Source organism: Cheilinus undulatus, linkage group 10 (assembly GCF_018320785.1).
Source record: "Cheilinus undulatus linkage group 10, ASM1832078v1, whole genome shotgun sequence".
Lineage (NCBI taxonomy): Eukaryota > Metazoa > Chordata > Actinopteri > Labriformes > Labridae > Cheilinus > Cheilinus undulatus.
Genome location: NC_054874.1, coordinates 26,431,015 through 26,503,103, shown reverse-complemented (window position 1 = coordinate 26,503,103; position 72,089 = coordinate 26,431,015). Strand labels below are relative to the sequence as shown.

The window sequence follows — 72,089 nt, the reverse complement described above, 5'->3', positions numbered from 1 at the left end:
GAGACGCACCTGAACCAGATTGGAGTGCGGGCAGTGGAACTGCTCCAACTGAATAAAGAGGGAATGATTTGCTTAGCAGTATGATTCACCAGTGCTTCATAGCACAGCTATTGCATGTGGAAATTGGAGATTAATGTTAACTTTTAAAGTAACTCTCAGTCCCAAAGTATAAGGACCTCACATTTTCAGATACACAAGATATGTCTTACATTACTCTCAAACACAAGCCTAAGAAAACCTGCTAGCTAGAAGTGTCTAACAAGTGTGGAGCAACGTTTTGCCCCCAGCTAAGACCAGCTTGTAAATTATATCATACTAATAACTAACACTAAAAGGATCGATACATGCTGTCACCAGGTGCCCTTATTAAGAAAGAAAATATCTTTCTACTTTTTCTTGCTGACGATGCTCAAACATAACTTCCATAAAATGATACAGCCTAAAGTCTGTGCAGCTGCTCCCTGACTGTTTTGAGAGCATCAAACAACAAATGGCACAAAACATTTTTAAAACTCAACAAACAAAAAAACTGAGGTAGTCCTCTACTGGCTATCTTTCTGATAGATAGATAGATAGATAGATAGATAGATAGATAGATAGATAGATAGATAGATAGATCTGTATCCAGTAGCACCTTACAAACATAACATGAGATGAGATGCCCCCCCACAACCAAAACATAATTTACACAGACTTGGAAAGAATTTACCAAATTAGAAAGTACACTTAAATCTAAAATAAATAATATATACTACAACCAAAAGTTGAAAATAAAATCAAAGACAAAAATGTTAGAAATCTTTGCAGATGAACACAAATGAGCCTGTATATAATAACGCAAAAATACGGCCAGAGTGGCCTTCAAATCAGAACCAGCTTTATTGGCCAAGTATACTTACTCAACAAGGCATTTGGCTCTGGTTGGCTTTCCTTGCAATGTACAGGACTTTAACATTAAATACAAAAATACATAATCCTGCAAAGTATTACAATTAAGATTAAGATATACAGGCCTACAAACTTTTGTTATTTCCAATTTATAAATCTGTCTGGCAGTAACATTAATGAAATAACCAATACAGACTAATCAACATTTCATAAATAACATCTAAAATAAGGTCAGTGGATCAAATTATGTAACAACCAGTTTTAACCCAAACAGTGGCTCGCTATATGGTTAACGTTACTGTGTTAGCAAACAAAACCTTGTTGGCTTTTCCGCTTTAGCAATGTAAGCTTTAGCAAACTAAGCTAATGATAGCGATATGTTAGATAGTTTACATAGCTATGTATGTCACATAGCTCAATTAGCTTTAGCAAACAGCATAAGCTAACATCAATAACATGGCTTTGTTAGCTTAAGCTGTATTAACTATATGTAGCTACTTTGCTTTAGCAATACCAGCAAACAAAGTGCTAGCACTAGGTTAGCTAGGCAGCTACGTATGTAATGTAGCATAAGTTAACATCACAAACATAGCTTTGCTAACTTTAGATTAAGCTCCATTAGCTATGTAACTTGGGAAAGGGCAGAGCTTTTTTAAAAAAAAAAAAAAAAAACTCTAAGCTTGCGGCTTCATAACACAAACCATGGCGACTGTAAACATGTCAGTACATGACTTTTGGCATTTTGAAAAAAAAAAAAAAAAAAACTCACTGCTGTTCTTTGTTCTTCTTTTATCGAAGAAATGTCGTGAAGTTCTCATTAAACTGGCGCCTTGGCAGCATCCGCCCTAATGTCTTCCGCAGTAATTGCACTGGCCTCTTGTTGCTGCTTGCTTACATCATGACTCCGCTGTGCCCGAAAGTACTGCTCCTCGACGCTGACTGGTTCAACGGTTCAAACAGGAGCTCTGCCAGATGGATTCGCCAGTGAGAAACATGGAAGCAGGCGTATCCATCTGCTTTGCAAGGTTATATGTCACCATGTGAATGGATGAAACATGGATTTATGAGATTTGCAGAACTATAAAAAGGTGTACAGTCTTTAGCGCTGTTACCTAAATAGCTAACAAAGCTTGATTAGGTTTCGATGCATAAGCTATATAGCTATTTTATGTGTATGAAACATGGGGTTATAAGAGTTGCAACACTGGAAGAACTGTACAGTCTTCAGCTATGTTACAAATTTAGCTAAGCTAGCCTTGTTAGCTTTAGCTTCATTAGCTAGGTAGCTGTTTTATGTGAATGAATGCAATGTGGGGTTAAGTGATTAGCAAAACTAAAAGTTGTATAGTCTTCAGCTACATTACCTATGTATCTAACTTAGCTTCATTAGCTTTACTCTTTGCTATGTTAGCAGCAGAGTGTTTTCATGGAGGACAAGGCTTTTTTCCTAGTAATTAGACTGTTTAGTTAGCTTTACTGAGTGTTGTCTAATAAGGTTTTGCATGTCAAGTTTTTGACTTTAAACTTCTGGTATCCTAACCCTTACCCTCATCCTAAGCAGAAGTTTAATCAGATTTTATTTTGAAAATTTTAGTGTGTTTTTCTGTCCTGAGAGGCAGTGTCTCACTGCAAGAAGGGTTCCTGCAGCCAACCCAGTCTTTTTGGCACAGGCTCTGGTATAACATTTGTAAAAGCCACTGACAGATGTAAAGGATGACCAATACTACTGGCTTATGAAAAGAATTAAACAGTGAATAATGGAGATATGAGATTATAAAAGGCGTTTATGGTAGGTTTAGCTCTTGTTTAAGCTCAGTGTGAATGTAGTCATCTGCAGCCCTGTATTGTGCCCTTTGCTCTTCCTCCACTGTGTTTGATTTGTTGGTCTACTTTGTCGCAGACTGCTACACTTGAAAGCTCGGCCCCATATCTCAGTGATATGAAGGGGAGAATGCAGCTAAGCTATGACACTTGGCTCCATTGCATACACACATATACACTGACACACACCCAAGTAAAGTGAGGGAGAAAAGAAGCATTTGTAGAAAAATCACTCGACAACATTGTACATACACAGACACACACATTGTTAACCTCCATATATCACCTTAGTCTGACAAAATCCCTTGCTTATTACTCCTTCTGTTTACATTTCCTGTCTTTAGCTGCAGGGGATTGTGGGTGTTGTATTGAAATATTGACTTGAAATATTCCCACAGGTCCAGCCTGCACCGACTTGTTGTCAAAAGTATTAAATGTCACACACTTCATCAGCCCACACACACACCGCTGCGACACACTCACAGCATGTCTTGTCAGAGAGACTAGCAGCAAACCATAGGTCGACAGGAGCACAACTACGCAGGTGTGTTCATTCAGCTGAACAGCCAGGATGATGCTTGAGCACACATTCACACATATCAATACAGAATACACACCAATAGACACACTGTTATAAACAGCATGACCCTCTGGGGCCTCTCAGGAATCTGTTACATTTCAGAATCACTAATCTGCACCCTGCCTTTGTGTATTTGTGTGTTTTTGCTGGTGAATAAACATGAAGTTTGCCTTGAGCATTTTTCTGAGAGGCCCTAACTCTTCCCTCTCAGGAGAGAAAGACCCTTAACCAGCCCCATCTGATAACTGGCTATTGATTCAGTCTCACACAAACAAACACTTCAGCCCTGACTGGCCTTCCCTATAGCCTCACACACACACAAATGCACACTGGGAGTGTTGGCATGTCAACAAGCTGCAGCAGCTAGCCTGGGCAGCAGACAGCACATTCCCCGGGAATGAAAGGCAGCTAATTAGAAGGGAAATTAAACGGGGAGATTCAATGATAGAATCCAAATAGAGTTCAGCTGAGCGGGCACAGAAAGGAAAATACAAAAGTGGATGATTATTTTTGCGAGGCACCTCTCATCCTTCCTTCAGTCTCTTTCATTATTCCCTCTTTCCCTCTCTTTCCAAGCCAGCTGTTGTTAGCAACATTTAACACTAAAAAGCCCCAAATTTCAAACCTACCAGAAAGACTGGGAGAAGTCACTTTGACTACTAGATTATAAACCCATTACAAACAGAATTACATTTATGGTTTTGGGAAATCTTCTCAGAAAATTAAATAACACAAAAATGTACATTTAAGCTAACTCATATTTCATCATTTAATTCCACACCTGTATTTGCAATAGGTAATTCATCTAAAGATCTCAGAACAAGAAAATAACAACTGGTTTTGTCTGATTTGATGATAAAAACATTCGGTTGTGAACCCTTTTAAAGGTTTGATAACAATATCCAAGTATCATGAGTGAATACATAGAAAACATATTTTGGAGGTGGAGCTGTTGTCCTGATCACCAGAAAGTTTGGGCATGATTTTCCAATAAATTCTGCAATGCTGTTACCACATACTGGTATCGGTTTTACCAGTATTTTTACACAAACAGCTTAGTTTTTGTGAAAAAGATTAGTTAACCCTGATGTTGTTGTATCAACAAAAGGAGACATGTAAGAAGTGGAATCATTTTTGATCCCTGAATTGTAGCCACTTGTTTTTTTGGCCCTCTAGAAGCCCCTCATTTTGCAGTTCACATAACACTCAGTCCTCACTTCTTTTGCTGCTGGATCTGTCTGCTGCCTCCCCAATTAAAGTTGCATTTTTTTGCAATAGTATTCTACAGAAGGCTCTTTGAGAGTGCAATTTCCCCCCTTTGATCAGTTTTCTGCATGTGTTTTTAGTAGGGCTGTCAATAGATAAAATTTTTTAATTGTGATTAATCTCACAAATTCCATAGTTAACTCGCGATTAATCGCAAATTAATCGCACTTTTTTGTCTATTCTAAATGTACCTTACAGTACTAATTCTCAAGATTTAAATACCCTTATCAACACAAGTGGACAAAAATGCTTTCTTTATGCAAATGTTTGTTCATATCAACAACCCAAAACAACAACAGATAAAGTCTAGAAAATTCTCTAGTCTGAGCTCAAAGATACTGAACGCTGCAAAAATATGCTGAGAGCATAACATGGTAAACTCAAGCCACAACAGATGGAGATACTGACCTTGATGTAACATTACTGAATAATACCACAATGTAAAGTCAAACTTTAGACTTCTAGAAGTTAAATCCTCTATTCTCAGCAGCTGAACACCGAACAACAGATCTCATCATCACACATGGACATAAAGAAGTCTCTGCTGAGAGCTCAGCAGTAAGGCACAGACACATCTAATGGTGTTTCACTGTTCTGATGTGAGTGTGGTGGACACATCTGCCTTGCTCAAGAGAAAAAGCAAGTAATTACTTTAAAAAAATGTCTGCTATTATTTATCATAGTTTTACTTTCAAACTAAAAAATGTAGTCTAAATGTAAAATAAATGCTGACAGTAAGAAATGACTGAGAAATTTTAAGGTGTACTAAGGGGACTTAACCATCTTTTCATTCTTCAGATCATAGAAGAGCTACAGATTTAATCTAAAACTATTTTTTTCTTCCTAAATAAAGGAGACCCACAGTCTAATAATGCTTTCAGCTTATATTATGATACTCTACAGAGCTCATTCACTGATCTCTGCTCTCCTGTCACACACCAGCCTCTGCTGCTCTGTCTCCTCCTCCTCCTCATGATGCAGCTGTACATTCACCATGCATCAGACAATCTCCTGCAGAGTCTTTGACATTTTTGCATCATCTTGATTGACTGTTATTTAAATTTGGCGTTTATTCACAGTTCCAGTCGATCGTTTTAGTAAGTTTGTTTTTTTTTTCCGAATACTTTTACTTTCAAGCAGGAGCTGCGTGGGGATGAGAGCGGACCTTTAGGAGACGTGATCGGACCAGTCAACAGTCAATAGCGCAGCTGTGGTGCCGGTTCATGGCAGATATAATAGCCTAAATAAATGAATAAATCATACTGGCCCAAGGGTGCTTCGGCACACCAGGAAATGCTCGGTATGCCAGATTGCGGGTCCGTCCCTGCAGAGTTGTCCCAGTGTCTCCACTGTAAACAAATCCAGCAGCTCTCTGCATTAGCGGTGTGCATGGCTAGCGAGTGGTGCGGGCTTTATAAGACTCTACGAACTTCCTGTAACTCCATTCATGTCGACAGTAGGAGAAAATAACTTAAGTCTTATCTGACATGATCTGAAAGTTGAACCTGTCATTTAAAAGTCTCTGTCCTTTATCCATTTCTGCTCGCTTGTACCGCATCATGATGGCACCGTTTCCTGGTCTGGCAAACTATGGGATGGGTCGAGGGTCATACAGAACGCGCATGCGTTAATCATGCGACAAAAAATTTAGCGGCGTTAAAAATAATTTGAGTTAATGCAATATTAACACGTTAACTTTGACAGTCCTAGTTTTTAGCCATTCACAACAATACATATTAGCATCAAACTCAGTGATACACTTCAAGAGGGCTCCAGAAATATGAAGCTAAAATATCTCAATTACCCCCTTGTTGCTGGCTGCAGTAAAGTTGATAGGGACTGATTGCATTTTTAAAGGCTTAAAGTTTCATTAATTTTGGAAGCAAAGAATATTTTTGCAAGAATATTTTAATTAGACAAAAAAATAGATTTTATTTCAGTTTATTTCAATGTCTGAGCCCTCACACCGTCATTCAAGAAAAGCTGGCCATTGTGAGAATGGAGTTGATGACCCCTGTTTTAGAGTATCATGGAGGGGAGGAGTGTCCAAACCACATGGCTTATCAACAGGGGTGCCTCAAGGGTCATTGCTTGGTCCCCTCCTTTCCTCAGTATACACCACCTCACTTCAATGGCTTCTCTCACCACTGCTATGCAGACGATACACAGCTATTCCTCTCTTTTCCACCTTATGACACATCTGTCTTAGCCCTGATTTCATTCTGCCTTGCTGATATTTCTAAATGGATGAGGGGACATCACTTTCAGCTCAACCTGTCCGAGACTGAGCTTATTGTCATTCCACCTGATCCCATCATTCAACCACAGGTCACAGAATTGATAGGTATGATGAGAGGTCTCAGGTTAATGATTGGTTGTTTAATTACTTATTTTTACCATTTAAAAAAAAAAACAAACAAAACTTCTACACTCCATATGAATAACCTCTAGCACTGCATGGTAGCACCTGTGTCCAATTGGACTTACAAATTTGAATAAAAAATACAGCCACTTTTAGGAAAAGTCATGGACCTGCAGCAGTGTGACTTTAAATTCATCAAATATACTACATAGTATATTACAAACGTGAAAACAGTCAAAATGACTGCTGTAATCTTTCTAGTGTTAAACTACATGAAAAGCTGTGGAAGAGGCAGCTTATTAATAGAAAATAAGATGGAGAGGTGCTTTGATGGACTCTAAATAGAGTTCAGTTGAGATAGGTTGGTAGAGATGAACAGAGAAAATTGTTCTCTCTGAAATCTATCCGTCCACTCACCTATGCTCCTCACCTTCCACACTATCTTCCCTTACAAGCTATCCTCACACTACCTCTGCCCTGAATTACAATATTCATCAGACACCTCCTCTATTTCCTGTATCACCGTGTAATACGCCGAATGGATTGTTTTCCAACACAGCGAAAACATCCAATTTGAGTGTAAATGGCCTCAAAATGAATTCAAATTCTGCATGTGAATTATTTTTGCAGATGCATTTGGCTCCTCTCACAGCAAAGTGCGAATGCACTGTGGCCCGAGTCAGTGTTATAGAGCTGTGTAGACGAATATGGAGCAAATCAAACAAGCTGCAGGCAGCAGAAATGGCAGCTCAGGCTGCTAGGATGGTGGCGCTGAAAGTGAGAGGTGGTGTTCAGTTTTTAGCTGATTCTGAAGATATATGATGAGAGGGAGATATAAATGAGTTATTTGCATTTTAGTGACGCAAGGAGACAAATGAATTTTTGTGAGTGCACTGGGGAAGCAAATGCCAGGTGTATGTGTAATCTTGCTAAATCATCTTTAAACGCTGCCCTGAAATGAGTTGCATTTAAAATCTCAGTGAGAAGGCACTGCAGAAATGTACAGAGGAACATTAGGGGGTCACATAGGAGAAATGATGTATGAGCACATCTGTATGCAAAGGCAATGAATGCTGATATAACTAAGTGATAGCTTTGTAGGGATTTGTAAAGTATGATATAAAAGCATAATGCATGCATTTGCAGGCACTCTGACCAAAGATGCATCCATAGGTGTGATAAATCCTTCCAGATAGACCTCCAGCCTTCAAAATAAAAGCGTAGTTGGTGTTTGATAATAATAAAGCCATGTCTGCTGATTAGAACGTAGGATCTCGTGATTTCAGAGGTTGCCACTGAAGGAATTAGGAAATTGAAAAACAAATTTAAAGTATGGAAACTAATTCCACTTTGCCTCCAGACTTGCTTCTTACTTTGAGCTGGATAAGTACGAGTAGGTGTTGAGTAGGAGAAAACGAGTTTGTCACGATTGTGCTGAGCCATGCAAAGAAGCAGCAATCTAAGAGCTAGTAGTCTGCTCTAGACTTAAATCATCCATCAAACTAATATGGCCTATACAGCATTCAGTAATAAAATTACTATTGACTCTGCTCGCTGTAGACACTGATGCATGTCTATGAGTTGAATGAGTCTGTGAAGAGAATTGGTTTTGTGCTTCAATGTTTTTATGAGCTCTTACTGTCATATTGTGCTGTGAGAGTTATTAGAGGTCTGAAAATGTGTTTTTCTGTACACAGCTCAAAGAACTTCATTAAAATATGACCTACAGGAAAGTTAAAGCCTTCTCCCTGCTATCTTTTATTCTTTCTTTTATCAGTCCACTCCTTTTCATCTCAACATTACAGTTAGATAAATTAGGTTTTGAAGATTGCAGTAACAAATATTTGGTTTGGTTTTCCTAGCAGTCAAATAACCGTCAATATTCACCTACCACACATCTTTACTTTGTTCACAAAATTATCTACAGTCATTTTGAATATATTTTTTTCTACATATTGTTTTATTTTGGTGCTTTTAGAGGACATATAATGTTGCTAAATTTTTACTCTTTTCGGCATAATTATTATTTTTTTATCTCATATTTTTAACATATCTCATAATTATGAGTATCTAATAATTTCAGTGTCATATCTCATAATTATGACTTTTCACTTATAACTATATCAGAATTGATTTTATCTCATAATTCTGACTTTTTACTGCATAATTATTATTTCTTTATCTCACAGTTATGAGTATCTAATGATTTCAATGTCATATCATTTTAAGCTCATAAAATGACTACTTTTAATCTCTCTTATCATGACTATCTCATTATTCATACTAATCTCATAATTGTGAATTTTTTTGCTCATAGTTGATTTTACTATCCTTGCAAAACAGATGGATTGAAATTTCTGTGTTTGTCACTGGCGAATCCATCTTGCAAAGCTCCCGTCTGAACTGTTTGGGCCCGGTTATAAAGTGACATAACCAAATAGCAACGAGGGGCAGTACTTTCGGGCACGGCGGAGTCGTGAAATAAGCAAGCAGCAACAAGAGACCGGTGCAGTTACTGCGGAAGACATTAGCGTGGATGCTGCTAAAGTGCCAGTTTAATGAGAACTTCACAATGTTTCTTAGTTAAAAGAAGAACAAAGAACAGCAGTGAAATGTTTTCTTTTCAAAAACAACAAAAGTCGTGTACTGACATGTCTACAGTCACCATGGTTCACGTTGTGCAGTTCTATGTGGAGTTTACTCCGGTGCGCAGCTCGGTAGCAGCTACATCACCTGTTTTGTTGCTTTGATTGGCCGGTAATGATGTGACAGAACGTTCATCCAATCACCCTCCGAGTTTTATTATCTCATAATTTTGGCTTCTTACCTTATGACTTTTCATTAGTTGAAAATAAACTTAGGATTTATTTTATTTTAACTTTTTTCTTTTAGAATTGCCAAACTTTCTTATTTTTCTTTTTTAAAGTGGCAGAAGTAGGCTATAATGATGTTGTTAATGACATATTCATTTTTACTGTGTGAAGATGATAACTGAAGTTTAACTTCCACTTACTGATGTGTTTCTACTGCAACAGTAAAGCATTAATAACTCCATAAATTAATAAAACAAATAATTAGTAATTTTATAGATAGTAAGTCAAGTGTTTAGAAATGCTTTCACAGTGCTTAATTAATGTTTCATCAATGCTTTAACAGAGTGGTTATAGTATAACGTAACCTGTTTTATTGTGAAATTTAAAAAAAAAGTCAATTTTATGCCTAAAAGCAATAATTTCTTTGTGGTATATTTTATAGATCTTCTATAATACTGACAAACCATACATGTAGTATGTATGTTTTGTAACAATTTCTTTCTTTCTTTCTTTCTTTCTTTCTTCAGAGAATACCGTTTGCACTGTAAACACTAGTCCACCTGAGATAACATAATTGTAATGATTACTAATTTTATCCACAGTGTAATGAATTCACAGAGTACAGTGACTACCAACAGGATGTGTGAAAGGACAGTTTACCTGCAAATAGTCCACATTCCTAAAACTTCAGATTTTTTTTTTGTTTATTTGTTTATAAGAGATGGGACCTGACACATACGTGCAGTTGATTTTTTTTTTTTTTTATTGTCAGTAAAAAGCCGGGAAATATTTTATTGCATATAAATGGGCTTGGGTTAGCATGCAAATGAATAGAAAAATAAAACTGTAGGTGTTTTGTTTGAGACGTTAGAAGTTTGTTTTCCATTCTACAGCCTTGATGCTGTATAGGACATTTTAAGGATCACGGTAAAGGTTTACGTTCTAAAATCAAATGTCCTTGATGGTAGAAGAAGCTGTGAAAAAAAATAAAATGTCTCATAAAAATGACTGAGTATCTTAGTCCTCTTAAACTCCACATAGAAGCAAAATAATATGGAAAAGGAATGTAACAGTGAAAAGAGACTTTTGATTTGTGTGTTAATTCTTCTTCAGTCAGCAGCCTTCCAAAATAAGACTTAATGTAGATCTGCATTGATTGTGCAGTGATTTAGAGTGAGGCAGCTCCATTAGAGGAAATGAATTCTGAATGACTGAGCAGGCCTCAGGGTTGGCTGTCTTAATTTTTATTTCCTTTTCTGTCTCTATCTCTCCTTTTCATTGCATATTTACCTCACTTGCCCTTGTCCCTCTAATCTATCTCTCTCTCTCACCCCAAGGCTACAGAAGTCTGACACTATTAGCTTCTGTTAAACATATAATAGCATAAAATCCTATTGGACCAACAGCGACCAGATCAAGAAACCTGGAGCTGTGCAGCACTGTAACACAAACACACATGCAGACTATTGGTGTACTTTCTCTCTCACATGCACATTCCTGCACTCTTGAAAAAGGGTCCTTCTTGGCAAAACCACATCCGATGACCCTATTGAACCAAGGCTATTGATTCTCTTCTCTGTTTCTTCCCTCCCTTGTCGTAGCCTCCGTTATCCCACTTTATCTCTGTTTTCCTTCTCTTTCTACATCTTTACCAGCCCCCCTTCTCCTCTCTCTCCCCCTGTAATTGATTCTCTTTTCTCCATATCCTCCTGTCGCAGGAAGTGCCTCCTGGTTGAGCTCCCCTCACAACAGAGAAAACCCAAGATTTGAGATAGAAAGAAATCTAATCCCACCAGAAGGTTAGTGCCTCTGTCCAACTGGAAAAACTGAGATCTTGACTGATTCGGCTGCTGTGAAACTACCAAAAGGATTTCTTACACCTAAGGGGATGGACTGCTTTGATCCAGCTTAAGAATACCTACAGGAATAGCCAATCCTTATGCAGGAAAAGCAGGATACGCACTGCAAGATAATCAGGCTGATTTTGGGCCTAATTACCCTCTTATGGCCAAAGTCAGAAAATGCCCAGCTATCTGATGGCTCTAAAGATTATCTTCGCAGATTTTTCTGTTGTATGAGATGTTTTAAAAGTGACTTTTTCCCTCTCTAAGGGCCACCTTAACTTGAAATTGGTAATATTCAACCTTCAGTATTTAAAAACAGATATCCTGTGTGGACTGAATGCTGAGGACTGGCAAGCACTCTGTGGACTGCTGCATGGATATAAACAGTAGCCAATCAAGTGGTAAGCTGGCTGAAGCACAACAAACACAGCCATGGCAAAGATAGTAAACGTGAAGCAGGAAGTTAGACTTGAGTTGACTTGACTTGACTTAGATGGACATCAAAAATGGAGAACAAACGTGTTGATTCGTTGCAACAAAGCCAGTGTTTAACACTTGCAAAGCAGATGGATTCACCCGTGTCCGTGTTTCTCACTGGCGAATCCATCTTGCAAAGCTTCCATCTGAACAGACTGGACCCTGTAAGAAAGTGACAGGACCAGTCAGTGTTGTTTGAGCAGTAACAGGCAGTGCCTCCGAGTGCTGCGGAGTCGTGACGTAAGCAAGAAGACAACGAAGCGGTGCAATTATGACAGAAGAGATTAGCTTGGAGCGTGTGCTGTCCCTGCTTAATGATTGCCACGTAGCCTTGTGTATAGGCGTATCCGCCAAACATAAATAACAGCATAAGTGCTTATAAACTTAATGTTAAAGAAATATTTATAGCCCAAATCATATGTGTTTTTTGACAAAGTGGTTCTGACTGAATTTTATCAGACCAACTCATTTTGCATTCTATTATTAATTACAAGGTGATACACAACTTACTGTAAATCTGCTTGTTGATTTTCCCCCATAAACTCATTTATGACAGACTCTTACTGTCTGGAGTGCCAGCAAACTTATTAAAATCCCAAACAGATTTGAAAAATACCTCTAAAGGAAGGCTACAATGCCTGTAGATGAGGTGTTAAACTAATGTCATTCACACGGTAAAAAAGAGTTGAGCAAAGTGAAAGAAGTGGATCCCATTTTTACAGCCTTATTTCAGTGTTAGAATTGTATCAATGACAGGTACTCTCACTTCCTATGTTTTAAAAATTCACCTGTTCAGACCCAGACTCATAAAACACCCAGGCAATTTAAACCTAACACCGCAGATGCAGTCAGATACAACCTGCAGGACAACCTCTTCCATTTAATACTCGCTGTGAAACAGATACAAGTAGGTTCAGCATCTCTGATATCCAATACTGTAGACTGATAGGGGAAAGTACAAGAACCTTGACCAGCTTAAAACAGCATGTAAGAGATGGAATGACTGTAAACCAAATGAGTCTAACTCCACCCATCACAAAAAGGATCTTTGTAGGATTTGATCCAGTGTCACTTTTTTTCCACAGTATGTTTAATGATAGATCATCTGTATGATACAGAGCATTAAATGATTAATTTGAACTTTTATTCCTGCTGATTCCTGTCAGGATAAAATCAGTTAACACACACCATGAAACTGAGATCTGAGACTGCAGTGCAACAGAATCTGCCTGACTGCTTCAAACACCTCTGACATTCAAGCCTTTACACAGATGAGCTAAACCTTTCTTATCACGCTGGAACTCATCCGCTGTAGTCAGCATCATACACGCAACCTCCCTGCCTGAAGATAGCGTGAACAAAGAGCAGCTGATAGATCCCTACGCCAAATACAACTGTGTAATACCCCTCTGACATGCTGTGGGTGAGTGAGTGTCTCTGTGCTGCAGTAGGGATCAATGCCAACAGTACAGCACTCTACATTCAAACTTTCTACCAATACAGTGATGTGAGATATAGAAAAGTCAAACACCCAGCTGCAACATACACTGACAAACACTCAATACATTTGAGTGCTGGCAGTTTTAGGCTATCACAGTGATTGATAGTCTATGGAGGTAATGCACAAGGAAATGTATTACTAGCTGACAAATGGCAGAGAAGAAAAGGGCAGCTCATTGCAAATATAAAGGGAAATGCATGTTTTAGAATCAGCCTTTTTTTTTCTGTCCATTTATAATTTAGATGTATTAATTTCTTTTTTTTTTCTTTTTTTTTTTTTTTTTGGACAAATGCTATATGGTTACATTTTTGGAAAAAAAATCCTTTTGTTTTGGCAATTTTGATATGTCATAACAGAAAGGGGGTCAGATGAAGTAAATTCACTTTTTTAAAGCCACAAGTTTGATCATACCCCCCTAAGATATTAATTAACCAACAACAAATTACTGTTCTTGCATTAATAGCTCATGTTGGTGATTTATAAACAATTTTAGATACTTAATTCTTGATTTGAAGTGTGACTACTCATTTTCACTCTTTATGACCAATGTATTCAACATTTGAAAATCAACTAATCCAGAAGAAAGAGTTGTGTTTTATATGATCATATATAAAATGTGATTAAATAATAAAAAATAGATGGATATTTTTTGCATCATTTATAGAGATTGTAATTAGAAAATGCATTAAGCAAACCATGATTAGATTGACATTACAGCATCATGTTTAAACTAGTGGTGAGAGTATTGATACTGCAGTACTGATATATTAATATTTATAAAGAACTCTTTTGGTATCGATCCCTCTAGCAAAGTATCGATACCAAATCAGTAGTTTAAAATATGTCTCAGACCACTTCTCCCCCGAGTCCTTCCCTGTCTCTCTCTCCTCAACTCCATTTTGGCTTACTGCCATCCGTGTCGTGGGAATTTGGAGCCCCAATCGGACATGTCTATCCTGCTTTACCATGTGACTTTGGGGACCAATCATAAATGAGTAACAGATTTAAGTAACTCAACTTGCTCTGTATGAATTCATTTATTTTATACTCTGTGATGTGAACCCGGCTGCCTTTCTCACTCAATGTGGTCCTAAGTAAATTTCAAAATTGTAATAAAAAAAAATACTGAGACCACATGCCAGTACCTTAAAATGTATGAAGACCAAGCTGTAGACACAAAAAGATAAATATTTCTATGAAAATCTTAAATTTGATTTTTGCTTGAAACTAGTCTATCTTCTATCTGATTTTTTTGTTTGTTTGTTTGTTTTTGTTTTCTTTTAAGTAAAGAAACTGGGTATTTTTATTGTTGAAGATATTTGAACAAGTTTGTGCTATGTTTGTATTTTGTTTTTCCTGCTTGCACAAACAGTTGAATTTAATTGAAGTTTCTCCCTTAAAGAATTTCTGGATGACCTGCATACATCTTTTTATTTGCCTGAAATGTGTACCTTTTGAAAGTTTGCGGGTCCAATATTTTGTTATTTCTTCAAAAGGATCAGTATTTGTATCAGCATCAGTATTGATAAAGTTACATAAAAAAGTATCAGTACTGTAGTGAATTCTAAAAGATTGGTACCATCTCTAACTCAAACCATAGTCTTTATAAAACATGGAGGAAGTGACAGTGGCATCACACTGGTTTTTGAATAATTGTTTTGAAACCCAGCAGTGCCGGTGACAAATTTGGAATTGATGTCTTCAACTAACCTTCAGTGAACCTAACAACAGACTAGAAGCTGGAGCCAGGTAATGCTGTGATTGCACCAGAAGTGAGTAAAATCAAGTTAATTACATGTAAAGTCAATACAAAGACGCCGGTAGATGCAAGTTCAGCTTGGGCGGCATGAATGCTGCAAATGTGTGGCGCAACTTGCATGATCTGAGCAAGTTGGTCAGATGAATGAGGAGAATTTGAGCTGCATTCAACACACCGCTCGCTTCATCCGCTCATTTGAGAGAGTTGAAAATCTGAACTCAAGCGAATCACTCACACCATGATGGCCAATCAACATGGAGATCCTCCAGTGATGTATTTGACATACATGTATTACAATACAAGTATTTTTACTCCAAATCATTAAAAAGTGGATATGAAACAAAAGCACAGAAACAAAATACCAGAAATACTACATAAAATGTTAATTTTCTGAAAGGCTGTCCAATTTTTTTGATACTGTTATAGTCATAGTAATCATGCACGCTTGTTCAAAGTACCAAGGCACACTTGGACCTGCCTCTAGGCACAGTAGTGTGCCTCACCACACCATTTGAGAACCACTGGTAAAGGAAATTGGGAAGGCATGAGCCTGAATATTTTCAATGAAGCCCCCAAACATGAACAAATGACCAGATAGCAGATAGTCAACTTTCCCACTTCTCTCTCTGCTTGGCTTAGCCTCCCTCTTTTGCACCAGTGCATGCTCACTTGCAGTGAAGTATTGCTCTTTCTCCCTCACGCAGGCTCAGTCAGGGGGTACATTCAAAAACCTTTCTATCAAAATCCTTTGAACTCCTCTGTTTGTTTTGTTGGTTTTATGAATTATTGTGTCATTGCTGTTATAATAGACAATGATTGTAAGAGCAGCTTTAATCAGTCATTGTGAGAGCTGGAAAAAAACAGCCTTGAGGCTTCATATCATCAGTAACCATTAACAGAGAGTAAACAAGCTAGCAGATAACAACTGTCTGCCTGCAAAACGATAAACTCTGAATCAATAATCCAATCAAGCCGGATCACAGTAACTTAATATTTGAGCAGGCTCAGTAATTACATGCAAAAGGGGGTTAATTGCATTTTAATTACATGTAACCACCTCACTGCAGTATGCTATGCACCCAGAGCAGCCATGTCTCTCCCTGCCTGGTCGACTGTGACTCCTCTGCTGTCTGCTGCAGAGCTAAAGGGGGGCTGGGGGGTTGACACATTTCACAGGCACACTTGCTAATATCGTATATACCATTGAGCGTCTGTTACAGGTGCTTACACCATGCAGTGTTTATGCCATCATTTCTCGTTCACACTGTAAATCTTCTTCAGACATAGCACATTGCTCTCTCTGAGAATCTCAGTCTGGTCTGATAGCTCTGCATAAACTGCTGATGGTATCATGAGTGTGATGCTTGCATTTCCTACAAACACCAGATGGCAGAGCTTTAAAAGGGTCAGCTAGGTCCTATCACTGAGCTGAATCCTCCTTAAAGCTGATCTGGTTAATCTAGTCCCACTCAAGGGTTAATAGGGGGTTGTGTCATTTATGCTCCAACGCAGCAATTCATAGATCACCAGGTTACATGTTAACATGCTCATGAACATGGACAAACTGCAGCTTCTTGGGCATGGACATTACCATGATGACATATTAGAGAGCCTCTGGATCTGGATCTATAATCTAATTTGTGTTATTTCCTTGTTGCTGTTTTATTCATCACTGACTGTTAGCTCACCAGGATCATACAAACATAAGAAGTGGTTGTAGTCACCGAGACATCACACCAAAGTGGAATGCAGATTACTGGGAAATTCTGGCATTAATACTGTACCTATCCTTTTTTTTGACATCAAACAACCATACTTATAAATGTATTACAGTTCCTATAAAAGTATTCACCCCTTTGGATGTTTTACACTTTTTTATTTTATGAAAGAATCATTGTCAATATAATCTCGCTTTTTTGACAAAAAAAAAAAAAAAAAAAACATCTTAAATGTCAAATTGAAAACAGATGTCTACAAAGTAATGCCAACTGAACAGAATATGTAAGGTAAAATAACTGACTCAAAAATATCCACCCCCTTTAAAGTGACTGACCTAATTCAGCAGAGGTCCAGCCAATTGGTGCAAGTCGTCTCACAATTTGTGAAATTGGGATCACCTGAGTCCAGTGAATGTGTCTCAAGTGACTGTAGTATAAAAACACCTGTGTCTGGAAGGTCCAGTCACTGGTATTCCTGGTTGCCATTACACCATGAAGACAAAAGAACACTTCAGGCAACTCAGAGAAAAGGTTATTGAAAAGTGTAAGTCAGGAAATGAATGAAAAAAAAAAAAATTCCAAGGCACTGAACATCCCCCGGAAGTTCAGTAAAATCCATGATCAAGAAATGGAAGGAATATGGCACCTCCTCACAAACTGCTCTTTAAAAGCTTTAACAGCTGAGATGGGAGAGACTCTGCAGACAACAACTGTTGCCAGGGTTCTTACCAGTCAAAGCTTTCTGGGAGAGTGGCAAAAAGAAAGCCACTGTTGAAGAAAACAATGAATCTTGAATAGAGTTCACCAAAATGCCTGTGAGAGACTCCATGGTCAAGTGGAAACGGCTTCTTTGGTCTGATGAGACCAAAATGGTGCTTATTGGCCATTAGACAAGAAGCTATGTTTGGCGGACACCAAACACTGTGCATCACCACAAACATACCATCCCCATTGTGAAGCATAGTGGTAGCAGCATCATGCTGTGGGGATGCTTCTCTGCAGCCTTGAAGGCTTGTAAAGGTAGATTGTAAAATTAGCATGGCAAAATATAGGAAAATCTTAGCGAACAATCTTATTCAGTCTACAAGAGAACTACAGTTTGGGAGAAGATTCAGAGAAGACAACAAGGTTAATGATCTGGAATGGCCAAGCTGAAGCCCAGGCCTCAATCCAATAGAGAATTTGTGGCTGGACTTGAAAAGGGCTGTTCATGCCCAATCCCTGTGCAACCTGACAGAGCTTGAGCAGTTTTGCAAAGAAGAAAATACTGATGGCTTTAATTTTCCAACCCACAAACTAAAAATAATTAGATTAGTTAGTCAATATGATAATGTAAACCTGTTTTCAAGGAACAGATAAAAGATCTTATATTAAAGCAGTAGTTCTCAACGGGTCAGGCATAAGAACCCACCACCACCTCCTTAAGATGAATTAGCACCCAAAGTTTTACAAAATTCCCAAATACTCAAAATTTATCTGAGGAAAGTGTTGCAGTTTGGATACAAAATGGAACAAAACATGATTGAACAAAGAGACAGGACAAAACAAACATGCTGGCATGCATCTTATTTTACTCAGTATTACTAAGATAGCATGAATATTTGGTAATTTATTGATGTTTTTCTTATCTTGGAAAAAAACAGCCCTGTTTTCCAAAATAAGAAGATAATGATCATGATGCAAAAATGTTGACACAAACACTGCAATGAACACTTTACCGTTGGAAAACATAAAAAAAATACATGTATGAATTGACCATATACCCACTTAGGGCTTATGCACATAGACTTTTTGCCACATTTTTTTAAAAAGTCAAAATGATTGGAGGGAGGGTGGATAAGTTTTTCCTGGCCACTGAAACTATGCTAAATCTTCATGCTGAGCTCATGGTGGATAAATGTTGATCTTTCTTTATAAATAATATAATAGAAAGTACAGTCTTTAGATAACTTTGATTATGATTGGTGCTTTACAGGTTAATATCTAGGGGGCTAGACCAGAGAAACTCATAACTAAACGAAGCTGGCGGGGAGCTTAGGAGGCTGAATTGTCGACAAGCATAAAAAAATAAATAAATAAATAACAGCATGGACCTAAAAGCAAGCACACACCAAAAGAGACTATCATAGATGACAGAAGAAGAAAGAAAATTCAATGAAGGAACAATGTGCTAAGCCATCTGAGACAGCAGAAACTCTTCCCAGCTGGACTGGATCTAGTTACTTTAAAAGCTCTGAAATGACAGCTCAATTCTCTCTTTCACAAATTTTAAGGAAAGCTAAATTAAATCACTGGCCCCACCGTGCACTTCTGCTAAATATGACACCTTAGTAATATTCAAGTCAGACAATCTGCAAGGAAGTGGCAAATGAAGCCATTCTACTCACATATAAAACACAGTTTACTGCGGCTTAAATTAAACACACATCTCAGAATAAGAGACAACAGCTCAGGATGATACGAACATAATTGAAAATGAGTTGAGGGGAACGGCTGAAGTGACTGATGGAATAAGGATATAAAACATCATACAGTGTGCACACGAGTTGCAGAGAGCGCAGGGAAAATGGAGTGTGGCAATCTGGGAAAATATGATTAGAATCATATGTGTGAAAAAGCGGCAACATAAAGCCAGAAACCCCAACAAACACTCACAAAAATACACACATGCTGAAAAGTCCTATAATAAATCAACGAAGAGTGACAGCCCTTATGCTTCAAAGTCATCTCTGAATCGCTTATCCACACATTGTGACTCCCTATAGGAATACCAATTTATAGTCCTCTGTCATATTCAGGGTGAGGGGGGATGACGATGGAAGAGACGAGGGCTAGATGGAGAACGGAGAATTTCCACAAAGCAGAGGTAGAAAAAGTGAACGTGTAGTTACTCTGGTTAAAATGTACTTATAAATTTACTGGCCAACACTCAAGTATAGATAGAATATGGATCTCCAACCAGGTTGCTCTGGTATAGTCACAGCTAAATGATAAAATGAAATGCAACAGCTGTTTTGGTATATAATGTGGAATCTACATATGACCTTTAGCAACCTTGTTTGGATTTTATATTCTCTTGTTATTGCAAGGTACAGTGTAAAGTATATATTGAGAGGCTTAAAAAAAGAACATTTTTAAATTAATATATTCTCATTGTTGTAAAAATATATGCATAAAATATGAAAATTAAAAATATAGCCAGAGTCATTAGGTGAGATTTATGCTGAGGTAAATGTAATGTTTAAAAACAAAACAAAATAAATCCTTAAATTGTATATTGCACACAACTATTCTTGAATGTGCACAACTGTGTGCAGCTACTCTTAAACCACCTCCAGGATAAGTGGGGGTCCCCAGTCTCTGGAACCATTTTTTTTAGGGGTCACGGGCTGAAAAGTTTGGAAACCCCTGCTCTAATGAAAGATCATATTTAAATGTATTACCCCCTCAGGTATCAAAAGTAGCAACTCATTAATTGAAGAAAACTTTACAGGCTGCTGGTCTTTATTTTAGACCAGCAGCCTGTTAAACAGTGTTGGGTAGCGTTACTTTCAAACTAACTCGTTAGATTACTGCATTACATACTGAGAAAAGTAACTTATGTTACTGCGTTAGGGAATATTAAATCTCTTTAGCCACTTGTTTCACTCAGAGGTTGTAAAAACGACAGATAACAACTGCACGTCTGCATTTGAACGTGCAGACACTAATGCCAATGTACAGTGTAATTTACAGCCCATAATCTGTATCTCTGCAGCCTGAGAACACCACTAACAGGAAAACCTTTACAGCTCTTTAACATGCTCACAATCTGACAACAAGCTGAGCAGAGGCAGACAGAATCACTCGAATGCTGTGTGTAATAACAGTGTAGTTGGAACGGCTGCACAGCTGATTCAATAAAGCAAAAAGAGCTTTCAAACTCACGTTCCACCAGGATGCTGTTCTTGTCTAACCTGACACGCCAGATGGATTTGTTTCACACATCCATCTTGGAAAGCTTCAATAGGAAATGTTTGAGAAAAGGCAGAGGATTTGAAAAAACTCGGAGTGTGATTGGATGAACGTTCTGTCTATCACATCTCTACGGGCCAATAAGAGCAACAAAACATGTGACGTAGCTGCTATCGGGCTGCGCAGCTACTGAGGAATAACGCGAAACATGGCGACTATAGACATGTAGCTTAAGTACTCGACTTTTGTCGTTTTCGAAAAGAAAACAACTCACTGCTGTTCTTAGTTCTTCTTTTAATGAAGAAATGTTGTCTTGTTCTGATAAAACTGGCGCTTTAGCAGCATCCACGCTAATCTCTTCCATAACTGCACCAGCTCTTGCTGCTGCTTGTTTACATCACGACTCTGCTACGCCTGAAAGTACTGCCCCTCGTCGCTGATTGGTCCTGTCACTTTCTAACAGGGCCCAAACGGTTCAGATGGGAGCTTTACAAGATGGATTCGCCAGTGAGAAACACAGAAACGGGTGTATCCATCTGCTTTGCAATGTTAGTTCTTGTCCCTTTTATCCAAAAATCCGTCATCTCACTGGCTCAACAAGCTAACAATGCGCGAGTAATGGCACAGAACGTTTATCTCCTGCTTGCATGGGATTACGTGCCAATGTGACTACAGGAAGAAAGAAGGACAAACAGAGCAGATGCTTCAAGGAGCTTCCCTTTTTTCTTTCTCTCTTTTTGAAGCCACAGAAGAGAGGGGAAATTTGGAATTTTTCTTCCAGTAACAGATAACTTTTATGAATTTTAACTAATAAAAGGATTACTTGAACTGTTAAACTAACGCGTTATGTTACTTGTTACAACAAAATAGTAATCTGAGTACTCTACAGATTACTTTGTAATGCGTTACCCCCAACGCTGCCATTTGAACAGCTGTGTAAAGCCCAGCTCAGACCAAAGATGTGCGACGTGACACAGCACAATGGCTTTAGAACGTTGCTGGCAACAATTGCAGCAGTCTGAACTGAGCCATTGCAGCTCGAATCAAGCTTTTTTGATGTAGTCACCTGCATTTCACCTTGTCAAGTCACAGACAGCTGGTTGCAGGACGTTGCAAGCATATAAATGTGAAAAGGGGAAATATTGTTTTGAAGGGTCATAAACACCAATTTCATTACATAAACTCATGCTATGAATTTTGGACATGATTACATCTGTCTTTTTTATTGATCATCACGATAACTAATTGTCATCACCATTGTTGCATGGCAGGGGAAATTTCATGGCACATATAAACACAAAAATGCTTTGCTGGATCAGTCAACAAAGATATCTGCTGAGAACAATTGATTTTCCGTGGACAAATCTAGCTCCTAAAGCCTTGAATTTCTCAGGTATTATCTCACAGCGCCACACATCCTGCTTAAAAGTGCAGCTGTAAAAAGGAGAGGCTTTTCAAAATGATGTTTCTATTTCCGTTTTTCAAATGTATCTGCTTCTTGGAAATGATTAGGCTTACATCTATCTTTAAAAGTTTAAACACTGAGACTTCAGACTGTCAGACTCCTGTCTCCTCCATCAGCTGCACATCATGCTTAAAGGCACAGCTGATGGAGGAGACGGACTGAGGTTTACGTGTGAAAAATGTAAAGAAGGGATGCAATCATCAGACAAGAAGAGGAAGAGCGTCAAGCGTCCCTCCTGTTAATGTATGAGAGAGCGAAATGTCTTGTGTTAAATATGAACCTCTCCTGTCATTTTAAACAGATTTTATGCAGTTAATGTTGTGGATATTAATCGGCACTCCATTCGTTTTGGATCATTATGCACCAACAACAACCCTTGTGCAGACCTGCTGTTAAGGACTTGGCACTGAATGTTGAATGACACGTTTAGAAAAACGGATTGTGTTACGCATGAAATGTACAGCTAAATGATACTAGCATGAGACCAGGCACTTGTAGAGAGAAGCTGTTGGAGGAAGAGCTGAAGGTGCATGGACGTACAGTGAACAAAGTAGGTAAAATAGTCATTTTTAATGTACACTGGAATTACCTGAAAAAAGCACTTTTAACAACCCAAATGTGTCAAAACTTTAACAATGTGATGCACCACCTCTATTATTTTATTTCATTTCATGTATTTTTTTATCATAAAAATATATATGAATACCACCCTAAATTATAGAGATACCGATTCACACAGGATTTGTGTTACTTGTTCTAGCTTCGAGGCAGAAATATGATAGATGTGTGTTTTGACAGAATTACATTCAGTGTAGAAATATTAACCCCTTAAAACCTGAAAACACAAATTATAGCCAGAAAATTCTAATTTTTTGGAAATGAAATGTTTATTTCACTTTCTACTAAAATCCCCAAAAATCAAAATCCATATCATTTGATACTTAAGGTGTTTTTGGTAACTGATAATCCACTTGAGGGCATTTTTATCTTTTTTCAGATTGTATTCAGAAGTTTATTTTAGTAATTTATGATCACATTGATTAGATAAAGGTATCATAAAAGTATGAATCAAACATGCGACAACAGGCTTTAAGGGGTTAATTTTGACTGTCCCACTAAAAACTGAATTACATTTTAGTCTTTCTTTATTTCCTTGATGAAAACAAAATGTACCTTTAAATCAGTTATTGTGATCAAAGATCTATTTTTAGCCTGTCTAATCCCCTATTCGTACAGCACTAGTATTACCAGGTGCTCTTTGATATCTGTAATGATCTTGTGTTTTTAATCCTATGTGATTTGACCATGTATGTAATTCGGCGGTAAAATTCCCAGGGTAAATTACCTACCATCTTTCACACAGAGGTCCACGGGTAATTCTAATCCTTTACAAATATGCATCCATGTAATTCAGAGTGGTCATTATGTTTGTTCATATTGAAAAAATAATAGAGGCTTCACGGGACATTGTTAGCAATGTTTTGACACATATACATTATAAGTAGTGCTAGTCAGTTATTTTCAGCATATGGGTAAAAATGGCTTCATTTTACTTATTCAATTAAACTCAGGTGTCCAAATGTGTGTGTGCACACACTGCTGCTCTCTTCATATGCACAGCTCTTCTGCTCTTCCTCTTACAAGTGCCTGATCTTAGATCATTATTATTTAGCTGTACATTACTTAAATTTAAAAAGTAGATAAATTAAAAAAAAAAAAAAAAAAATATATATATATATATATATATATATATATATATATATATATATATATATATATATATGATTTGAAATGTGTAGCTCATCATTCAGTGGTTAGACTGCAGCAGCTGATCACCACGAGGAGGGTTGTTGTGGATGCATTATGATAGTACACATGAAGAAAACATTACCTGCAGAAAGTGAAAGTGATACGCGCATCATTGCAGTGGAATAAAAATTAATTGTGCATTTTCATTGCTGTGGCCATGCAGCACCCTTATGTTTTCCTTCAGAAATGTCTGTAAATTTAAGTACATTCTAGACTTAGTCGCGGGATAAACACTGTGGCAAAGTGAGCGAATAATATGGTGTCATGTGATCTATATGTAGAATTTAGACAAGAGATCAACTGGAGAAGTATTTCTTATTTTGACACCAAAAGAATAGACAAGCTATCTTTAACTAAAGACCAAACAACACCAGGATTCCTAAGGTTACTGGTTATAAAAAAAAAAAAAAAAAAAAAAAAAAAAAACCTGGACAGAAACCAAAGGATTTGGACACTCAGTAATGAAGATTATCCATCTTTTGTTTGGGTGTACTGAACTGTAGAATAAGGTATATCCTAAAGTATTATCTACACCATCCTCTTTTTATGAAGAATCATTTCAGTAATAAAGCCGTACCATGTACCATATCTTTGCTGTTATTGCATGATCTGTTTGTGCTCTATACGATGAGATCATGATGAGTCACAAAATAAAAGAACTAGACGAAGAAATATTTGTGCTGAAAAATTGAAATCCATAAATACAGTATATAGATATATATGAATGCTTTCAGTCACTCACTCATTCAGTCAGACACTCACACATGAGTCCCAGGGCTGCAAGATAAGAGAGGAGAGTGTTCTGGGGAGAAAGCTTCCTCATTGGTGTGCAAGGCTGCACATGTTCAACCCTCCCTTATATCCCCTGTGTGTGTGTGAGCGCATGTGAGCGCTCCCTCTCTTTCCTTCACTGCCACTAAAAAGACACAGAGGACCTATTGTGCCCAAGGAAGGAAAATCAGTCCATTTTCAGAAAAAGGAGAGGAATGAACAGCCCTCTCTCCTTCCGTTCATCTCTCCGTCTCTCTCCCTCTCTCTCTCCCCCTCTCTTTCTTCTCCCCTCCCATTCACACAGCAGCTGAAATGGCGAAGCTTGTTAAAAAGGAAGCCCACATGACAGCATTCACAGCTTTGCTTACCGCAGCATCTCCCCCTGCTCGCCGTGCGCCTTTGCACCACAAACCTCGGATGAAAGCAACTCGATACGGCGTCTAAAAAAAGTTACGGCAATAAGGGGCCACGAGCAAATGTGTGAAGGTGAAAGGGGAAAAAAACAGTAAAGAGAAAGTATCAGGATATGGAGTAAATGAGGCGTTTCATGCAGCAGTAACAGCAGAACAACATTAAAGAAGGAGGTTTTTTCAGGTACAGCTTGTTCACTCGGGAACACAATTTTGCCAGAAAACGATATTATCCAAAAGTCTGCTTACTGAGTCAAACTGAAGCTCCTGCCTGGTGATACTAGTTTATTGGAACAATCTATCATCTCAGGATTGTAAACTGGTGGGGATTTAGAGACGTCAGTGGCCCAATTCTTACTTGATGGATGGATATGAATGCACCTCTGTGGAGTGAGACAGCAGATGAATCACAATTCCCTGTTTTTCAAAACTTTGCAAACAAATCAGTCAGTTTGACAAAAACTTTGCTGAGATCTGACAACGTGGTTGCAGAGGTAGATTAGTTAACTGGATGTGGTCTGTTTTGAAGGAAAAGCTGAGAGAAAAGATTTTAATCAAGCTTCTTAAAACTCTGTCTTCCTAGTTCATCTTTGTCCTGAATATTTGTAGTTACATGCAAACAAACAGTCTTCCAACTCCATAGGATGTTCTAATTCTCAGCAGCTTTAAGTGTGAGCAACAAAAGAATACCGAAATAAAAATATTCAAACTTTACTTCAATTGTAAATCTGTTTTTTTTTGCATGTAAATTCTTCTCTGAAATGACTTTTCTAAATAATGGATTGGCATGGCTTTCCTGATAAAACTCAGTGTACTATTTGACATGTTTAAGCACACAATGAATAAGTGTCTTTCATATACAAAATAGCAAGCATGTTTATGTCTAACTCTCTTCTAAAAAAAATAGGAAATTTTACAGGACATTTTTCAGCTATGAAAATTGGGGCATAAAGACATTTGTACACTGTGAAACCAAACAAGTTAAATCTACTCAAAATGTTAAATGAAATTTTATAGTTTTAAAATAGTGAAAATAAGTTTTTGAGTAGACTCAAGTTAAAATGACTGAAAAATAGTATTAGTTTTATAGTAGGTACTAACCATTTCAAGTTATATCAACTGACTTTTACTCGTACATTTATCTTGTGGGTCTGTCTGCCTTTGTTCAGTTAAACTACACTGTGGAACTTTTCTACACGTAGAAATTCTGTTTAAATTTAATTCATGCACTTCAATTTTCCCTTATTCCATGGGAATTAAGGATAAAACTGCAGATGAACAACACATAGCTTTACAAAGAGTACCTAAACATGTTGTTTTGAGTTGGATTTAAACAGGATGTTTAAGTGTAGGAAATTTTCCACGGTGCAGTTTATCTTGTAAAAGTCAGGAGTAATTATTACTAAAAAATTATATTTCCACTACTTAAAAACTCTGACATAATCAGTGTCAGCAAATTTTTTTAGCAAATTTAACTTGTGTGGTTTTAGAGTGAAGGTCAGCCAACTTAATAAATTAAAAGGGACAATAACTGAAAGATACACACTGAACCAGGAAGTTCTCTTCCATCATGTTCAATATATACTCCATTGTGTAAAGTGACTGTTCCCCACAGGTGGGACTAGTCTAACAAAGTCAGTAACTTCATTCATAGTGCAAAAGTGTCTAATGCCCCGAGGCATCCTGAGAAAACTGCAGATTATGGAATGATTATCAAAAAAGTGATTAAGTACTATGTACTAAACTATAAAACGTGTTCTGTCAATTCAGAAGCTGTTTGGATTTTAATGTTACCACAAGTCATTTATAAGAACTCTTTAGTCTTACAGTGAAATATTGAAAGGTCCACTTTGCCCAGAATTGCTCTTCCAAAGAGTTCAGTTATTCATCCTTGTCATGTTAAGGATGGTCCCCACAGTCAGGACTTCTCTAACTGAGTCAGTAACTTCATTTATGGTGCATACAGTCTAATGCAGTGGTTCTCAACCTTTTCTTGCCCAAGCCACACCTAAAATCAAGCCAAAACCTCAAGGCACACATCCATATCCATACAAAATAGCCTCTTTAAAACATAACTGTTACTTCAGTTATTATATAGTTGTAGTAATATTATATGGCTGAACAAGTTGCCACACACAACAAGACTTGCCTCAAGGCACACTAGTGTGCCTTTCCTCACCATTTGTCAACCACTGGTCTAATGCCCAAAAGGCATTCTTGGAAAACTTTGTAGATTATCATATAATTTGAGTAATCACAAAAGATATACTTATAATGATTGTGTATTGTTTAGCTTAAACTAAATATATGTTATATTAACTAAAAAAAATAGAGCTGAAATTGTTATTTTGGATTTTTATGTTCACACAACTCAATTTTTTTTAACAAACTTTAACTGTTTGGTCTTACAATGTAAAAGAGCAGTAACACAATGATTATAGTGTCTTTAACCATTGATGTTACCTCGCTGATCATATTTATTACACCATCAAAATTCTTTGTAGCAGAATTATCTTATCCTCATATTTCATCATTCAGTAAATTTTAAAGATGGTTAATTTTCTTGAACACTAAAGACCATGGCAGTCATTTTGAAGGCTTTCTCATTTATAATTTACACATAACTTTACTGAATTTAAAATAAGTACGTCAGCTACAAAGTCTCTGTCTTTTAATTTCAATCAATACTTTTACAAATTACATAAAAGAAAGACAATGTGATTACACAAGTCATCATTTGAAGGCACAGATTTTTGCCACTCTTAAATTCATACATTCTCCTGCAGTCTCGGCTGCATCTCGGTTGCTTGGCAACATTCATAGTCTCCCACAGTGTTAGCTCCCTATTGCAGCAATTTCAGGTGTTTGGTAGTTCAATTAAAACTGGATGCAGGGGTTTAAGGATTTTATTAGCTAGGATTAATGTTCAAAGGCTTTTTTGAATGACTATTTTGAGGCTGACAGTACCTAGACATCACCTCTATCCAGCTATTGCATCAGAAAACACTGCTTTGGCTGTCATCAACTCATTTCAGTGTGGTATGGTACAATAAATTTACCTCATACACTGTAAAGCACCGCACAGACCAAAGATTCAAGTCAAGACGGTTTTAGAACATCACTGACGAGAGTTTCAGCGGTCTGAACTGAGGCGTTGCAGCTCCAATCAAGCCAACTGATGTAATCGCCAGTGATTCAGCTTGTCAAGTCACAGTCAGCTAATTATAGAATTTTAAAAGCAGATACTTGTGAAAAGGAGAAATATAAATAAATATTGTGTGAAGGGCTATTAACACAAATTCTGTTAGATAAAGTCATGCTATTAATCTTGAAATTAATTACATCTCTTATAATACACTAGAAATCAAAGGCCGTAGGAGCTAAACTTGTTGGTAGAAAATTATTTTTTCTCAGTTTATATCTTTGCTGTAACAAGATCAAGCTAGCAAAGCATGTTGGTGTTTATATGTGCTGTGGTACTTTGCCGCCATGCTATGATGGTAATGAAAAGTCATTATCATAATTATTGATAAAAAAACAGAAGTATCCTTATCATTTTCAAAATTAAGGCATGACTTGATAAAATTGGCTTTTTTAACCTTTCAAACCTATATTTTTAATTTCCTTTTTTCATATTAATCTGCTTGTAACATTCTGTAACCAGCTGTCTATGACTTGACAAGCTGAATTACAGGTGCCTGCATAGATGGCTTCATTTGAGCTCAGTTCAGACTGCTGCACCTGTCACCAGTGACGTTCTAAAACCATCTTGTCACGTTGCAAATCTTTGGTCTGAGCCTGGCTTTAAACTGAACAAGTAAAAATACTCTAAATATCTGGCATAATTAATTACATTTAAGTTTCTTTAGAAGTGGTAATGAATTTTTTTAAGTCTGACTCAAGTTAAAACGTATAACTTATGTATCTCATCCACTGTAACTTTCCCGTATGTTTCACTTATTTTAATTCTAAACAGCCATGCCACGCAAAGTAAGTTTATTTGATTGACTATAAGTAACAAAGACTGAAAGTTTGAGCCAGAAAATACTCTTCTACAGAGTTTAGTACATCATCTCCAGAGGTGGGACTTCCCTAAGTTAGAGGGTAACTTCACTCATGGTGCTAAAGTGTCTCATAATAAAATAATGAGCTATGCACTGACAAAAGATAACATACTGGTTTGATAATAATAATAATAATAATAATAATAATAATAATAATAATAATATGCTGTAGATGAGCTTGTAACAATTATCCCAGGTGTACAAAATGAAGGCCCAAGAGAATCAGGACAATTCTACTTCTGCATGACCAAAAAATAAATGATCTAAAATACAGTCAAGTCATGTGACTTTTAAATATATATTTTATAATCTAATCAGCCAAAACCAGCTGTTCTTTACTTACTAAGTTATCTTTGTTCAATTGTCTATTAAAAATCACATGTTTTATACATCAAATAACTGCAACTTTCTGTATAGGATAAATAATATATTAAAAAAAAATCAAATAAACTTCTTAATATGTACATGTTATTTATTTTAAAAAAAAAATATCCCAACAAAATCAATGTTGTACTGTTTGTACAGATCTATCTATGGAGATAACAGAATGGATAGACTAACCATCAAAATGACTTCCCATGGTCTTTCTCATAGGTTTACATCTACGGCCCTTCTAATGTTAAGAGACTAGCTTCAAAAGTTAAATACTAGAATTAAGCTTTGACATTAAACCTTATCTGCACCCTTAAAATAGCAAGATTTTGCTTACTAGAGACAGTTTTTGGACAAACTCCAACAACAAAAACAGAGCTCAGTTTGAATCACTGCAGACACAATACCAATCTTTACTCAAGGGTACCTTTCTGGTTCTTTCCACAGCTTTAAACTGCATTTCACGGTCTCACAATGACCACTTTTCAAAAGGTCTTCAGAAGATGGTGAGCTCCAGAAAATCAATCATCGGATCTTAACTTAAGTTGACTATTTCTAATGTGCTAGATTCCTTTGGTGCAACCTCACTTTATGTAGCCAACACTCATGCTAACAGCAGCAAATGCAGCCAGCTCACATGCGGTATGCGGGGACTTCCTCAATGCCCTGAAGCTCAGACAGACCTATTTTTTTGGGTAAGATTTCCAGTAACAGAAAAAAATCCAGCCTTTTACTAAAGCTACCTTTCAGTACAAAACACAACTTTGCTGCTTAACTCAAAAAGAGAAGGAAAATTGCTCGACTCCTTTTGAGAGCCCTTCGCTCCGGGCCGTCAGATTGGAACATGGCCCTGTTGCCGGCAACATTTCAGCACCTTGGACAGCTACACAATAGCCAGCAGAGATCCAGAGGGGCAAAAACATGAGGACAAAAGACAGAGGAGGAGGTGGAGGAGGGTGGCGGGCAGGGGACATACAAAAAGAAAGAAGGAGGGAAGGGGGGTGGGGGGTGGATTTGGCCGCTGGGAGGCCATTCACGGAGGATACAAAGAGCCAATGTCAACTCGAGTTGAAGGACACAAAACAGAATTAGCATTAGAGCGGGGAGCACAGTTCATCCATGTCAAGAGAGACGAAGACAGGCTTTTAAACACACGGCGGGTAGATAAAATACAACATTTTGTCATGGTGGGCTCAAAAGAGGTGGTTTCTCACAGACTCCTTGCAGCATTTATGACAATAATATGTTATGAAAAAGTCTTCCTACTGCAAGAGAAGCAGCACCTGTTAAAATGCTTCATTTCTATCAGCCTGCATGGATGAGTATCAGGATGCAGAGGAATGCTACATTCAGTGAGAAACAGCTTCAAGCAGAGTCGTTAAATCAGACCTCCATTTTCAGCATCGGCACATTTTTCTTTGACAATAGGCAATTCCCCACTGTTAATTACTCCACTACTGACACTTCTTCTCTGCTGTAAGATTACAATCCTGTGGAGCAGCAGTTGTAAAAAAAAAGCACATTTTTCTGTCTACATATCTCTCTTCAGGCTAGGATTAACTTGTACCCTCCACGCTTTCCAGCACTCACTAAAACTGAAGCATTCTTGACCCTGATGAACAAAAATTATTGAACCCTTACATCAAACATATTGTCTGTGCAGCATTAGATGGATGAAGAGGCACTTTCACAGAGGGAAGGGGGGTTGGCAGAAGTGGGAGAAAACCTTGAAAATGCAGTGTCAGGTCAGAGAAAAAAGGAAGCTGTGGCTATCAGTCAAGATAGGCAGCAGCCAAAAAATGCACCTCGTCAATCACCGGAGGAGCCATCACATCTCAGCGGACAGAGAGAGAGAGAGAGAGAGAGAGAGAGAGAGAGAAGGAGGAGCTGCAGGCATTTTCTCTAGCTCCCACCACACACAAACAGCCCACAGCACACAGCAGCACCAGCAGCCACAAATAATTATGCACATTTGAAGCAAAAATGTACCTCAAGCTCAGGATCTTGACAAAGTGCTTCAGTGAAAGTTTAATGGCGCAACTTCGCCTCATTGTATTGCTCCCCTATAGCATACAATATTCTCTATAAGTTTTACATCTCCAAAGACACTTCATATGGAAAGCAAAATGACATGATTCTCCCTGTCAAGAACTCCATTATCATTTCACAGTCTCTTTTTTTTTGTTCATTTTTCATCTTTTTAAACAGACAAATAAGTCTTCTATTATACATAAAGATTTGATTCTTTAAAATACAGCACTTTCAAAAAAAGGAACATTTCCATTTTGCAGAGAGCATTGTTGATAAAATAGTTGAGTGCAAAGGCACTTTCTGGAGTATCGTAAGATTTTGCCGCTTGTTGGATTGTGAAAAGGTTTCCCTTTCATGGTTTAACACTCACCATTTATCTTTGTATGCTTAATATGTACAGGAATGTCGATCCGGAGCATTTCCTCTTCTACAAAGAATAATCATTTCAGACTTTATCCATATTTTCACAGGGATTTAAAATACAGTTTTATGAAAAGCACAAAGCCGTATTTGTACACAGTCCCGCCCATGGTATACCTGCTGTCATCAAAGTCTTTAGAGGTTCATTTTTCCAAAAAAAAGAAGAAATAATTTATACCTTCCAGGGGGAAAAAAATAGAACTGCATAATAATATATTTCTTATACTCCTTTTATACAGCTTTAAAAGGAAAAAAAAAGAGAAGAAAATGAAGAAAAATCATCAAAGACTTCGGTTCGCTTCCATCAATCATGTAAGATTGAACACAGATAGATAAGATAGATATATAGAGAGGGCTATTATTACAGTAACTGCGTGATTATTATGAATGCTGCACAGAACCTGGGAAGAGGGGAGGGGGAAAAGGGGGGAATTGTCGCTATCTTACAGTTGGCTCATCGCAGTCTGTTTCTCCAGAACCTCCAGGTAGTCTGGTTCTGTTTTTAGCTTCCCAGGGAGCAGCAGCGGGTGCTCATTGTTTTTGGAGGGGTTTTCTGCCCCAAAGTATTTCCTGGGGGTCCCGTACAGCACGGTTTTGTTCAACCTGTCCTGATTGGTGATATGCCGTCGAGCTGTAGCGACCTCATAGGGGGGCACGATACAAGGTCTCTTGGGTAAAGTGCAAAAGTTGTAGTGAAAAGGGGGGGCGCCTGCAGCTGTGGGGAGCTCCTTATTGGGCCTCTCCCCTAAATTCTGATACAGCATCTCAGGAGGGTCCGGTGTGGTCAAACCACATGATGTGGGAGATTTATCCATAAAATCCATTGTGCTGATGGTGTAGGCCCCCGGGCTGCGGCTCTGAGCGTCACCCTTTTTCGCATCCAGGGGCCCAAAGCTGAGTTCCTTCAGGTTGCGGTAATATGCCACCTGTTCTCCATCTTTCTGCATGTAGATTGGGTTTTGGCACATGGAGCCCACAGGTGGAGGGATGTAGTTATAAACGTGGCTTTCAGAGGATTTGTCTTGGGTGGGTTCAGGAGTGTAGGAGCCATATTGCACTTGGAATGAGTTTAGATCTAAGTTATTGGCGCCTGTGGGGACGTGTTCAACTCCTTTGCGTCGCTTCAGAACAAAAACAAAGAGGCCTGCACCAAAGCAGACTGAAAGGATGAAAACAACCAGGAGCCCAAGAATCAGGACCGAAAGAGGAACCTCAGGGTGCAGCTCAGGAGTGTGGATTCGGGATTCGGTGGGGCTGACAGAGCTAAATGAAGAAGAAGGAGAAGAAGAAGAAGGAGAAGAAGAAATAGAAGAGGAAGGGGTGGGTGTTGAAGCCACTGTGCCAGGGCTTATTAATGTTGGGGATTTTGTAGGGGGGGCATGTTGAGGTGGTGGCACCTCACTGGGCTCAGGGCAGATGGCCTCATTGCGAAGTGAGCGAAGAAGGCGACCTGCATGTTTAGAAGGAGAGTCACAAGTAATTTCATTAACCACCACGCTGGTACTAGACAGCTCCATCCAGTTTTTGAGTGCCACAATGTCACATGTGCAGTCCCAGGGGTTCTCCTGGAGGTCAATCTGGATGAACGCTGAAAGCTGATCCAAGACCCCTCGAACCGGCAGGTAGGAGAAATGATTATTCCGCAGGTTGAGTCTTGTTAGCATTGTGCCACCAAACACATTGTCAGGGAGCGATCTTAACAGGTTGTTGTTCAGAAAAAGCAGCTGCAGGTTGTGTAAAGAGTTAAAAGTTTGTGGTAAAATATCTTTGATGATATTGTATTCCAAATACAGATACTGCAGGGACTGCAGCCCGGCAAAGAGAGACTGAGAAAGAGATTCAATGTAATTCCCATTCAGATAGAGCCGCCTGAGGTTTGTGAGGTTTTCAAAAGCCCCTTCCTGAATCACTGCTATCCTGTTATTTCCTAAATGAAGCAGCTCCAGTGAGCTGTACTCAGTGAGGTCAGTCCTGTAAATCACTTGTAAGTAGTTACCGGTCAGGTGGAGTTTCTTGGGGTAGGAGGGCTTAGGGTTCAGCTCACTGATGTTATGCAATTTCCGCTCTTGGCAATTAATGTTCAGGCCACTGTCCGGGTTTTGTGATGTGCACACACACACACTTGGACACAACATGGGCACAGGGGAGCGTGTCTGGTAAACCATGATGGGCCCAAAGACATGTTTGTCTTTTGAAATCCGAGGAGTGGGCCTGTATCGCATCTTAGGTGGGCGGGAAGCTTTCGGGGCTCGAGTGGGGGTGATCCCGCCTGGGTGGTAGGTCGGGGGCAGGGCCCCTTGAAAGTGAGAGTCAGAGGGGGGATGAGCACGCTCACCAGCATTCCTGCGAGGGCACAGATCCTGCTTTATGAGCTGGGTGATGTCTTTCCCATGCAGCCTGAACGGGGTCTCGCACACAATGTCCCCTACAAACACAGAGATGGTGTCCAGCCAGGATTTGAGGGGAATCAGATCACAAGTGCAGTTCCATGGGTTCTCCTCCAGCTGGATCTCCATTATCCCACCTATGTGCTCTAAAACCCCAGCAAACGGCAGCATCTTGAGCCGGTTGCCTCGTAAATCCAAGTGTGTGAGCAGCACAAAGCGAAATATGTTGGGAGGCAAAGATAAGAGCAGGTTGTCATTTAAGATCAACACTTTCAGTTTATTCAGCTTACTGAAAGCTCCGGGCTCTATGGCACTGATATAATTATAGTCTGCCTGTAAATACTCCAAACTCTCCAGTCCTGCAAACGTGTCCTCTTTTATCACCTCCAAGTTGTTATTGTTCAAATGGAGCCGCTTCAGAAAGCGCAGCCCGTTAAAAGCGCCAGTTTTGATCTCCTGCAAGCCATTATTCCCAAGATGCAGCGAAGTGACATTGCCATAATTGACAAACTCATTGGCGCCTAGCCTTGACAGGAAGTTTCCATTTAGAAAAAGCTGAGAGATTTTATTAGGGGGCGCTGAGAACTGACTGACTGTGGTAAATCCTTTATTCTCACAGTTGATGTTGAGAATATTCTCCCTCTCCTCGCAGGTGCAGCGATTCTTGCAGATTTCTTTTGAGGCTGAAGTTTTGCGGCTCTGCGTTTCGGACGGTGTCAGGCTTGTGACCGTGAGGACGCTCAGAAAGAGGACGCCGCTCAGCATTTTTACAGCCAAAAATGGTTGCTGAAATATAGATCCAGCATTTAACTTTGCAGCGTGAGCCTTGTGTGAAAAGAAAAATATCAGGGGATGACTTCTTGCTGTTGGGAGAGTGAGGGGGGGGGGGCAAGCAGGCAGAGGCGCTCACACTCACACAAAAGCACACACTCTCTCACACACAAGCACACAGGCTTCCAAAAAACTGGCGCAACACCGTTATTTGGTTTAAAAATGGGAGCGTGACGCAAGAGTGATGCGCAAATCTCTCTATTGACCTTCGCTTTGAATCCAAAAAAATCCAAAATCCCTCCTGAAAAAAATCAATCATGAAAAATAAAAAAAGAGGAAACCATGACAAATCAGCTATGTGGTGAATTGACTTGGCACATAGTCAGAGGCAGAGGAGACTCGGGGGGAGAAAAAGCCGCTCGCTGCAACCTTTTTTTTCCTTACAGAGAGCGATTTATTCAGTGGCTTCACGCAGATCACCAGCAGCTGCAGCCAAATATTCACAGAGAGACACGGGCTGCGAAACGCTGCCTCTCTTCTCCCCCACGCACAGAAAGCGCGTCATTTTAGTCCAGGCAAGAGAAGTCACTTTTCTCCTTTCAAAGATCCAGAAAAAATGCGCAAAGACGCGCCATGACGCACGGCTGGCTTTCCTTATTTCCTTCTCCAGAAGAAAGAGGGGAGATAAAAGTAGAGTCGAAATCGAAAAATGGGAGAAAAAGCAGCACGCGTGAAAAAGAGTGAAGCCAGGGGAGATTTATAATCCCGGAGCTGAGGCATAACTCCTGTCTGTATCCGCCGGTCCTCCTCCTCCTCCGCTCCGCACACTCAGAGCAGCACTGAGCGTCTGCTGCTGCTGCCTCACTGCGTTCGTGTGTGTGTGTGTGTGTGTGTGTGTGAAGGAGAGAGAGAGAGAGAGAGCGAGAGAGAGAGGACATGGGCCGTTACGTCACCGACACAGTCAACATGAACATTCACTCACTCACAGGCAGTCACTATCTTTAAAGTTGGCGATGTAAGCGTGCATGATTATGATTTCAGACATTACACCCCAGTGTATCCAGAATATGATGCATCCTCCTATCAGTGATCTAAATTCTTCTCTCAAAAATTAAAAAAGTCAAGACTAAATCAACTTTACTGCCCTTATTATTAATTTTAACCCACAACTTTTATATGAGGGAACCTTTCCTATGAAAAAAAGTATGCCAATTGGGCCACAAAGCAGCCACATTAGTGATGTTTCTGACAAAAATGTTTATAAATGGCTTCTTTAACTATTTCACTTGCACTGATTAGTGTGCATTGGTACACATTAAGTGTGTCACCACCAACACTGATGCACAATAGCAACCCAGTTTGCATAAAAGCCTCAGGATAAGCTTCTGCTGCAACAGCAAATAATGATGTGATTAATCTAAATACCTGCACAGCAGGGAAATGTAGCAGTGCAGGGTAAATGGTGTTGTTGTCTCCCTGGTAGTGATTTTATGAGGAGCTTTTATTGTATTTTTTGCACATGACACCACTAGGAGGCAGGAAAGGTCTCTTTTCAGACACTCTGTTGCTGTCGTTCATGCCTGCTTTTGTTTTGTCTCCAGTCTTTCAGTCTCACATCGACACAATTTTCCATTCATATATCTAAACAATCCGTTATTATAAGAGATGTAGTCACACCAACACACTAAGCAGGAGAAATGGTTTGAGAAATAACACACAAATGCCTGCAGTATATCATATGTAAGTACTGTAGTGTAGAAAAAGGCAGTAGAAGATGATGGGAAAAAAGAAAAGAGCACTAATTAAATGTATAAAGACACATGTTGGAGTTCATACAAAGACAAATGTGCACATACATGTGACTTACACTGGTGTATTTCAGAGTGATAAAACTAATAATATTTTGTCTGTTCTGACAGTTCAGTTTATGTTGGTGCTTCTTTTCACCCCCTTCCTTTAAAGTTCCCTTTCTTTTTGAACTAAGTGTAAAAAATATACAGCAGTCCTGAGATGAACTATGGGCTTCAGCAGCGGTACATATTGGCCAAAGCAATTCCCTTAAGGAACCTAAAGCAAAAGCATGGCATGTCTGATTGGTGATTTGTGAGGGAGAACCTTAAACTTAACTCCATGGAAGTAGAGGTCAGTGAATAGGATAGGAGCCATGTGGGACTCAAGGTGGACTCAGTGGCCTCGAGGTAGTGATCACAGCAGCTGCTGAGGAAGTACTGCAGTCTGACTGAGGTGTGACAGCAGCAGGCAAGAGAGTGAGACACGAGGTGGGTGTCAGGATCTGATAGGGCTAGTTCAGCTTCGGTCATATCCCTACCTCCATCTATCTATATCAGTGGTTCCCAGCCTGGGGTTCAGGGCCCCCTAGAAGGAGGCATTGAAGATCTCAAGTGGGGTGCAGGGCCCGGTCTTAATTTAAAACTGAACTGTCATTGTCAGCATCTTCTTGACACTTTTTAATTGCTTTAAAATTGGTTAAACCCCACTGACAGATTTTAAGGATGACTAATAATGCTGATTAATGGGAAAAAAAAAATATATAAAAAAATTGTGATACGAGGTTTTGGCCTGACGCAGTGATAAATTATTTTTTAATCATGATTAAAAGGTTATGTATGATGGCATATAATGGCCACTAAAAATATTTTCAAAAAATAAAGAGTATCTGTTACATTTTTTAGCAAAAATGTTGACATTTTTGGGGTAAAAAAACCAACATATTTGAGATTACAAAGAAATAACTTTACAAGAGAACTTACTGAGAATTTTGGAGTTTAATAAGTTGTTAATTTATAAATTAAAAAAAAAAAACTTTAAATTTCTTAGTTTAAAAAGTCTTTAATTCTGGTTCAGGTTTTAGAATTATAAATCTACAACAACAGAAACATACAAGTCAAAATTTACAAGAAACTAAACTCAAAACAGACGTTGGATTTTTGACTTTATTACTTTAAAGAAAAGTTTTGGTGCAAATATATTTATGGCTTTAAAGGTAAAACATTTCTGGGTTTTTGTATTCATAAAGGAACAACTTTAAAACTTTAAGTTTTTTTTTTTCTTGAAAAGTAATGGTTGCTCTATAATGTTTTTCTTTTTTTTTTTTCTTGAGTGGCCCATACTGCCATAATGATGGATAGTTCATGCAGAGATCTTTTGTAAAGAACAAGTGTACGTAGGCCTATTAGGTTGGGTTTTTGTCAATGAAAAACAATTACAATTGATTTGTAATTTTTCAGAGTGGGTCTTAGGGGGACTTAGTTTTTCTAAGATACTAGTAGGGGGCCCTAGGGAAAAAAGGTAGGAAACCACTGATCTATATCTACTGTGTATCGCTTAGGCCATTAAGGGTGGCAGATACTGGAGCCAATCACAGCTGCCAGAAAAGGCGGGGTACACCCTGAACATACCACCAATGAAATACAAGGCTGACATATACTGTAGGCCTTGACAGCAGTAAGGCAGGTATTTTTGGAAATGGAGATTTTCCTCCTTTACTTTCCAAAATAATCAAAAATAAGAAGACTGAGTGACTGGTGTATATATATATATATATATATATATATATATATATATATATATCACATACATTAATTAATGTAATTTAATTTTGAAAAATATTTTTAATCTGATTACAGCAGTGTACTGTTAATCATGTCTTTTTACAGTAATAGTACTGTTACATATTACAGCAATATTCAGTTACTGTTAAAGTAAAACACAGTAACAGAACTGCAAATGTAAATTTCAGTAACTTACTGGCAACAAAATACTGTAAAAACCCTTTGAAATGTCTTAACAGTGTAACAACATCCGGTACTCGCAATTTTCTAGGTTGCTACACAAATAGCCGCTTTACCTAAAGCTAATGCAGCTATTTTAGCTAGGTTAGCTTAAGTAGCTCCATAAGCCTTGGCTATATTAGCATACATTAACCACCTTAGATTATACATTACTGAGTTCAATTACCTTCATGAAGGATGATTTTTTTTCTGCGTGTCTTTAGACTGTGGGGGAAAGCCTGAGTACCCATGCAGAGAGAACCCACACATGCATGGGGGACAACATGCAAACTCAGAACATGAAGGTCCTGTCCAACTTAGAACCAGGAACCTTTACCATTTACTGCCTAATATCTGCACCACTGTGCAGCTGTGGCATCTCAACAGTTGGTCAAAAAACACACACATATAAACACATTAGCTGGTTTCTTATTTATTTATTGATGCATGTCAATATACTGGACTTCTTTCTACTGGATCCCAGGTTTAATCATATCATAGTAATTATGTCAGTAATAATAATGATGATAAAGAATGATGTCCATAAAGCTGAAAGTCACTTTCAGCCTTCCCTTTGTTGATTTCTTTTTTTATTGAGAATGATGGCCGCCTCACATTCTAGAGATGATTGATGGGGGGAAGTAGTGTTGACTGGGAAAGCCTGCAGGTTTCCACATGAGACCAGGTGGGTATATATTGTCAGAGCGCTGCTCCACAGCACATTTGTCAAGTCAATCACAGGCTAGGCTGAGGATGACTGCACCTGAGGCGTAAGTGTGTTTGTGTGAGAGGCAGATAAAGTGTGAGGAGGGAGGGCAGAAATATATTCTTAGCTTATCTGAATCTTCATCATAAGTGTTTAAACATAAACTGTTTACTTGTAACACCAGCTTTTCATAGCAAAATTTAAGAATACTTTATACATTTCAGTAGAATCTCTGTAAATGGATCTGTTTGAAGGGTTGAGATAAGCCAACAGCAGTTTTATGGGCTGAGATTTGTGCCACTAGAAACTGAATTTAAATAATGATATTGAATTTAAATGCCATGATTTGAATTTGAATTTAATGTTTTGAAACTGATTTTTTTTTTTTTTGCTTTGAAACTGAATTTTATTCATGTGAGCATTCAGCTCTATGTATTCCTTAAATTCAAAAATAAAAAATTCAATTTCAGTTCATACAATTCAAATTCAGTTCAGCATGGCACACTGTTTATGTCATCCTCTTCTGTGAGGAAGAGTTATCAAGCACAGATTCTCAACTGAGCGGGGCTGCCGAAAATACAAGAAGAAGAACTGGCGGAGTTGGCGTCTTTTCTGCGATGTCTCAAGACCAGGGATGCAATAATCAGTCCTCACATTACTGTAGCCATTGGAGCTATGATGCAGAAATACAAATTAACTGCATTAAGTTCTTAATGGGACCTTGGGCCAGATAAACTTACTAGGGTGTATCTAAAATATTCTTAGATCACTATTAATCACTATTTAGTGATTTTGCACACAAGGAAACTGGACAGACAGGCTGTCTGACAGCTGCAGTGCTCCTGTTACTGAACAGGTAAGCATGAACGGGGGAATGGCTGTCTGACAGCGCAGGGTTTGACATCAGTGACCGATTATACCTGAGAGGGATTTTTGCCGATCAACTCTTTACTTTATTTCACAAAAGTTTTCTCTACGTGATCAATAAACTACCGAACAGTCTCCTCTGGCAGGGCGCTCCTCACTCGTTACACTCCGTCATTATTTAAAACCCTCATTCATACACAGAGCACAGAATAGCAAAATAATTACTATTTTACATGACGTTAAGGTAACTTGGCTGTTTTAGAGGAACAATTTCCACTACCCTCCCGTAGCTGGCCTCTACTTCAATCTAGGTGGACATTACATGCACTGGAGGGAAATACTGTAAGCCAGCTATCCCTGTCATATTGACTGATGCTGAACCATACTAGTAGCTAGCTCCAATGGCTACAGTAATGTTAGGACTTACATTGCATTTTTCTTCCTGTAAACGATGATACATCTGAATAATTTTAAGTTTAATACAAACATGATTATTGCATCCCAGGTCTTGAGACATTGCGGAAAAGACACCAGCTCCGCTCAGTTCTTCTTCCTACTGTATTTTCGACAGTCCCACTCAGTTGAGAATCTGTGCTCGATTACTCTTCCTCACAGAAGTAGATGACATAAACAGTGTGCCATGCTGAACTGAATTTGGATTGAATGAACTGAAATTGTTTTTTTTTTATTTTTGAATTTAAGGAGTATATAGAGTTGAATGTGCAAGTGAATAAAATACAATTTCAAAGCAAAAAAAAAAAAAAATAGTTTCAAAGCAAATACATTCAGTTTCAAAACATTAAATTCAAATTCAAATCATGCTATTCAAATTCAATATCATTATTCAAATTCAGTTTCTAGTGGCACAAGTCTCAGCCCATACAGTTTCTTTTTTCCTGTCAACTGTGCGAGAACACTCACCCTGGACATTGTTGACCTTTGATTAAAAAAATGTTAAATGGAGGTAGTTATTCTGCTGGATAATTAAAACGCGTCAAAGCTGAGAAGATTTCAATCAGTTATTAAACTAATGATTTTTGGCCTCATCACCAGTAGTGATTGCTGCCTCTGAGAACTGGATTCACCTGTTAATGGACATCCCTGACTTGTAGTGGTTTCGTCCCAACTTTTCAGAAAGGATGCATAAACATGTACAAACTATCAGGAAGGAAGTGAGGGCCAGATGTGACAAACAGTAGTTAGGAATCAGTGGAGATGGAGAACATGTAGTACGTTAGGAGCTATATTTTCACGGTGGCATCCCTACACTCTCCAAAATAGGAATTTTCCCATGGGAAGAATGATTTGTCAAGCATGGAGGTGATCAATATCACAAATTTATTTGTCCTACAGACTCCCTATTACAAGTTTAGCCAGATAAACAGGGCACAGAGGCTAGTGTGCATCTTTAACAACTTTTCTTCCTCATTTAGCAATAGTCAGGCTCTAAATGACAAAATAAACCTTGTGAGGTATGTGAACAAGTAATAAAAAGTAAAAGCCAAACTGATACCAAATTAAAAGAAATTTGATTTATTTTTGTCTATTTATTTATTTTCAACACTTTAGGAACTTAAGGTGGCTTAAGCTTGTTTTTTTTTTTTTATCTTTCTGAACAGTTGGCACAGCTATAAACAGCACAAAACTTTGGCATTTTGGACGCACTTCTCCATACTGAAATAATTGTCTACACCCATCTGGGGATCTTCACCGCGACTTGTTTTTTCAAAAACAAGCAGGTAGTTACTCTTACAACCCAGCAAATTAAAAAGAATTATTTTTGTCTCATGTGAGTCTGGCTTAGCTTCAGACACTGACTCACTGAATGGTCAGGTGCTAAATTCTCTGTTTTGTGAATGCTGCTGTTGTATTTAGTTGATGGTTTCATTCCAATATTCTCTTTTATGTTCTGTGTAAAATGTCGTAAAAGTAAGCAGCCATGTTGAAATGACATTTTTACAGCACAAATAAACATGTACAGCCTGATACCAAGAAAAAAGTATACAATGTATATCCATTATTTTCTCATCCAGAATGTACTTGGTATGTATTTTTAAATAAGAAATCCATTTTGTTCACATTTTATATGCAACTTTTTTTTTTTTTTTTTTTTTTTACAAATATAGTCTAAATGTGCATACATCATGGTGCACTGACATGTGTTGCCACAAGGCTTAAAGTTCACCTTAAATCAGCTCAGCTTAGCTGTTTTTATACAGCATATTTCACACAAACAACATAAAGCTTGAAGTCCTTCATAAACAACAGAGGAACAGAAAATAATAGAAAATAATAAAATATTACTGCAGTTAAACATTACAATTTTCAATTGTGATTGATATCAGGTTTTCTGCAATTGATCGAAATAAGCTCCTTTTATTGTGGCATTTTGAAATTCTATTTTTTTTGTAATGAAAACTGTTTTTTATTTATTTTGGATTTCTATACTGTCTAAAACTAAGGGCAAGTGACTTCATTTTTGAGTACAGACCTGCTTTTATTTTGAAAAAATAAAAGGAACCTGAACTATATTAAATGTTATGTCAGAAAGTTAAACAGAAAAGGTGAAACAGTTTACAACAAAAGGTACAGATGACTTTTGACTTCAACAAAGCTTTTTTTTTTTTCTTTTTTCTATAGTGAGGTATTAAGGTGCAGTGGTGTACTTATTTCATGTCACTGTATTTGCAGGGCAATGCTGCAGTTGCTCAACAAAAGTGTACTTAGAGGGAAAATTAAGAATGTGATTAATTGCAATAAAAAAAAGTCAATGCAGTAATTATGGAACTTAATTAATCATGATTGATTAATAATGACTGCTCTATAATAATGAACTTATAAATAACATATAACCAGTACAGTCAAATAAAGAGATAAATAAAGATTGAATTGATGATGCAAAATATACTTTTACCAAAAGCCAGATCAAAAATATCGTAAAGCACCTTGATGGAGTGCAGATAGTGGTTGGGCCAAACCCCATGTGCACCCGCTGCCCGGGATCGAGTCTGGCTTTTTGCTCCTTCCTCACATGTCTATCCCCAACTCTTTTGTCCATCTTTCCAATAACTCTATGATAAAGGTATAAAAAGACCTAATACATAGATTTAGAATAATAATGACAACAACAAAAAACCATGTAAGATTTAAAAATAAAAGCCTTCTCAAATACAGTCGCTAGAAAAAGTAACTAACTCACAACAATAGACAAACACAGTATGCTTAAACTAATACAGCACAAAAAAAAAAAAAAAAGGTTTGTTTTTATGTTTTTATTGAACAAAACATGTAAACATTCACAGTGCAGGGTGGAAAAAGTATGTGAACCCCTAGGCTAATAACTTCTCCAAGAGCTATTTGGAGCCAGGAGTCAGCCAACCTGGAGTCCAATCAATGTGATGAGATTGGATGTGTTGGTTAAAGTTGTCCTGCCCTATAAAAACACACACCAGTTTTGAATTTGCTCTCAGAAGACCTACAATCAAGAATTGTTGACTTGCATGAAGCTGGAAAGGGTTACAAAAGTATCTCTAAAAGCCTTGATGTTCATGTGTCCACGGTAAGACAGACTGTCTACAAATGGAGAAAGTTCAGCACTGTTGCTACTCTCCCTAAGACTTACAGAAATCTCTGGCACATGCTAACATTTGTGTTGACAAATCTACAATAAGTAAAACATTAAACAAGAATGGAGTTCATGGGAGGACACCACAGAGGAAGCCACTGCTGTCCAAAAAACACATTGCTGCACATTTGAAGTTTACAAAAAAGCACCTGGATGTTCCACAGCACTACTGGCAAAATATTCTGTCCATAGATGAAACCAAAATTGAGTTGTGTGGAAGGAACACGCAACGCTATGTGTGGAGAAAAAAAGGCACAGCACACAAACATCAAAACCTCATCCCAACTGTGAAATATGGTGGAGGGGTTATCATGGTTTGGGGCTGCTTTGCTGCCTCAGGGCCTGGATAGGTTGCTGTCATTGATGGAAAAATTAATTCCCAATTTTATCAATACATTTTACAGGAAAACTTAAGACCATCTGTCCGCCAACTGAAGCTCAACAGAGGATGGGTGATGCAACAGGACAACGACCCAAAGCACAGAAGTAAATCAACAACAGAATGGCTTCAGCAGAAGAAAATATGCCTTCTGGAGTGGCCCAGTCAGAGTCCTGACCTCAACTCAATTGAGATGCTGTGGCATGACCTCAAGAGAGCGATGCACACCAGACATCCGAATAATATTGCTGAACTGAAACAGTTTTTTAAAGAGGAATGTTCCAAAATTCCTCCTGACCATTGTGCAGGTCTGATCTGCAACTACAGGAAACGTTTGGTTGAGGTTATTGCTGTCAACGGAGGGTCAACCAGTCATTAGCCTAGGGGTTCACATACTTTTTCCACCCTGCACTGTGAATGTTTACATGTATTGTTCAATAAAAACATGAAAACATATAATTTTTGGTGCAATATTAGTTTTAGCAGACTGGGGTTGTCTATTGTTGTGAATTAGATGAAGATCGAAACACATGTGACCAATTTCTGCAGAAATCCTAGATGTCTCAAAGGGGTCACATAATTTCTCTAGCGGCTGTATGCTACAGTAACAACTCAACTGCCTAACTATAAAATGAAATGATAAAGAAAAAAATGCCCAACTTTAAATTGAAATATTTCAGAAAACCCCTGTTTCCACACACTCATTCCACCTTACAGTGGTAGTAAAAGATCCAAATAATATTTCTGGCAGAGTAACAAGGCAATCTGATGTGAAGTACCAAATTAAAAGCCTTCTAGAATATGCTACAGTAACAACTCAACTGCCTAACTTGACAATGAAATACTAAGGAAAAAATGCCCAAATTTACATTGAAATATTTCAGAAACCGCCAGTTTCCAAACACTCATTCCACCTCACAGTGGTAGTTCAAGACCCAAACAATATTTCTGGCACTGTCCCAAGCCAATCTGATGGAATTTGTCAAAGAAAAAGCCTTCTCAAATATGCTACAGTAACAACTCAACTGCCTAACTTTAAAATGGAATACTAAGGAAAAAATGCCCAACTTTACATTGAAATATTTCAGAAACTGCCAGTTTCCACACACTCATTTCACCTCACAGTAGTAGTTGAAGACCCAAACAATATTTGTGGCACTGTCCCAAGCCAATCTGATGGAATTTGTCAAAGAAAAAGCCTTCTCAAATATGCTACAATAACAACTCAACTGCCTAACTTTAAAATGGAATACTAAGGAAAAAATACCCAACTTTACATTGAAATATTTCAGAAACCGCCAGTTTCCACACACTCATTCCACCTCACAGTGGTAGTTGAAGACCCAAACAATATTTGTGGCACTGTCCCAAGCCAATCTGATGGAATTTGTCAAAGAAAAAGCCCTCTCAAATATGTTACAATAACAACTCAACTGCCTAACTTTAAAATGGAATACTAAGGAGAAAATGCCCAACTTTACATTGAAATATTTCAGAAACCGCCAGTTTCCACACACTCATTTCACCTCATAGTAGTAGTTGAAGACCCAAATAATATTTGTGGCACTGTCCCAAGCCAATCTGATGGACTTTGTCAAAGAAAAAGGCCTCTCAATTATGCTATAGTAACAACAATTAAACTGCCTAAATTTAAAATGGAATACTAAGGAAAAAATGCCCAAATTTACATTGAAATATTTCAGAAACCGCCAGTTTTCACACACTCATTTCACCTTACAGTGGTAGTTGCAGACCCAAACAATATTTGTGGCACCGTCCCAAGCCAATCTGATGGGATTTGTAAAAGAAAAAGCCGTCTCAAATATGCTACAGTAACAACTCAACTGCCAAACTTGACAATGGAATACTAAGGAAAAAATGCCCAACTTTACATTGAAATATTTCAGAAACTGCCAGTTTTCACACACTCATTTCACCTCACAGTAGTAGTTGAAGACCCAAACAATATTTGTGGCACTGTCCCAAGCCAATCTGATGGGATTTGTCAAAGAAAAAGCTGTCTCAAATATGCTACAGTAACAACTCAACTGCCAAACTTGACAATGAAATACTAAGGAAAAAATGCCCAACTTTACATTGAAATATTTCAGAAACCGCCAGTTTTCACACACTCATTTCACCTCACAGTAGTAGTTGAAGACCCAAACAATATTTGTGGCACTGTCCCAAGCCAATCTGATGGGATTTGTCAAAGAAAAAGCCGTCTCAGATATGCTACAGTAACAACTCAACTGCCTAACTTGACAATGAAATACTAAGGAAAAAATGCCCAAATTTACATTGAAATATTTCAGATACCGCCAGTTTCCACACACTCATTTCACCTCACAGAAGTAGTTGAAGACCCAAACAATATTTGTGGCACTGTCCCAAGCCAATCTGATGGGATTTGTCAAAGAAAAAGCCGTCTCAAATATGCTACAGTAACAACTCAACTGCCTAACTTTAAAATGGAATACTAAGGAAAAAATGCCCAACTTTACATTGAAATATTTCAGAAACCGCCAGTTTCCACACACTCATTCCACCTAACAGTGGTAGCTGAAGACCCAAACAATATTTGTGGCACTGTCCCAAGCCAATCTGATGGGATTTGTCAAAGAAAAAGCCCTCTCAAATATGCTACAGTAACAACTCAACTGCCTAACTTTAAAATGAAATACTAAGGAAAAAATGCCCAACTTTACACTGAAATATTTCAGAAACCGCCAGTTTCCACACACTCATTCCACCTCACAGTGGTAGTTGAAGGCCCAAACAATATTTCTTGCACTGTCCCAAGCCAATCTGATGGAATTTTTCAGAGTAAAAGCCTTCTTAAATATGTTACAGTAACAACTCAACTGCCTAACTTTAAAATGAACTACTAAGGAAAAAATGCACAACTTTACATTGAAATATTTCAGAAACCGCCAGTTTCACACACTCATTTCACCTCACAGAAGTAGTTGAAGACCCAAACAATATTTGTGGCACTGTCCCAAGCCAATCTGATGGGATTTGTCAAAGAAAAAGCCGTCTCAAATATGCTACAGTAACAACTCAACTGCCTAACTTTAAAATTTAATACTAAGGAAAAAATGCCCAACTTTACATTGAAATATTTCGGAAAACCGCCAGTTTCCACACACTCATTCCACCTCACAGTAGTAGTTGAAGGCCCAAACAATATTTCTGGCACTGTCCCAAGCCAATCTGATGGAATTTGTCAAAGTAAAAGCCTTCTCAAATATGCTACAGTAACAACTCAGCTGCCTAACTTTAAAATGAAATACTAAGGAAAAAATGCCCAACTTTACATTGAAATATTTCGGAAAACCGCCAGTTTCCACACACTCATTCCACCTCACAGTAGTAGTTGAAGGCCCAAACAATATTTCTGGCACTGTCCCAAGCCAATCTGATGGGATTTGTCAAAGAAAAAGCCGTCTCAGATATGGTACAGTAACAACTCAGCTGCCTAACTTTAAAATGGAATACTAAGGAAAAAATGCCCAAATTTACATTGAAATATTTCAGAAACCGCCAGTTTTCACACACTCATTTCACCTCACAGAAGTAGTTGAAGACCCAAACAATATTTGTGGCACTGTCCCAAGCCAATCTGATGGGATTTGTCAAAGAAAAAGCCGTCTCAGATATGCTACAGTAACAACTCAACTGCCTAACTTGACAATGAAATACTAAGGAAAAAATGCCCAAATTTACATTGAAATATTTCAGAAACCGCCAGTTTTCACACACTCATTTCACCTCACAGTAGTAGTTGAAGACCCAAACAATATTTGTGGCACTGTCCCAAGCCAATCTGATGGGATTTGTCAAAGAAAAAGCCGTCTCAAATATGCTACAGTAACAACTCAACTGCCTAACTTTAAAATGGAATAGTAAGGAAAAAAATGCCCAACTTTACATTGAAATATTTCAGAAACCGCCAGTTTCCACACACTCATTCCACCTCACAGTGGTAGTTGAAGACCCAAACAATATTTCCGGCATTGTCCCAAGCCAATCTGATGGAATTTCTCAAAAAAAGCCTTCTCAAATATGCTACAGTAATAACTCAACTGCCTAACTTGACAATGAAATACTATGGAAAAAAATGCCCAACTTTACATTGAAATATTTCAGAAACCACCAGTTTCCACACACTCATTCCACCTCACAGTGGTAGTTGAAGACCCAAACAATATTTCAGGCACTGTCCCAAGCCAATCTGATGGAATTTGTCAAAGTAAAAGCCCTCTCAAATATGCTACAGTAACAACTCAACTGCCTGTCTTCAGAATGAAATAATAGAGATAAATTGCCCAACTTTACATTGAAATATTTCAGAAACCCCCTGTTTCCACACACTCATTCCACCTCACAGTGGTAGTTGAAGACCCAAACAATATTTCTGGCACTGTCCCAAGCCAATCTGATGTGAAATACCAAAAGAAAAGCCTTCTCAAATATGCTACAGTAACAACTCAACTGCCTAACTTTAAAATGAAAAAATAAGGAAATAAACTTGCCCAACTTTAAAAGGAAATATTTCAGAAACCCCCTGTTTCCACACACTCATTCCACCTTACAGTGGTAGTTGAAGATGCAAACAATATTTCTGGCACAGTAACAAGGCAATCTAATGTAAGTTTTCAAAAGAAAAGCCTTCCCAAATATGCTACAGTAACAACTCAACTGACCACATTTAAAATGAAATATTTCAGAAACCGCCAGTTTCCACACACTCATTCCACCTTACAGTGGTAGTTGAAGACCCAAACAATATTTCTGGCACTGTAACAAGGCAATCTGATGTAAGATTTCAAAAGAAAAGACTTCCCAAATATGCTACAGTAAAAACTCAACTGCATAACTTTAAAATGAAGTAATAGTGAAAAAAATGCCCAACTTTACATTGAAATATTTCAGAAACCCCCTGTTTCCACACACTCAGTCCACCTCACAGTAGTAGTTGAAGACCCAAACAATATTTCTGGCACTGTCCCAAGCCAATCTGATGGGATTTGTCAAAGAAAAAGCCGTCTCAAATATGCTAGAGTAACAACTCAACTGCCTAACTTTAAAATGAACTACTAAGGAAAAAATGCCCAACTTTACATTGAAATATTTCAGAAACCGCCAGTTTTCACACACTCATTTCACCTCACAGTAGTAGTTGAAGACCCAAACAATATTTGTGGCACTGTCCCAAGCCAATCTGATGGGATTTGTCAAAGAAAAAGCCCTCTCAAATATGTTACAGTAACAACTCAACTGCCAAACTTTAAAATGGAATAGTAAGGAAAAAATGCCCAACTTTACATTGAAATATTTCAGAAACCGCCAGTTTCCACACACTCATTTCACCTCACAGTAGTAGTTGAAGACCCAAACAATATTTGTGGCACTGTCCCAAGCCAATCTGATGGAATTTGTCAAAGAAAAAGCCCTCTCAAATATGCTACAGTAACAACTCAACTGCCTAACTTTAAAATGTAATAGTAAGGAAAAAATGCCCAACTTTACATTGAAATATTTCAGAAACCGCCAGTTTCGACACACTCATTCCACCTCACAGTGGTAGTTGAAGACCCAAACAATATTTGTGGCACTGTCCCAAGCCAATCTGATGAAATTTGTCAAAGAAAAAGCCTTCTCAAATATGCTAAAGTAACATCTCAACTGCCTAACTTTAAAATTGAATACTAAGGAAAAAATGCCCAACTTTACATTGAAATATTTCAGAAACCGCCAGTTTCCACACACTCATTCCACCTCACAGTAGTAGTTGAAGACCCAAACAATATTTGTGGCACTGTCCCAAGCCAATCTGATGGGATTTGTCAAAGAAAAAGCCCTCTCAAATATGTTACAGTAACAACTCAACTGCCAAACTATAAAATGGAATACTAAGGAAAAAATGCCCAACTTTACATTGAAATATTTCAGAAACCGCCAGTTTCCACACACTCATTTCACCTCACAGTAGTAGTTGAAGACCCAAACAATATTTGTGGCACTGTCCCAAGCCAATCTGATGGGATTTGTCAAAGAAAAAGCCCTCTCAAATATGTTACAGTAACAACTCAACTGCCAAACTATAAAATGGAATACTAAGGAAAAAATGCCCAACTTTACATTGAAATATTTCAGAAACCGCCAGTTTCCACACACTCATTTCACCCCACAGTAGTAGTTGAAGACCCAAACAATATTTGTGGCACTGTCCCATGCCAATCTGATGGAATTTGTCAAAGAAAAAGCCCTCTCAAATATGCTACAGTAACAACTCAACTGCCTAACTTTAAAATGGAATACTAAGGAAAAAATGCCCAACTTTACATTGAAATATTTCAGAAAGCGCCAGTTTCCACACACTCATTCCACCTCACAGTGGTAGTTGAAGACCCAAACAATATTTGTGGCACTGTCCCAAGCCAATCTGATGGAATTTGTCAAAGAAAAAGCCTTCTCAAATATGCTACAGTAACAACTCAACTGCCTAACTTGACAATGAAATACTAAGGAAAAAATGCCCAACTTTACATTGAAATATTTCAGAAACCGCCAGTTTTCACACACTCATTCCACCTCACAGTGGTAGTTGAAGACCCAAACAATATTTCTGGCACTGTCCCAAGCCAATCTGATGGAATTTGTCAAAGAAAATGCCTTCTTGAATATGCTACAGTAACAACTCAACTGCCTAACTTTAAAATTGAATACTAAGGAAAAAATGCCCAACTTTACATTGAAATATTTCAGAAAGCGCCAGTTTCCGCACACTCATTCCACCTCACAGTGGTAGTTGAAGACCCAAACAATATTTGTGGCACTGTCCCAAGCCAATCTGATGGAATTTGTCAAAGAAAACGCCTTCTCAAATATGCTACAGTAACAACTCAACTGCCAATCTTTACAATGAAATACTAAGGAAAAAATGCCCAACTTTACATTGAAATATTTCAGAAAGCGCCAGTTTCCACACACTCATTCCACCTCACAGTGGTAGTTGAAGACCCAAACAATATTTGTGGCACTGTCCCAAGCCAATCTGATGGAATTTGTCAAAGAAAAAGCCTTCTCAAATATGCTACAGTAACAACTCAACTGCCTAACTTGACAATGAACTACTAAGGAAAAAATGCCCAACTTTACATTGAAATATTTCAGAAACCGCCAGTTTTCACACACTCATTCCACCTCACAGTGGTAGTTGAAGACCCAAACAATATTTGTGGCACTGTCCCAAGCCAATCTGATGGAATTTGTCAAAGAAAACGCCTTCTCAAATATGCTACAGTAACAACTCAACTGCCTAACTTTAAAATTGAATACTAAGGAAAAAATGCCCAACTTTACATTGAAATATTTCAGAAACCGCCAGTTTCGACACACTCATTCCACCTCACAGTGGTAGTTGAAGACCCAAACAATATTTCTGGCACTGTCCCAAGCCAATCTGATGGAATTTGTCAAAGTAAAAGCCTTCTCAAATATGCTACAGTAACAACTCAGCTGCCTAACTTTAAAATGAAATACTAAGGAAAAAATGCCCAACTTTACACTGAAATATTTCAGAAACCGCCAGTTTCCACACACTCATTCCACCTCACAGTGGTGGTAGAAGGCCCAAACAATATTTCTTGCACTGTCCCAAGCCAATCTGATGGAATTTTTCAGAGTAAAAGCCTTCTTAAATATGTTACAGTAAAAACTCAACTGCCTAACTTTAAAATGAACTACTAAGGAAAAATGCCCAACTTTACATTGAAATATTTCAGAAACCGCCAGTTTCCACACACTCATTCCACCTCACAGTAGTAGTTGAAGACCCAAACAATATTTGTGGCACTGTCCCAAGCCAATCTGATGGAATTTGTCAAAGAAAAAGCCGTCTCAAATATGCTACAGTAACAACTCAACTGCCTAACTTTAAAATGTAATAGTAAGGAAAAAAATGCCCAACTTTACATTGAAATATTTCAGAAACCGCCAGTTTCCACACACTCATTCCACCTCACAGTGGTAGTTGAAGACCCAAACAATATTTCTGGCACTGTCCCAAGCCAATCTGATGGAATTTCTCAAAAAAAGCCTTCTCAAATATGCTACAGTAACAACTCAACTGCCTAACTTGACAATGAAATACTATGGAAAAAAATGCCCAACTTTACATTGAAATATTTCAGAAACCACCAGTTTCCACACACTCATTCCACCTCACAGTGGTAGTTGAAGACCCAAACAATATTTCAGGCACTGTCCCAAGCCAATCTGATGGAATTTGTCAAAGAAAAAGCCTTCTCAAATATGCTAGAGTAACAACTCAACTGCCTGTCTTCAGAATGAAATAATAGAGATAAATTGCCCAACTTTACATTGAAATATTTCAGAAACCCCCTGTTTCCACACACTCATTCCACCTCACAGTGGTAGTTGAAGACCCAAACAATATTTCTGGCACTGTCCCAAGCCAATCTGATGTGAAATACCAAAAGAAAAGCCTTCTCAAATATGCTACAGTAACAACTCAACTGCCTAACTTTAAAATGAAAAAATAAGGAAATAAACTTGCCCAACTTTAAAAGGAAATATTTCAGAAACCCCCTGTTTCCACACACTCATTCCACCTTACAGTGGTAGTTGAAGATACAAACAATATTTCTGGCACAGTAACAAGGCAATCTAATGTAAGTTTTCAAAAGAAAAGCCTTCCCAAATATGCTACAGTAACAACTCAACTGACCACATTTAAAATGAAATATTTCAGAAACCGCCAGTTTCCACACACTCATTCCACCTTACAGTGGTAGTTGAAGACCCAAACAATATTTCTGGCACTGTAACAAGGCAATCTGATGTAAGATTTCAAAAGAAAAGACTTCCCAAATATGCTACAGTAAAAACTCAACTGCATAACTTTAAAATGAAGTAATAGTGAAAAAAATGCCCAACTTTACATTGAAATATTTCAGAAACCCCCTGTTTCCACACACTCAGTCCACCTCACAGTGGTAGTTGAAGACCCAAACAATATTTCTGGCACTGTCCCAAGCCAATCTGATGGAAGATTTCAAAAGAAAAGACTTCCCAAATATGCTACAGTAACAACTCAACTGCATAACTTTAAAATGAAGTAATAGTGAAAAAAATGCCCAACTTTAAATTGAAATATTTCAGAAACCCCCTGTTTCCACACACTCATTCCACCTCACAGTGGTAGTTGAAGACCCAAACAATATTTGTGGCACTGTCCCAAGCCAATCTGATGGAATTTTTCAGAGTAAAAGCCTTCTTAAATATGTTACAGTAAAAACTCAACTGCCTAACTTTAAAATGAACTACTAAGGAAAAAAATGCCCAACCTTACATTGAAATATTTCAGAAACCGCCAGTTTCCACACACTCATTCCACGTCACAGTGGTAGTTGAAGACCCAAACAATATTTCTGGCATTGTCCCAAGCCAATCTGATGGAATTTCTCAAAAAAAGCCTTCTCAAATATGCTACAGTAACAACTCAACTGCCTGTCTTCAGAATGAAATAATAGAGATAAATTGCCCAACTTTACATTGAAATATTTTCAGAAACCCCCATTTTTTCTGGCACAGTAATAAGGCAATCTGATGTAAGATTTCAAAAGAAAAGCCTTCTCAAATATGCTACAGTGACAACTCAACTGCCTAACTTAAAAATGAAATAATACAGAAAAAAATTGCCCAACTTTAAAAGGAAATATTTCAGAAACCCAATGTTTCCACACACTCATTGCACCTCACAGTGGTAGTTGAAGACCCAAAGAATATTTCTGGCACAGTAACAAGGCGATCTAATGTAAGATTTTAAAAGAAAAGCCTTCTCAAATTTTCCCTATATTCATTATGCATCTGTTGAACTTTAGAATGAATAACTAACAAAATAACTGCCCAACTTTAAATTGAAATAGTTAAAAAAAACCCTGTTACCACAGACTCATTCCACCATAGAGTGATAGTCGGAGACCCCACTATATATCCTGCGCGGTAAGAAGGCAATCTGACGTAAGATTTTAAAAATAAAAGCCTTCTCAAATGTCTTTTATATTAAAGACAGAACCCTGGGTTATCAAAAGACATGTTTCTATTAAAGAAAGAAACCCAGGTGATCAAAAGTGCCATGGTGGGCCTTGTCGCTGTCCATGGTGCTGACAGGTATTGGGACACAGCAGCCTATTTGTCACTACGTGTGTGATAAAATAACAGATGTTTTTTACTCACCACTGTTTGTAGAGGAATGACATTCTCCTGTCCTTCAGTGATTCTGTCATACAGCTCCCCACGGGACTTCAGTGCTTGTGTTACTGAGGACTCCATCGATATCTTTGCCAAGTGTACACCGCCTCTCTGGCCACTCCTGCAGCTGGCTCCATCATAGGTTTGGCAAATGAGCTTCGTCTCGGGACTGTAGCTTGCTATGGTCCTCATCACCACAGCTTCAGCGTCTCTGTCGAGGATAATGTCAAAGAAACCAAGCTCACATATTATGACGCTGTCATTCACATAGCAGACTAGAACTGTCAATAATATGTCTGTGGTATCATCCACCTCGACTGTGCTGCATTTATTTCTTTGCCTATTTCTTCCTGAATAACACGAGCAGTGCTTTCTATGCTGTCATGTTGAATGGTCTTTGACATACCAGTAAATGTAGTAGCTGATGCTAAATGCTCCGCCACCATTGTGTCAACAAGCTTCAAGACTTTGAATGTCTCTCCATGGCCTGAGAAGGGTTTGCAAGATCCACGGATCCTGCTGTGCTCCATGGGTTGTTCAAGGAGCTGGTAGACCGGTCAAACAGAAGACCAGGTCAGCAGGAAAGCCGGTTTAGCTTGGCGTTCCCCATTAGCCACTCATTTCTAGCATAGTTGCCCTCACAAAACGACCAAGCTTTTCCCTCGGCTCTCCCCCGAGTTGGTTAAGCTTTGGAGTCGGCCTACCGTCCTGTTGGATTTTCAGTTAAACTTCGAAAGGAAGTTTGGTAAAGTCATTTTTCACCAGAAACTTCAGATCCCCGTCTCCATTCATTCTGTTACTAGCTAGCTTGGCTGTTGTCAGGAGGGAGGGGCAGTGGGACACAAATGCAGATAATGGGTTTCAAAAAGTTATCCAAAAAAGGACAACCACTAAAATCGCGAACAATCAATAGGGAAAGGGGAAAGAAAACAAAATCTTTATGTTGATTAGCGATAACCCAAAAGCTCCCGTATGAAATATAAAGAAGAAACTAAACCACTGCTGCCAAGCAGCTGACAACAAACTGAAATCACTTGGGAGACTGAGAACACTCAAAAAGGAAATACAAAGATCACTAGCTCAATTAGAAAAGGGAAACCAAAAAATGGCTGAGCTAAAACTCTTAGCCCTGACATAATGGTCTTCAAGTGAATGATAAACTGAGGATTTGTTATACAAAGTTTCTGATGTTTTTTGCAAACTCTTTCAAGAAACCACCCAAGAAAACACAGAGAGATGCTCTCAAAACCTCTAAAGGTGAGATAATGAGTCAGCACAGAAAGCTGCAGCTCAGGTGTCTGTATCAGCTTGTCACACCTGGTCCTCATCATGGCCAATCAGCTCACCCACACGTGGCCCTCATCAGGGCCAGTCAACTCACACACACCTGGTCTAGCACTGATTGATTCACACTGTGAGTGATCAAGCTGAAATCCCTCACAGTTGTGCAGGGTACAGGTCAGAGATCAGTAACAGTGAAGGTATTTATTTTTATTTGAAACAGTTTGTGATTGGTTAAATGCTAGGTTTGATCAGAGCAGTTGAAAGAGTTACGACAGGCTTTGATCTCGCCCTGCGTGGCCACTGATTCACATAGGCGAAATAGTTCCAAACATATCAGCTGTCAGTCTGGATGATTTCAAGCAGGAGAGACAGAAGCAACAATAGATTTCAGTAAATATTAGCTTTCATACCATGGTCTTGGTGCATACTCGATTCTGATTGGCTCTGGAAATTCCATTGGTGTCAATTAACTTCTGATATACGGACACTTTTCGAACTTCTCAAGTAGCCCCGGTCAAAAAAATCTTTTCACTGTTCCAAATTAATGCGCAGCAGCCGTTAGCCGTTGCTCTGTTAGGAGTAACTATAGCAAATGGAGACAGTTATATTTTCTGAGCAGGGAGTACAGCGCTGCCAGTCTAAGGAGTCTGCAGACCGGCATCGACAATCACTTTACTGACATAAATAAAATGACAGACTCCAGGTTTAAGACCTGTAACGTAAGACGGTCTTATCTTTTATATCCGATCTACGTCTTGTTTCCAGGCAACACTGAGAGGTGAGTGTCGCAAAAAAAACTCACTTCCCTTCTGTTTTAACTGCTATAAACTATTGTCAGAAGATTCAGATGACACAAACAAAAGAAAAGAAGCCACGATCTCTGTGTAGAGCCAAAGGAAAGCTTCTGATAAACCGGCATGATAATATTTGATAAATATTGACGTGTCTGACGGAGAATCAGCACCTGCAGGGTGTGGACAGCTCTGTTTCATGTCTGTAACCTCATAGTGCAGAAGGAGAAATTATTCTGTTTATTCAAACAGCTGGTCTGCTTAAACTAAAATTTTTATCAGATGACTGTTCATGTCAATGTAACCCAGGGTTATTTTATTGTTAAAAATATTATTTTATTTTTATTTTCCAGTTAATGTGACGTTTATCGCTATGGATTGTTTTTTTCCCATGTATCGTGAATGCACCACAGCGCTGCAGGCATCCCCCATTTAGTAAGAGTGAGAGAACTTTCTTTCACCTTCTTTGAGACTCGGATGAGAAAACGGCTCTGAAAAAACACAGTTTGATCACTGGAAATGTTTTGTGGTCAAGTCCTGTGATGTTTTAAGCCAAGGAGAGTGAAATATTTTCGAAGAATATCAGCTGCTGATAAGATGTTAGCTGTGTTAGCCAGTGGAAAAGAGTTACACTAGAGTTAAGCTAACGCACACATGTGTGGGGTGAGGCTGTGGACCCGGTATGAGTTCAATATGCACATTTATTTATTTTTTCACTGGTCATTTATTGTGCTATTATTTTGTCTTTGGATAGAAATGTATTGTTATTGGCCAATAACTATGATAACTTGAAACAAGACAACACCGTTGATTTAAAGATATTCTTTGTTATTTTGAAATACAAATGCAATGCAGGTAATTCATTTTAGGGGGATTATACATTTTGTTTTGCACATTGAGTAACTGCTCTGCACATTTTTTGTGGAGGCTGTGTTTTTTGTTGATAGAGTCATCTGCAGGACTAAGCTTTGCTATCCAAAGGCTGGATGCCACCTGCAATGTTTGCAAAGGATGCTCCGGATCCTATGGCCACCTATTTCCCTGGAGGGTGGTAGGACAAATAAGGGATTTCCCATTTCCGTTGGAGGATTTAATTATTTTTAATTTCACCTGAGATCTCAGACGTTTTTTGTTACTTTTTCTTTTGGGTCAGGCCTGATACCATATAAACTGCTGCATCAAAAAGTACTAAGAAACTGAACAATATCAATCCTAATTAAGGAATACTGAGTGCATTAAACTGAAATGGACAGTGTAAAGAAGTGCACTTAAAAAACAAAAATGGACGGTATTGAAACTGATAACTGATGGGTAATTGAGGTAATTCAACTGACTGCACTTTTTTTTGTTCATTTTGTTTTTGTTCATGTCCATGTTTTGGGTCAACTTTATGGGTCAAGTCATTTAGTAATGCTTGCTCGCAGTTAACCTCTGAGGGTTACAATTTTGAAATACACGTTATACTTTACCTACTAAAGCATTTGTCAGTGTCTCTTATTGTGGTTGGAGGTTTCTTTTCACTCTAAGCAGAGTTGCCATTGCCAGTCTCTTCCCAAATCCAAGCTAATTAAATCCTAAATTGTGTAGATTTAGACAATTTGGTGCTTCTGCACGACCAGATTGATGCAGATTTAGATTTTCCTGACTACTCAGTTAAAGAAGGGTGACATTAACTTACAGGTTTATTGTCTGATCACATGACTCTCCATCTCACTCATCTTCATGTCATTTCATTGATAAATCCGTTCAGAAAGTGTGCTGAGCAGACTAGTTTTTTTGATCCATTGTGACTTGGTATCTATGGCCTGCCTATTTACTGGAGTACTGAATAACGTTTACATTCCCTAAGAGGTTCACGCCTCCGTGCTGTCCATTAATCCCTGATAATTGAACACCTCGTCAGGCATTAACCCTTACTTAATCAACAGTAATTTTGATTACCATATACTCATATTTATTGTATACAATTACAACTTTTAGTAACAGATGCCATTTTAGTGAGTAAATACAGGGTTGTTGAGTTTGTCTATGTGCAGTTTTAGGAAGAATGGGGATTACATTGACAGTAGCAACTATTTTTGTTGCTGCTAATGTAATAGAGGCAATTTCCAGTGAATATTAATGCACAGTGTGTACTTATTATGAATTTGACCACACGTATAATAGTATTTTATGTGATATAGAGACAGGATTAAACATTTTGTCTGTTAACTTTTGACTTTTGACTTTAACTTTTGAGGGAACAGGGAATACATTTGTTGTCAGAACTTTATTGTTGCTGCTCATACAGTAGAAGAATATATTTTCTGTTAATCTGAACAGTACATAATGTGCATTAATCATAACTATGCCTTTATGTAATATTGTTAATAGGCGTTGCTAAAAGACAGGATTATTTAGCTGGATTTAAATTTTTGAGGTAAAATGGGTTTCTTTCTTCAACGTTGAAAATAATCAAAGCACACACAGAACAATATATCAGCCTTTAATGAAGCCTGGATTACATTTATCACCTAATTATCACCTATCTAAAGTTCAAACCTCACTAAAACCATAAACCACATACATACCCGCATTCCCACCTGAGCATTGCCTCTATGTCCACCTTTTGGCGCACACCTAGATGCATTTAATGTGGTTGCTCATGCAGTAGTGGAGCTGCCCGCGGGAACAGGTATACTACGTAACTATGAGGGTGTCAAAAAGTTTTGAAAATCTAATTTTTGATAGAATTATAAGAGTGTGTTTTGTGTCTCCGTATAACGTCTGTAACTCGGTTATACTTGAGTTAGGCTAATACTTACAAGAGTCTTGTTAAATCCTCTGACATATCTTCTTCAAAGACCCTGTAAGGTGAAACCCAAAGTTTTTGTCCTAACACACTAGATATGTTGGAATATGGTTGCTGTAAACATGTGAAAACACTGAGACTGACACGTGACTGAATTCTGGATTTAGTTCGTTAGAAAGTTTTTCACCTCTTTCCTGGCTTGGTTTAATTTGGGCGGGGCCAAGATGTGGACTCATGATGTCATGAGCCCACAGTAGGGAATGACCCCACCCCTCTAAGGCTATTATATAAAATCACAGAGCAGTTCATCTCAGTCCAGTCTGTTGTTAGCTGATGTCACTGTCTTTATTCAAAGTTAACAGTCAGTTAAATGCTGGGGTTTTTTTTCTATAAATCTATCAGCCACAGTGATCTATGGATCATTGAAAGCATCATAGCAGAGATTTGAGCCAGAAAACTGACTTTGTTTCTTATTCTAAGGTCAACAAAAGGTCAAGAGGCATGCTAATGGTGTGAGTGCTTTCCTCAATTCAGATTGTGCCATTTTTGTTAATTTGAGAGGACATTATTTCTCCTGAGTGGGCATGGCTTCAGCTCTACAAAAGACATGCCCACACCATCCTGGAGCAGATTTTACTGCCTCATTTTTCATGATTTTGAAGCTTAATTTTATAAACTTTGAGATTTTCGATTTGACTGAAATTTGACCTAGGGGTTCATAACACAGTGACCTGTCAAACAACAAACCTAAATGCAGATTTATTTTCACTTTACAGGGTCTTCAATGAATTATTATAGTTATTTACTTGCATTCCTGAACAGAACGAGAAAAACAAGTTTTAGTGAATGTTATGCTTGATTAATTTCTGACTTCTCAGAGAAGTCCAGTGAGTCAGCTCAAATTTTGGTGAATTCAGTTTGAAATCTCTCATTCCTGTTCAAGATGGTAAAACGTGGAGAGTGCACTGAAAATGAAAGCATCAGCATTAAAGCACTTCATGATGCTGGATGGTCTTTGAGACAAATGACAGATGGTCTAATAAATTTGTTAAGCACTGTACATCCAGGAAGCTCTCTATAAACAGCCAGGCTTTCTATATATACAGCCTGGCCCTCACTGTATACAGCCAGGCTCTCTCTATATGCAGCCAGGCTCTCTCCATGCAGCCAGTCTCTCTCCATATACAGCCAGGAAGATCTGTCTATATACAGCCAGGCTCTCTCTATATACAGCCAGGAAGCTCTCTATATACAGCTGGGCTCTCTCTATATACAGCCAGGCTCTCTCTATATACAGCCAGGCTCTCTCTATATACAGCCAGGCTCTCTCTATATATAGCCAGGCTCTCTCTATATACAGTCAGGCTCTCTCTATACAGCCAGGCTCTCTCTATATACAGCCAGGCTCTCTCTATATACAGCCAGGCTCTCTCTATACAGCCAGCAAGCTCTCAAAATACAGCCAGGCTCTCTCAATATACAGCCAGGCTCTCTTTACACCGAGGCTCTCTCAATTTACAGCCAGTCTCTCTCTATATACAGCAAGGCTGTCTCAATATGCATCCAGGAAGCTCTCTATATACAGCCTGGCTCTCTCTCTATACAGTCAGGCTCTCTCTATATATACAGCCAGGCTCCCTCTATATACAGCTGGGATGTATCTATATACAGCCAGGCTGTCTCTCTATATGGCTAAGCCCTCTCTATGTACAGCCAGGCTCTCTTTTTATACAGCCAGGCTCTCTATGCAGCCAGGAAGCTCTCTATACGCTGCCAGGCTCCCTCTAAATACAGCCAGGAAGCTCTCTCTTTACACCCAGGCTCTCTTTATATACAGCCAGGCCCTCTCTATATACAGCCAGTCCCTCAGCTAGGCCTTCTCTATGTACAGCCAGGCCCTCTCTATATACAGCCAGTCCCTCAGCTAGGCCTTCTCTATATACAGCCAGGCTCTCAGCTAGGCCCCCTCTATATACAGCCAGGCCCTCTCTATATACAGCCAGGCTCTCAGCTAGGCCCCCTCTATATACAGCCAGGTTCTCTCTATTTACAGCCAGGCTCTCTCCCTATTTACAGAACCCCCATCAACCAAAACAACATTTAAACAAACATCCTCACAGAAATGGAAACCTTACAAAATTGAAATTATCCATACAGCTAAAATTATTGTATAATCAAAAGATAAACAGAAAAATTTACCCAAACTAGCCTAAAACAAATACATTTTAACCTGTACAAGAACAAAAACTGCAAGAAGTTACAGCAAAGTACAGCAGTGTCTTATACAGAAAAAAGAGATTTTTATATGTACAAGCTCTTGCTAGTAATTTATTCTTGTATCTAAGTCTGTGTGCATTGATAGTATGGGTGCAAGATGTGCAAAGGGTGAAGGAATACTGAATAGACATGATGACATGATCAGAAGTATAACAGGGATGTGGACCTGTTTACAAGAGGTAGATACAAAAGTTTGATAGTTGATTTGTGTAAGTGTGCATATGAAAGGAGGCATTTTACCACTGTGAGCCTCCTTACAGTATTTGAGTTGTAGTGAATAGATTAAATTAGTAATTAGAACAGTAAATAGATTAATTAGTGCAAATATGCATATGAGGGCGGGCTTTTACCACAAGGAACATCTTACAGTATTTGAGATACAGTTAAGCAGTAAAAGACGTTCCCAGATATTTTACATAAAGAGGGCTAAGGCAGTAGTCAAATGAAAGTTTTCTGAAACCATGACTGTTCAGTGGTCATCGGACCAACTCTTTGACTGTGACTTAAACAGAGAGCTTAACCTCAGATATGTGTTTGGGTTACTGGAAAAACATTTCAAAGGAAAGCACCTTACCTTCAACTTTTAGCCTGAAAAAAGTCTGAAAGTTAGCTTTAAGGCACAAACTGAAATGTGATAGCCAAAATGTAGCCTCAAAATGCCTCTTTTAAAACCACTCTTTGCCCTTATAAGAGACTTTGCCCTTATTTTTTTTTTTTCAGTCAGTGGTTAGTCAGTCCACTGCCTGGCCAAGACATTGCTATCGCATACTGCATAAAACATAATAACTACAGTACCATAATTCCTGTGCACACACTTGGTAGTGTTTTACAATGAGCTGTTCCAAGATTACAAAAAAAAAACAAACAAAAAAAAAAAGACTTGAACCTTAGGTCTCTGGGATTCTCAGTCTCACGGCCCACTGCCTGACTTCTTAGAATCACCATTTTGCTCTTGCTAAGGTAAAGCTGAAAGCTAACTGCCAGCTCTGCTTCTACATAACCCCCAGACCATTTACCATTGTTCTCCATGCAGGGCATCTGCAGCATGATCTCAGGAGTAGGTAGCCAAAGATCTGTCTGCTGATAGCCCTCTATTGCCCCTTTGTAGGTAGAGCACTTGGTACTGAGTGGTCCCTTGTTGGTCTTCGGCATGGTGCCCAGACTACAAGTGTGGTTTTAGACAGATTAAAATGTGAAACTGTTTAAAAAAGGCTTGTGAAATGTCTTTTCCTTTCCCCCCACTGTTCAAGTTTAATTTTGGAACAGCTGACGACTGCAAAGCCAGAAAAAGACATCCTGCTCTCTGATAACATCCAACTGTGGAGATGAACTTCCCCAGTTAATGATTTTAGCAGGCCTTGTGCCATATAATACTGCTTTGAAAACAAAAATCCCCATAAATATTAGTATTTTTGCTCACATTTGGCCTCTTTTCCAGCTGGGTGGCTTTTTTAGCCAAGAACAATCCCCTGTGGCCTCCCTGTCTTTAATTTAAGACTCTACCACTGTCTGTAATCCTGTTTGTGTGTGGGAGTGTGTTTAGGAGGGACACAGAGAGGGGTGTGGGGTCACACAGAGGTAATGAAGAAGTGGATAAGATGAGGAACGGGAGCGGGGGAGTTGATTTATCCAGTAGAGAAACACAGAGATGGAAAGAAAGAGGATTCTCAAAAAGAATGACGGATTGCCGGATTAATGTTTCTGACGTATGTCTCAGTGTAGTGGCTATGCTCAGGATCACTGTGGGACCAACACAGAAGATGTGTTTTCATAAAAAATTGAGAAGAATGGTTTATGAAAAGGAGAAAATCCACCATAAAACAACATTTACATGTGTTATTTATTAATCACATCATGTCAAAAGCATTACTCATAGAAAAATGGGCTGTTTATAAATAACACTAATTTTTTGTGAAATGTCAGATTCATACTCAGAACAAAAATTAGGCCATTGCTACAGACAGATATAAAGTGCTGCTCTAATTGCACTAAACTGTTCTCATTAAGAATAGTTAATCAAACAAAATGGAAAAAGTTTGACATGTATAAACATATTGTTGCAAATCTGAGCTGTAACCCTTTACAAGGCAGATGGACTTACATGCACACAGTGTATAAAGAAGCAAGTGAATGAGAGGAAAAAACACTTCTAGCTGTAGACATAGAGGTTTTGAACAGAATGTAAATACTGATACATTTCACAATCACATCACCTTGACCAACAAAAGCTTTTTACCATCTATCCATCCATTTTCTATACAGCTTATCCTGTATGGAGGTCGTGCGGGGCTGGAGCCTATCCCAGCTGTCATTGGTCGAAAGGCAGAGGTACGTCCTGGACTAGTTGAAGTGATGAGTCCAACTAATACCCCAGTGATCGTGAAGTTGCATTCTCATTGACTCTGTGCATAAAACTCACAATCTTAAAAAGCCATGCTTTGCACCAGGAGTTTCTGAACTACGGCTAGTGTTGTACTCAAGACCACACTATCCGAGACCAAGACTTGCCCGAGACCAGAGTTCACTGAGACCAAGACAAGACCAAGACTTTTGGGAACCGAGACCAAGTCAAGACCAAGAAAAAGACAAACCGAGACCGAGACAAGACCAAGACCATAAATATCAATTTTAAAAAAGCATGCCAAGGTTGAACGTTAAAGAGCGTTCTCTCTTTAATTTTAGTTTTCTTTTTAATAAATCTGGCAGATATAAACAAGGTGTTTGCCAAAGCACAACATGCAAAATCTCAAATCTTATTTTTTTAAACTAACTTCTTGTAAAAATGTAATCCTTGTATGTATTTAAAAGCTACTGACAAGTCCAGAATTATTTGAAAAATCTGAAAATGAGATGTTTCTTTAGATTTGTCAGGTGAAAGAGGCCTAAAGTAAGTGTCCAGAGGTATTTCTGACAAGAAATAAGACAGACTGATGTCTGAGTTTTTGCAGGTGTCTGACACATAAGGAACTCAAAAAGATTTCCAAGGAGGCAGAACAATCAGTGAGCTGATGGCAGCTGTTTTAAGTCAGATTACAACATTAAATAATCAGGAATAGTTCAACTGAAAATAATATTGTATGCCCTGCCTAGGAAAAAAAAAAAAAACAGTAAAAAAACCACTCAGAAATCCAAGCTCACCATCATGAGCAAATAAACAAAGGTATGGTTGCTAAAGACCACAAAACATGTTTGCACTATAGCAAACATAAAGTTCAGTTTCCGTTCCATTCAGGTCATATATAACATATGATTATCACAGACTAACTTTACAATGGACCATGATTTTCTTGACCTCCACAGGCCCCCAATTTGGCTGGGCCTCTGTTGTACTATTAGGAATTTCAGACTGCTATGACCTGTCTGCATTTGGAGATTGTTAACAAAAATTCAACTACTGTGTGCAGTTTCCTACTATAAAGGGTAAACCAGTGGGTACTCAGAAACTTAATTGGTTTTGGTTAGTGCAAGTCTTTTACATAATTCATACAGTACACCCAGCAAGCTTCAGCTCAGCTGGTTTGTTACGCATTAATTTCTCCAGATAAATTTTAATTACATGAGTAAGCCGCAGTCTGTTTTTTTATTTTACCTGGAGAGTGCTGCATAATGCAAAGGCTTTTACTTCATACTCCCACTCATCTGCTGCTTGCCTATTGATAAATCCTGTAATTGTCTGTCTAAGCTGGAGTTTCTGCGGGGCACCCTCATGACTAGAAATTTAATATGCTGTAATGATACCAGCCACCAGGGCAACGGCATCTAATTTTTACTTTGGTCCATGGTTGGAGTTCTCTTAGATTCTGAACTAAGACTAGGTTAAGAACCGGTGAGATACTCTAGCAGGAAAACACAGTAGTAAGAAAGCCTGACTTTTAAAATATGGCACTGATAAATGGGCCTATTGGATAGGGATGTCAAATTACACTTTAATTCCACTAGGATTGTTTTTATGACAAAAGGTTCAGAGGGACGGAAATCACTCTTTTACTTATTTCTTCTCTTGAAAGACAACTGGCAATCATTGCAATCATGGAAATGGATCAGCTAACTGTAGGATATTCCTATTATTAGTGTATTCCAGCCTCATGAGTTTAGTCGATTCTAAAATATTCCCAGACTTTGTGAGTTGTGGGGTTTAGCAGAAGTGGAAAGTGAGTCCCATTTTCTTCTCCCCTGTACAAAATATGATGACCAGAGAAAGTTATTGCTGCATGAAATGGCTTGTCAAAACCCTGAAATACTGCAGACGCCTCATGAGCAAAAACTGGAAAGGCTGTTAAATTTGATCTGTTCAAACTTGCTAATTTGGTCTCCAATGCTTGGAAAAGAAGACCAGGTTTATTTAAATAATCTTCAGTTTGTCATTCTCCTTTTCTGTTCTAGACAATGAAAGAACTGCTGTGCACTCTGATCCTGGACGGTTTTAATTCTTGATGTTGTGTAAGCTCATGTGAGCTGCACTGTATGTATGACCCAATAATTAATCAAAATCGTTAACTTCAAACTTTACAGCTTGAAAATAAGCTGAAGTAATGAAGCAAATTTCTCAACATCCCCTCTTGTAAGATGGAAAATTATTTAAAGGTAAAACTGATTATTATTATTTCCAGTTAGTCTTGTCTGAGGGATCTTCTGTGTGATCAAAATCAACCCATGTTAGAGTGGTCCGGGAAAGTGTTTGTCAGAGTGGGGTTCCTAAACACCACAGCCAATTTTTAGCTGTTTTGACTAATTTTTCCAACTTTAACCCTTTTTTTCTAATTTGTCTTACCACTTTTGCGACAGTTTTGCCAATTTTAACCTATTTTTAGCACAGTTTGCCAATTTAACCAATTTATGTCACATTTCAACAACTTTTACCACTTCTAACCCATTTTTGCTAATTTTAACCCCTTTTTCACTACTTAACCCAGCAATCTTGTAACTTTTTTGCGACTTTTGGCACATATTTGCCTCTTTAACCCATATTTACCTCTTGTTGCATTTTCGAAAACATAAAAGCCATATTTTGGTAATTTTTTTAACCTAGTTTTGCCATTTTTGCCTCTTTCAACCTTTTTTCACCACTATTTTTGTCAGTTTTTCCACTTTAACTTCTTAAGCCCTAGCAGGACCAAAGTTGCTCTGTGCACTCTATATTTGCACAAAAATAGTCGTGTTACACATCAAATTAAACAGAAGAAGCTCATCTACAAGCCCAAATAAACAATATTTACCTACACCACATGCAACTCAAAAAGGACTCAAATCAATGACTACATATCAAAGTAGCCGGAGTGCTATGTAGCCAGACACTTCCGCCCCCTATGGGATGGTGCCTGGTACTACAGACACAAAACATGGTCTCATTTGAAAGCCCAGCCTCTACTGAAAATTCTTTTCACGTTTGTGCAGTTTCCATTTGTTTCAACAGTTCTTTTGGTTTTCTGCACTTTGTTTTGTGTTGTTTTTTGTGCCATTGAAAATAAATCTGCTCTTCTTGGTGCCAAACTTTAGTTCCTTTGTAAGACTTCCTTTAAAAGGGAACAATATGGAAGTCCGGGTGATCTGAGGGGGAAAAATAAGAATTCCATGATACAGTGACCACCTATAAAGGCATATGAGTAATAGAAAAGTTCAATACCTGAGATTTTTCAAATGGCAGAGGCAGTGCCAAATTGGGCCTAAATGGCACAAGAGGGGACCAAAATCTCTCTGATTCTGTCCTAATAACCCTCTAGTGGCATGAAGGTTGAAAGAGGTAATGCCAAAATGTGGTGCTTTGGCCTACTGGAGATTTCTGGACTTCAACTGCATTATTTCTATGGGAAATACAGTATCTGCTAAAATAAAAAAAAATAAATAAATAAATAAAAAAATTAAAAATAGGTGAAAATGGAATTTTTCATTTGCCAACTCGATTTCTCTGATCCAGTAACATATATACACATATTTACACTTCTGAACAAATTTCACAAGTGCCCTCTTCATTATTGTACCTTGATCATTCAAATAGAACTTGTACTTCGAGCAGTGGCCTAATAAAAGAGGCTAGGGCTTAACAGGTTAAACCCTTTAAGCCACTTTCTATCAGCTTTTTGCCATTTTCACCCATTTTTGTTTTTTTTTTTTTGAAACCCATTTTTGTCACTCGTATGTCATTTGTGGTTCTTTTAAACCTCTTTTTACCACTTTTTTCACAAATTTTTGTCACTTTGAACCAATTTTTGCCTTTTTACCCATTTTGCCATGTTTAACCCCCTTTTTCCTACTCTATTTGGCCATTTAACAAACTTTTTGCAATTTTTAACTAATTTTGTTACTTTTTACCTCTTTCTGCCAATTTACATCTACATACATTGCCTCTTTTCTGCATTTTGCTACTTTTATTATAATTTTATATCTTTCAACCTCTTTTCACCACCCTTTCACCAGTTTTGCCACGTTAAGCCCTTTATGTAACTTTTTTCACCATTCTTCACCCTATTCTTGCATTTGTTTTCCCCCTTAAAGTTGTCTCAGTTCCTTCTGCTTTATTTTTCAGGCTTCCTAAAATTTGTGCACACCATGGCTTTGCTTTCAAGTTCAATATTGCTTTCCTCTTTGTCCATCCACATTGAAACATTACCAAAAAAGGTAATTTTGTTACAAGAAAAGGGAGTTTACATTTCGAAAAGGCTACACTGTACTTCAGAATAAATACATAAATAAAATTCTTTATTTTTCTTTGATAAGAGGGGTTATTATTTGGGTTGAATATGTGTGGTTATCATGGATTAAGTTTACAGGAGGAGAAATGGAGAGAAAAAAAATTGGGCTATTTAGTGACAATTTCAGTTTAATGTTATTTACCATTGCATATCTACCTGTCTTCATTATTTTGTCAATAATTTAATTTTGATAAATAGCACACTTTACACCATCCAATCAGAATCAAGCAGCCATTAGTGACACTAATACATAAGAAAGTTGACATAACTCTGAAAATTACTGACCTACCTCTTCCTAAAACAGCAAAATGTCTGAAAAACGACAACCTGACTGAATATGACTCAGTTGTAAAAACTGAAAACAAACATATTGGCTGTTATTAATGAAAAACAAGTGAGAAAAAAATCTAAAATAAAAACATACATTACAGTTTCTGTTACTGGAGATGTATTATTAAAAGAAATTATGATAGTTCGGAAAGAATATAGCATTGTTTATTGAATACGATCATTGATCTTATTTATATAAGAATAAAGGAATATATTATGAAGTTTTATGTTTTGTTTTTGATATTTTCCATCATAATGTACACAGAACAAAATTTTCTGTTAACTGTTCTCTGGCTGGTTTAACAGGCAAAGGTGAAGCAGATGAAAATACTGACAGCTAAAATGTTGGGCTGAAAAATATAGTGAATAATTGCATATTATTTACTGTTACATAGAATATATATTGGAAGAATCCTTAAACTCAAACTAATGTCAACTTAAAGTAATTTTACCAAGACCCGCTTCAAGTTGGGTGTTAGGGTTTATCTTTGTAGGCAGCACTAGTAATTTAGGAGGTGAATATTTATGTGATTAACGGGGATGATGTCAAACAAATCTATCTCTGGCGGACTGTATTGAGTTTGTCATCAATGCAGAGCTGAAACAAGAGAAAGTGTAGAGAGCTGAGCGGTATAAACATCAATGCAACAGCCAGGACGAGGACGGGCCTGGGCCGAGCAGAGAGTTGTAGTGGACTATGATGAACAGGTAAAACTATGACCAGTTCTCTGATGAAGACTCATACATCTTTGTATCTTTGTCTTTGTACAAGGTATTACTCAGTGGTTTTGTCTTTTCTGGGAAGCCTTAAACATTTTATTTTGAAGGTTGTACCTGCACTGCTTAGCATGCATCCTGTGTTTAAGGTATGTTCTTCTGCTCTTTATTCACAACATTGAAGAAGAATGTGTCCATTGTGACTACTGTCATGCCTAAAATAAAATTACTTAAAAGGACATTTTTTTGAGTCCTGACTTCTCAGTTTAGTAGGAGAAGGGTTTCTGTGATAACTTTATCCAAACTGTTTATATCAAATACAGGTGCATCAAGGACAGATTTATTCTCACCAGTTTAAAAGGGCAGAGAATGTTTTCTATTGTTTGTGCTTGGTCAGTAGACAGAGTTGTTACTTGCTGGATTTAAGCTTAATTCAGGGATTTGCATTATTAGGCAACAGTCAATATTTGGAATGAGGGAAAGAATAGCATAACATTTCATTTTTAAACACTGTATTATTATGCATGCCCTCATTCAAATGTATTGAATGAGTTAGTGTGCATGTGCTGACTTCACTCGTAAGGGTGATTTATTTCCATGTTGACAGGTCTATGATAAAGCTAAGGTGTCAATGAAATGGAAGATGATAAAAGGAAAAGCTATTTGCAACCCATGGGATCTTGATCCAAAATATATATCAGTTTTAGTGGAACTTGACTCATCAAGAAAAATGTTACCTCCAGAGCATAAGGGCCTGAAAAAATACTGCAAATTTGTACATATACAATTAGAAGGAAAGAGACTGACCTCCTATGATTGGCTTGAGAACTACATTAAAAATGATTAACATTGAGGGGCAATCCACCAAGAATTAATGTGCCACAAACTTTTGTTAAAGATTTATGCCCACTATAAGCTCCTCTTTTGCACTGTACCCACTAAAATATTTGCTCTAATCATGTCAGTGCTATCAAGCCCTCAAGGTTTGCCAGCTGAGCGCACTCAGAGCATATTTTTCCACCTGCCACAAGCTTAAAAAAAGAATATTACATTGAAATTATTATCTTGGTTGTATGCTTAGGGTCATTGTCATATTGGAAGTGAACCTTCGGTCCAGTCTGAGGTCCTGAGTGCTTGAGGTTTTCATTAAGCTTTCCTTTAACCCTGACTAGTCTCCCCTCTGCTGTTGAAAACACCCCCACAGCATGATGCTGCCACCACCAAGCTTCAGTGTTGGGATAGTACACACTGAAAAAAGTACAACAATACTGTTGTTGGATTGATGTGATTTTTCTTTTTATAACAGCTGGAAATTATTAATTTGTTTATTAATCAAACTTCCTAAATTATGTAAATGGTTGAACCTATTTTTAATTTCATACACTATAAACTGGCAGCTGGACAAACCTGGACACCAAATTAAAATCTGCCATTAGATCAATGTATTTTTATCATATTAAGCCTGCTGTGTGCATGTGCAATCATAACAACATCCCATAGGTCCCGAGTGGACTCAAAAAAACACTTGATGCAACTGCAGCCATTATTCTCCGAGTGGCTCTCCCTCTACACTCCAGCACAGTCATCCAGCGAACCGATTTCAACTGAGAAGAAAGTGCAAAGTTGATAACGGTAAGGAAAACCCTAAGTTCTGTGTGTAGTTGAATTAATTCCCTTAGCCTTCATGGTTGCTAGCATGTATGGCACCTGGTGCCTGGCTATCAGCGTTATCCCCGTGTCATACATCATTTTTGGCATACGTTGGTGTGTGTGTATTATCATCTTGTCCAAACATATCTGACTGTGACTGTTAAAAAATGTGTGCATTTTTTTTTTTTACTGTTAGCTTTCGGGCCATCCGCCATTTTTCCAAAACGGGCACATGTAAATATCCAGTTTCACTCATACTCACTACTTGGCAAAGATAAAAAATAACACTGTTAACTTACTCTGTCGTGCGTTTGGTGTTAAAAACAAGTTATTTTTACAAGCTACAACCGGTTTTCCCTTGTTATACACCCCAGTGTGTAATACCTGGAACAATCATTACTATTCTACAAGTCCAATATGCAATG

At 38.1% G+C, this 72,089-nt stretch overlaps 1 protein-coding gene across 1 annotated transcript; it reads right to left on the bottom strand.

Annotated features, from left to right (window-relative positions):
• Positions 1 to 30,925: 30,925 nt before the first annotated feature.
• slitrk2 (SLIT and NTRK-like family, member 2) lies at positions 30,926 to 36,310 on the bottom strand. The gene has a single exon (XM_041796827.1). The coding sequence runs from the start codon at positions 35,475 to 35,477 to the stop codon at positions 32,769 to 32,771; it is 2,709 nt and encodes a 902-aa protein (XP_041652761.1). The 5' UTR covers positions 35,478 to 36,310; the 3' UTR covers positions 30,926 to 32,768.
• Between the last annotated feature and the right edge of the window lie 35,779 nt (positions 36,311 to 72,089).

What these genes read in the sequence shown, in the direction of transcription:
- slitrk2 (XM_041796827.1), bottom strand. Translation starts at nt 35,477, where the DNA reads ATGCTGAGCGGCGTCCTCTTTCTGAGCGTCCTCACGGTCACAAGCCTG.